At 42.8% G+C, this 72089-nt stretch overlaps 4 non-coding genes across 4 annotated transcripts; all 4 read right to left on the reverse strand.

Annotated features, from left to right (window-relative positions):
* Window positions 1-38796: 38796 nt before the first annotated feature.
* Window positions 38797-38871, reverse strand: Trnap-cgg (transfer RNA proline (anticodon CGG)). The gene has a single exon. It is a non-coding gene; the product is annotated as a tRNA-Pro (tRNA).
* A 226-nt stretch (window positions 38872-39097) lies between these two features.
* On the reverse strand, window positions 39098-39172 carry Trnap-cgg (transfer RNA proline (anticodon CGG)). Its single transcript has one exon. It is a non-coding gene; the product is annotated as a tRNA-Pro (tRNA).
* A 226-nt stretch (window positions 39173-39398) lies between these two features.
* On the reverse strand, window positions 39399-39473 carry Trnap-cgg (transfer RNA proline (anticodon CGG)). The gene has a single exon. It is a non-coding gene; the product is annotated as a tRNA-Pro (tRNA).
* Window positions 39474-39699: 226 nt separating this feature from the next.
* On the reverse strand, window positions 39700-39774 carry Trnap-ugg (transfer RNA proline (anticodon UGG)). Its single transcript has one exon. It is a non-coding gene; the product is annotated as a tRNA-Pro (tRNA).
* Window positions 39775-72089: the final 32315 nt, after the last annotated feature.

Genomic DNA, 72089 nt, shown 5'->3' on the forward strand with positions numbered 1-72089 from the left:
ACACAAAATTATTATTAAGAATGAATGTAAATCGTAAAATTTATTTGCATAATCATCTAATTATTAGTTGCCTGTTTAATGAACAACACCAGCTTACTGATGGAAAAGAAGTGTATAAATGAGTTGCTATGGTCCATGGTGGCTTAACCACTGCTAGTTTCATTTCACCTGAAAAAACCAGCATTCCCATTGCCATAGGGGCCACGCCTGATAGCTTAGCAACAACAGCCATGGGGGGGTTTCTTTACCACAGGATCGCAAGCCTGACAAGGGTTTCTTTACATAGTTTCCAGAGCCTGATAGTAAAATTATTTAAGTGCCCTGTGTAAAATTAGAAGGTACTCTTGGGTTCCTTAGATTGTTTCCTCCAACCTATTTCAATTTTTGATATGCTACATTAATTTTCTGATGAATATCAAGAGGAATGGTGGATTGCTGGCCAGACGAATTTACTGATGGAGCTGGAACAACTGCAATAATGTGGTGTTCTGGAAGCCAGCACTCATCACTTCCTGGTGGCCAATAAAATGAATTTTCTGGACCATGCGGGTGCATAAAGTTTATTAACACATCCCTTTGCTCTGTGGAGGTCTCACAGATATTCCCAATCCACCACACGTTTTCATAGATGCATGCAACATATTGTCCTGGTTGGAGAGCAGACATTAATATGCCTCCTCCATTACTGTGACCCATTTTAGCTAGAAAAGATGAACAATCATTTGAAACTCTGCTGACCTGAATTATTGTTTCATCAATAGGTAATGATTTTCTCTAGTGCCTGCTACAGTCCGTCCAAGTTTAAAACTTCTCTTCTTGTAACAATATTTTTTTCAATTTCATCTCTACTGACGAAAACAAATTTAATTACATTGATGTTTTAAGAGCAGAAGTGAAACAGATCCAGAGGGGTAAGAATTTGTCTATTAAGTGGCCGTTGCAAGCTTGCTCTTGCTGCTAACCACTTTGTTGTACCTCTAATCCCATCACAAGGTGATTTCCCGTGACTAGTAGTAAAAAAATTCCATTCAACTGTCATTCCAAAATCACTCTTATGTTAGCACAAATTTAGAAAATTCTTGAAATTTTTATATTGAGCACTGGAGCCATCACTGAAATAATGAATGTGGGATATCTGTGCAAACCGTGCTTTTATATATTTGATGAGCTCCTTGATAAAAATGTGAACTGTAATAGTGTCATGCCGCAAACAATCACAGATAATGCAAAAACTTAAAGATTGTACTTTCTCATTTTGACAGTAGTAGATAACAAATAGATGAATTGTTGCTTGACTATTGTCCCAGTGGAAGCCTTGCACAGCATCCTGAATGATTAAAGAATAATTTTCTGCAAAATCCATTAGGACAACAAGCTCTTCGTCTTTCAGATGTCATTTAAGGCCTTTAAGATGCAAGCTTTGATGCTTGGCAATGTAATGATGCCATGACAGACTCCATATTTTATTTTTTACATCTTCAATAAATTCATCCACTACCATTTACTTCGAGTCCAGTGTGGCCAGATCGGTATGTATCCATTCCTTAAACACAATAACTTCCTGTGGCTCATGATCTAGGAAATAGCTGGCAATTTCAGATGCTATAGCTTTGGGCCCAGGACACCTTTCACAGCAATGTAGCATGCACTGTTTAGAATTCAAATTGCAAACTGCCTGCTGAGAATTTCCTTATAATTTTCACTTATACCAGCTCCGCTAAGCATAAGCTTAACATTTTGGTGAATTGCACAGATGCAAACTGCATGCATTCCAGCTGATCCTACTGTTACACACCATTTGGGTCTAAGTTCACAAAACTTAGAGAACCCTATTTCTGGACCATTTATATTCTTATAGTTAACATACATTTCTCGTAAATTGCAAAGTAACAATCTTTTCTGCATGTATGTCTTTCTATCTAAAAGTCTAACTGAAATAAAGTTCCAGGGCACACCCTACTATACTCATCAGCTTCAAAAAAATTTTGCATTCTACTAGCAACTTCTGCTGGTAATTTCCTGCTTTGCCTACTTTCGGGAAGTGCCAGAATGCTCTTCTCTGCTTTAAGCTTCCGAGCATTCTTCACCATTCTTTCGGACACGCCGAACTGAGCCTCTGTTTGACTGTCCAACGTACAGGTGCCAAGGTTAAAATTTGCATCTGTTCTTTATGAATTGCATTTTGCATCTTGGCACAATTTCCATATTCCTTAATTTCACTAGCATGCACACACTCAAAGAAAGTAGGAAAAGACAGAAAATGCTACACAAGAAAGTAAAACCTAACGAAAGAAAAAACATAGGAACAAGAATGCCACAGGAAATTGTCACTGGCTGGCCACTTACATAAAATATGGGCAAGCTTGTCACACAGTGAGCAAATTAAAATCCTCTCCCTAAAATCTTTGTAAAAACATTTGACATGGCACAGAAATTTTAAACTTTAACCACATTCGTCCGAGTGCCACCTAAAAGAGATGGCAGGTCCGCTGGCAAGTCAGCCGCGGCCCGCTGGTCAGAAAATAAAACTCAATCCAATAAAACGTGGCGCACAGTGACCTGGATGCCGCAAGCACCACACATTGGAGGGTCCTCTCGGTAGAGCAGGAAGCCATCGTCATAGGGCTGTGGCCTATTCGAAGCCGAGTGAGGAGAACCTCGTCCCGTCGATGGAGCTGAAAGGAAGTACACCACACACGCGTTGTGGGCTTGACAAACTTGACAGGTATTGTCCAGCTTTGCTTCAGAACATCGGACCAACAACTCTTTTTCCTCATCACAAAATCCGCAAACAATTTTAAAGCAGCTTTTTTGGCAAAGAAAGTGACACGACACTGTTCCACTATCTCCTTGCCCAATTGAGCAGGAAGGTATGCTGTTCCCTTCTGCATCCATCTCTAATTGGTAACTAAATAATGTATAAGTGCAAATTATAATCTGCTTAAATTTCAGACAAATTGCTACTGAATGAAATTATACACAATTTATAATACCAATGAAAAAATCTAATAAGAGACATATGCTATAAAAGACAAAACAATTTTTTGTAAATTAGACTACAAACTTTGATGGTCTTACGAATCACTTAACAAGCCACACTCAGTCAAGAGAACCCACTCACTATGCTGCAAACACACCACTGAAATACAGATGGTTCAAACAAGGCTCACAATAATGAAACAATCTGATTGTTAAAGTAATTGTTGCCATTATATTTTCTATAAACAGTGAATCTTTTGAATTTTCTCTGTGAAACTAGTGGTTACTTATTTACCAAGGTTGTAGGTTACATTTAAGTGTGATTAAATACAAAATTAAAAGTCTTAGATGTTTAACCAACGAATTTCACACGTTTCCCTAATAACTTTAAGACAAAAATTCACAGGTTACAACACCTAGGTATTAAAATCTCTGCAATATTGATTGGAAAATTTACATAACTTGATGCATGATTCAAGCAAACCGATTCTTTTTTGGAAAAATGTTTTATACAATTGAGTCCAAAAATTAGGTCTTCATTTTCCACTTGTAAAAATTCACAATTTTGAGGAGAAGTACAAAAAATATGAAGCAATTATTCATTGAATTCTTTATGATCTCTTTTTTCTCAAATGAGAAGAGTTTTATGCAGATGAACACTTACAATAAAAGCAGAAGGGCTACTTCTCACAGTTTAAGTTTTTCTGACAGTCTCATTGCCTATATACCAAATCTTTTTATTTCAATTATTCAAGGCACTAATAAACATTTGTTAGGCATAATAAAAGGTTTCAGGTACAATTTGAGTGCCAGAAAAATGTATTCAAACTTCCTGTGAGCCTCTTTGATGATGCTACTTTTTAGGGCCTTATATGCTTGCATTGCAAAACCAAATCCACTTTTATAGATACTTTAGAATATGCTCTAATGACCATAGTTCAGAAGAGTTTGGAGAAAACACTTTTTTGAAAAATTGTCAACTTCACCATAGATTTGTGAAATAAAGGAAAGCAATAGGTGAATGAAATTTTATATTCTAAGACCTTGTGTTGGTGAGTGATGGTGTGCAAAGTTTCATGTACATCCCACAATTACTTTTGGAGATATAAAAAACTGAAGTTCACACTTTTTTAAACAGCTATTTTTTGGCTCAATTTTGCTTCAAATTATCTATATGAAAATTGCTCAGAAATCCTTTTCTTAATATTTTACTTCAAAGAGCTCTACACGTTGTATAAGATGGCCAAAGTTTTGTTTCTTTCATGCAAATACTTACAGAGATATCTCATCTCAAAGATGCTGAAAATTCAAGGACACACTGTAGAAAGCTGTGCTATGGTCTTAAAAAAGTGACTGTATCTCCGAAAGTATTGAATTTCTTAAACTGAAGCTTTACCAGTGTTCATTGAGAACACGTGTGAATGTTCATACAAAATTTCATCAAAATCCAGGATGGTCATGTGGGAACATTTCTCGATATTAGACCACTTGGCACGGAATAGGCCATCTGTGTGTAAATACTGCAATCTACACCCATTTGAAAATGCTTATGGCAGTCAATCCACGGTCTCCCTCCAACATTTTTTCTGCCACACTTTCTTCCATTGCCCAATTAATTGGCAAATTTTACCTTGGGAATTGTCTAAACTTATCCCATCTTTTATTCATGTCGCAGCATGAATTTTTATTCCATCCAATTTTTTTCAGTACCTTCTCATTAGGTACCTCATCTACCCAACCAACTAATGTAACACCCCATTTCCAAAGCTTCTGTTTTCCCCCTGCCTGTAGTGCTTACTGTTAATCATCCATATAACAATACTCTCCTGACAAATACTTTCACATAAGACAGCCTAGCATTTAAATTTCCAGTAGACATTAACATACTGTTCTTTTTCAGAATGGCTTTTGTTGCTATGTTCAATGTAAATTTCATGCCCTAGGCCTACCCATGTCCCAGCAATAACATTAACAAAAGCCGATTAACAACAAAGTGCACAGAACACGGAAAAATCTTGCTACAGAAAAAACATCACAAAAACCAAAAATAACTTACTGAAATAAGAATGCCACTGTGCTAGTGGATGTCCATTAACAAACTAAAAAATTAGAAAAAAGTTATGTCATGAACAATAAGGAAAACTTTACGTCCAAAAAGAAGTGTACCAATATGGGAATAGTGAACTAAATAAAAACATACTAACATAAAATATGCATGTATATGTATTTCAATGAATAGTTGACAGAAAATCTTAAGGTTGGGGTTCAAAGTTAAAAACTGTAGGAGCAGGTATGAAGTGGTTTGTATGCAAAAACTGGGCAAAAAGAAGAAATACCAAAAAGAAAGCAGCAAATGAGAAGAAATTTTAAGTGGCATGTGATCCTCAGCTAGCTCAGAAACTGAAAAATAAAAATGCAATGATTCCACATTTTCCCCTTTCTATGTTCATTTTCATCTTCTCTTATTCCAAAGGTTTTGTGATGGCTATAGAATTAACTGTTATTTACCCAATAACATTTAAATACAAAATGACATGATAAGTTAAACACATTCATGGTTTATTGTGTTATTTTATCACTCCCAAATGAGGCTAAGTAATTTCATTACAATTTCCATTAAATGAGAAGCAACCACTGCATTTTTACATCTACCCCCTAAAAAATTACAAAGTTAGGTAATTAGGTACCAATACTGAGTGGAGATGGCAAAACAATATGACTATTTCGTACCATGTTTTGAGAAGTGCCAAGGACCTGTATTACGAAGTGCCCAGCTTGCAATTACACTGTAAATCGTGTCAACAGTTGTGCACAAATGTTATGAAGGTTAAAACATTTAGAGAAGCAGCTTATGGAGTCCCAAAATTAAAGGGTGAAAACTATTAATTTGAGAGTCCAGAATTACAGACTAAAAAGAAGAAATTAAATATAGCCCTAATCCTTTATAAAGGATTTGCATAATTTTATTATAATTTCTTCTTTAGGTTGCAGGGTAGCACTGGATAAATTAGGCCTTTGTCACATCGAAGCTCTTCCTCCACATACTGAAGCTACACTGGCCAACACTCATGCAGAAATGCTACATCCATGTGAAAGAGCAAGGTGCAAGAATGTTAAACAGAATTCAATGAAAATTCCATTTAAAGATGGTCATCCAGGAAGAGACTGGTTATCAGGCCTTTATGAAACAACATCTACATCCATACTCCACAAGCCACCTGACGGTGTGTGGCGGAGGGTACCTTGAGTACCTCTATCGGTTCTCCCTTCTATTCCAGTCTCTTATTGTTCGTGGAAAGAAGGATTGTCGGTATGCCTCTGTGTGGGCTCTAATCTCTCTGATTTTATCCTCATGGTCTCTTCGCGAGATATACGTAGGAGGGAGCAATATACTGCTTGACTCTTCGGTGAAGGTATGTTCTCGAAACTTTGACAAAAGCCCGTACCGAGCTACTGAGCGTCTCTCCTGCAGAGTCTTCCACTGGAGTTTATCATCTCCGTAACCCTTACGCGATTACTATATGATCCTGTAACGAAGCGCGCTGCTCTCCGTTGGATCTTCTATCAACCCTATCTGGTACGGATCCCACACTGCTGAGCAGTATTCAAGCAGTGGGCGAACAAGCGTACTGTAACCTGTTTTCTTTCAAGAAAACAGAAGTTTTGAAAGTCCCAATAGAATGCTAGAGATATATTTGTAGTTAATACCTTTTACAGTGAACTGCATATTTTGTACTAAATATATGTCCTAAGAAATTATGCAAGATCATCGTTCTACAATTGTGACAAGTCTGAGTTTGGCAGTGACCCAACTACAAAAACAAAAGGGAAAGCCACTGAATAGGGTCTCTGATCAGGTACAGAATCAACTAAGTTCTATTTCAGCCTGCACCACTGCAAATAACACTAACTTGACACGAATATTGCCTCAACAAATGGGTGGGTGGAGAAACTGAAGTTTTATCAATGGTTCTGTACCCCCTTTATCTTTCACAGACAAAAGTAGCTTACAAACCACCAATTACCCAGTCAAACTGTCATTTATTTGATGAGCATACTAGCCATATCAGTCTTACAATTAGTGGAAATGGCTCTACAAATCAACATTCTCATTTAGTGTGCTTGCTGAGTCACTTACCAGACAAACTACAACCTCCTGACAAACTTTTGTTTAGCCCTGTTAAACCCAATGGTGCGAAACAGCTTAGCCATGTAATATTGTATTCTGTTTATGAGTACTGACAAGCAATAAGTTACCTGCTATTTCAGCTATGTTATTTGATGAATTTTTAAAAGTGCTTACATGGAATATATATTTCTGCACTGGCTGGGGTAATTGTAAATACTGTTACACAGGAAAATGTTCATAAATCAGAACAGTGCTGGTTTACAGTTAACTGAACAGGAGGTAAACTTACACTATGATGCCTGTCAGAATCAACAGATTAATGAATACAGGAGCAGTATGTGTATTTCAAGCCTATTATGTCTTAGAATTTTAAAAATAACTCAAATTTAGGAAGCTAGTAATTGCTTGTTTAAATCAAAGTCCAAACTTCTCAAAATCATTTTCAATTACCCTATCTGATACTACAGGATGACTTCATGTTGTTAGGAACCACAAACTTCCAGGGATGATGGAAGAGGGTTAAATGTATCAATCTGAGGTAAGGGACCCTGCCCAGGGAACGACCAAGTCTATAGTTATGGAAAAAATCGTTCTGATACCTCTGCTGTTGGTAAGATCGTGCGATTGGCAACTTTTGAACGTGATAGAATGGGCCAAAAGAAAATATCTAGCAAACATGGGCTTTAAAATGAATACGTTAACAACTACGAGTATTTTTTCCATCTTCGCTCCTGAGAAACAATTCTTCTGAAGACGCGCCCACTGGTATTCATGGTATGCATTAGGGAGCCCATATTTACTGTATTTTTCTCTCGTTTCTGCCTATACTCTTCCAAAAATACAGAAACCAGAGGTTGCAGTAGATGATTTACAGTTGCGAAGACTATCATGTGCTCTAGAGTATCCACTCTACAGCCTATGATTACTAGACGTTTCCGCGCTTTGTCCATACTACCACCTCTCTAATATGCCTACCCCACAATCTCAGCAACAATAGTGCCAGTACAGGTATTCCACTGCCATTGGTATCAAAATAATGTTTCCGGATCAGTAACTATCAGATATACACATTTAACCTTCTCAGTCATCCCTAGTGGCTTGGACATCACACCATATACACATTTAACCTTCCCCGTCATCCCAAGGGGCTTTTACATCACACCATAACCATACATGCAATCATGTAAGATGAAAGCCGCAACGGAGCCATTTTGTTCAAATCAAACAATGAAAGGAAAACCGTTGCGGCGTGTGTATGGTACGCGCAAAAGTTTGTACAGGCCAACAGGGCAAATCCAGATGAACTGGCTGGAATCTTAATTGGAAAAAGACCAGCTATGTTTTTCCAATAATTTCTACTCTTAAATAAATTCTTGTTAGCGAATAATGCAACAAGCCACGAATAATTTTTAAAATTCTTTTCTTACAGCGCAATAACCAGTTTCGGGCACTCATGTCTATTTTCAGTTGAGTTAACATTTCCAGTTACTTCTTTTAATGCATAAACATTTTCATTATTAACATGTCTTCAGCTCAAGCACTGCACAAGAATAATTCTTCTTTAGTGCCAGTTTTATGTTGCTTTAACGATAAAAACATTTTAATAGGCACGCATATATTTACATACAAGGTGAAACAGTTGTATACACTTACATAAATTCCAGTGGACGGTGCTTTAGATTGCAAAGGTCCCTACGCACTTCCACGACAGTGCAAGCGCTGGTGCATTAAATCATACACAAATTTTCACAAAATCACTGCACGACTTCAAGCATACCTCAATACCGTTTCTTAGCCGTTTGAACGCGAGGTTCACAGTCTTTCCTTTGCACTTTGCAAATTCAAATTGTTGAGCAACCGCTAAGCAAAGAACTCGTTGATTTCTTATTGAGCAAAGATAAAGGCGAAGTAAATGCAACACTTCGACCATAGATACTAGTAGACTGGCCTTACTGTGCAGAAGCTATGTGGCTAGTGTGGCTCCAACATAAAACACGTTACTGTTGGCAAAACGTGGCTGGATTTCAAATCAGCGGTCTGCTATCCTATGTTTGTATCGGATTTTCCCCACATTTCTCAATTGACTGCCAAGCGCTTCCAACAAAAACTACTTTTTTATTTGTGAAAAATTATGCCAGAACTACATTTGACCTTGATTTGTTCAAAGTACCATTTATAAAATCTTAACAAATACATCGAACGCCACACTGGTGGGCAGCGGGACGAAATTACTATAAACTATCAATTATAGTAAAATGTCGTTAAAATTCTTTTAAACAGTAAGAGTGGGCTCGTGTCAAAACTTTAAACATTGTATTCGCCACGTTTCGAGCTTTAGTCACTTATAAAAGAAAATGGGCTATGGGAATTATGTCAGCTATAGGTGTCAAAATTGTTTACTTTAGGAGCAGGTCCATTTTAGAGTATCAATTTTAGATGCACTTCAAAGATTCAGTTCCCACTATTTTTACAAAGGTTTAAACTATCAGTTTAAAAAAAAATGATATTTTAGATGAAAGGTGACTTTGCAGTTTCAGAAAATAATTTTGGAGCCTAGGTTTAAAAATGACAGACACTGTAAATACAAATTATAGATATACATTGTAAATAATAACTAACCTATCAAAACACTTCTCCGCGAAGTGCTTCAAGCAAAGGCGCGTATGTGCAAACGGCTAAAAGTTTTTCCGTTTCAGGGCCTGTATCCAAAGCTGCCTTCGGTTTTCATCCTTACGGAACCTATGAGTAGGAACGAGAAACGATTATATTTACTTCTGTAACCGAATTATCACAGACACTTTCCAAAATGTAATATGAGTCTGACTTTACAGGCATCACTTTCAACACTTTAATTTACGTGATACTCTATTTCAACTGTAAAAAACATATAAAAGTCACTTCGGCAGATTTCAATAAACGCGTCTGCACTATCTTAGACACACTTACACGTGAAATGTAATGCCATTTCCCCGACAAAACGCTGAGTACAGCCATAAGCGCAACACGAAACAACCATGTGTTGCCAACATTCACGTGACTTCAGCCCAGAGATGTTGGAGCCACGAAAATGACGTCAGGGCCAATCTATTATATTTATGGTCGAAGATGCAACACTTCGACCATCTAGTATCTATGGTCGAAGATGCAACACCTGACCTTCAACCATAGATACCAATATCTATGGACGAAGCACCAGACAGATAAAATTTAAAATCTTTGGACAACATGTTAGAACCAGAAAAAAACTGTTTTGCACGTTTTTACTCGAAGTATAAATTTCGAATTTAAGAACTCTAAGAGAAGTTGCTTTGAGGATTTTTTAAATAACAATTGACGATGGAAACTTTCACAATACATTATTTTATTTAAACGTCAATTCCGTAAGACCAAAATGAGGAGTAAATCTCCAAGGTCATGGAACATGTCAGTACATTAAATTACAACATAAAAGAAATAACAGATAAAAATAAATGTTTATGAACCTGCAAGAAGTTAGTCCATAAGTTTAAGTAAACGCAATCAACAATACAATAAGAATTAGCTTAATTTTTCAAGGAACTCCTCGACATAATAGAAGGAGTGACCCATGAGGAAACTCTTCAGTTTCGATTTGAAAGCGCGTGGATTACTGCTAAGATTTTTGACTTCGAGTGGTAGCTTATTGAAAATGGATGTAGCAGTATACTACACACCTCTCTGCACAAGAGTTAAGGAAGTCCGATCCAAATGCAGGTTTGATTTCTGCCGAATACTAACTGAGTGAAAGCTGCTTATTCTTGGGAATAATTTTGTAAACTATAAATGACAGTAAGGAATATATATACTGAAAGGCCAATGTCAAAATACCCAGATTCTTGAACAGGGGTCGAGAAGAGGTTCGTGAACTAACAGCAATTATTGCCTGAACCGCCCGTTTCTGAGTCAAAAATATCCTTTTAAAATGGGAAGAGTTATCCCAAAATATAATATCATACGACATATGCGAATGAAAATAAGCAAAGTAGACTAATTTTCATGTCGAATGATCTTTCACTTAAGATATAGTAGAATAGTAAAAATCGCAGCATTAAGTCTTTGAAAAAGGTCCTGAACGTGGGCTTCCCACGACAGCTTACTATCTATATGAACAGCTAGAAATTTGAACTGTTCAGTTTCACTAATGATATGCCCATTCTGTGAAATTAAAACGTCGGGTTTTGTTGAATTGTGTGTTAGAAACGGTAAAAACTGAGTCTTACTGTGATTTAGCGTTAGTTTCTTCTCTACAAGCTATGAACTTATGTCATGAACTGATGAACTGCACTATTTGAAACCGAGCCAATGTTGTACACAATATCCTTTACTACCAAGCTAGTGTCATCAGCAAACAGAAATATTTTAGAATTACCCGTAACACTAGAGGGCATATCATTTATATAAATAAGGAACAGGAGTGGTCCCAACACTGATCACTGATCCCTGGGGCAGCTCCCACTTGACCATACTCCACTCAGAACCCACATCACAGCCATTCTCAACACTGTGAATAATGACCTTTTGCTGTATGTTGTTAAAGTAAGAGGTGAACCAATTGTGAGCTACTCCCCGTATTCCGTAATGGTCCAATTTTTGGAGCAATATTTTGTGATATACGCAATTAAACAACTTGATTAAATTAAAAAAATATGCCCTTTATTTACCCCATCCAATACCTCAAAGAGAAAAGAGAATATAGCACTTTCAGTTGCTAAACATCTTCTAAAGTCGAACTGTACTTTTGATAGTAAATTCTGTGATACAAAATGATCAATTATCCTTACATACACAGCCGTTTTAATAACTTTAGCAAATACTGATGGCATAGATATAGGCCTAAAATTGCCTACATTACCCCTTTCTCCCTTTTTATAAAGCGTCTTTGCTACTGAGTACTTTAACCGTTCAGGAAACTGACCATTCCTAAAAGAAAAGTTACAAATATGGTTAAGTACAGGGCTAACATGTGCAGCACAGTACTTTAATATTCTGCTATGCACTCCATCATATCTATGGGAGTCCTTAGTCTTCAGTGATTTAATTATTGACTAAATCTCCCCCTTGTCAGTGTCACAGAGGAGTATTTAAGACTTCAGTCACAGAATGGCATTTGCCAAGAGAGTTATGTGATTCATTGTAGAGACTAAATTTTTATTCAATTAACCAACAATGCTCAGAAAATGATTGTTAAGTACTGTACATATATCTGATTTATCAGGAACAGGAATATTTTTACTATGGAGTGACTTTATATAGTCGACCTTGTGCTGCTGACCAGACACTTCCTTCACCATGTGGTTTTAATTTTATCTTGTGAATTAGCTAGTCTGTTTGTGTACCACATACTCTTTGCCTTCCTAATGACATTTTAAGTACCTTACAATACTGTTCGTAATGGGCTACTCTAGCTTGATTTTGACCACTTCTAATATTTTGACATAATTCCCACTTTGTTCTAATGATATCCTTATCCCACTAGTCAGCCACCCAGGCTGCCCTTTACTGCTAATGCCCCGTTTAGAACATTCTAATGGAACTCAAGCCAAATGCAGGGCCAAGTCATGTGATAGAGGACCAAGGGCCTTTATGTAAGAACTTTACGAAAGAGGACCATGTAGTGATAGTGGGTGGCATGGGAAACAGTTTCGACAGGGATGGGGCATATAACATAGGTGGTGAGCTGGACAAGATAGGTTCCCTGACTCATGGCACCAACGTACACTTTGTCTAGCTGTTATGGCGTCATGATCGACCACACCTTGATGGACCTGTGAGGCGAATCAATGTGGAGTTAAGGATGGCTCTGAGGACAGCCAACTTTGCTCATGTTTCTCTGGTGCCCATCGGGCCTATCAACAGATGGAGTTGCGCTAGGTATGGCCTACACCTAACCAGAACTGAGAAGGGAAGATTGGTAGAGCTGATTTATAGAAGTATAGGAGGTGGATCTTGGGCCACACATGGTCAAATACCTGTTGTCATAGGGAGGAAAAGTAGGTCTTTTTTAGGATAAATCCAGGTTCCCCTGCCTAAAGAGTATCTCCAGCACAGGTTCCCCTGCCTGAAGAGTATCTCCAGCACTTTAAAAAATACTGAAACAATCACTCACAAGACAGATTTTAACACCTCGGACATCACATACACCAGATGCCGCAAAGAAAAACAGACGATTGGAAACAGTAACATGGGGCACTTCACTGACTTAGCAATCCTCCATCAAAACATGCAATCAATCAAAAATAAAATACAACTAAGAAGTTGAGTTCCAATCTTTGAACTGCACAGTAGTTTGCATTACTGAGAACTGGTGAGAGACATAGAAATCCAACTTGTAGTATTATCATTGTACGAAAAGGCAAACTCTTACTGCAGAACTACTTCAAGGGGTGGAGGATCGTGCATTTATATCAGAAGAGGAACACAGTTCAAATCAAGACCTGACCTCAGTACCGTAAGTGAAGAGAAACACTTTGAAATATCAGCTATTGAATTAACAGGGATTGATATCATCAAGAAATTAATCATTTTGTGTGTGTATATCGCCCAGTGGTAGTGTGGACACTTTTTTCAATAAGTTAACAGAAGTTCTAGATAAAGTCTCAAGTACAAAGGTCAATATAATTCTGTGTGGGGACATTAACATCAACACTAACATCATAAATTAATCCACCAGCACCATAATAAACGTCCTCCAAAGTTTTGGCATGTCCCTATTGGTCAATAGTGCAACAAGGTTTACCACAACGACTTCATCAGTAATTGACCATGTGGCCACAAATATGGACAGGAAAAAAGTGATGTAGCTGTAAAAGATCTCGGACTATCAGACCATCTCCGTCAAATAACAACAGTAAAGTCAGGCATCGAATCATTTCCTAAACTACAAGTCTACAAACGATATCAAAATAAAAGATTTTTCAAAAGAACTAGAAAAACAAAGCTGGGATGAAGGGTATATGGAAACCAATGTTAATATGAAATTCTCTAAATTCAACACATTGTTTAAATTTAACTTTGAAAAGGCATTTCCAAAAGTATGCGTGTCTGTACCAACATCTCACAAAAACAGACAGATAACAGCAGGTATTAAGAAATCTTCCCAAACACTTAAACACCTCAGTTCCATGAAAAAGATTTGCAATGATCCAGAATTCCTATCATAGATACAAAAAGATCTAGGAAGGTGCTGCTGTAGTAAATGATCCACGCAATTAGCAAACTATATAAATGGACATTTTTCAAGTATTGCAGAGAAGTTACAGCAAAAATTCCCCCAACCAAATATAACACCTTTAAATAATGTTGCACTAAATACAACGATGTTACTTCCAACCACAGAGAATGAAGTCAATAAAACTGGTCAACAAGTAAAAAATAAAAGGTCAGTAGGTTTAGATGAAGTACTAATGTGTGTACTGAAACAATGCATAGGGATTATAGAAAGCCCCTTAACAAATATAATAAATGAATCCCTCATATCAGGGACATTTTCAGAGCAGTTAAAACAGACAAGAGTTGTACCTTTGGTTAAGAAATGTAATACAGAAGACATAGAAAATTAGCGGTCCACTTCCCTGCTGTCAGCATTCTCAAAAATAATAGAAGCAATTATGAAAGATAGATTAATGAATTACCTGAATAAATACAATCTTTTAAGTGAATCACAGTTTGGTTTCCAAAGTGGCAAAAATACAGAGTCAGCCCTAGTTCAAATGGTTCAAATGGCTCTGAGCACTATGCGACTTAAACAGCCCTAGTAGAATTCACAAAAGCTGTGCTTGATGATCTTGATAATGATGAGTGTTTCACAGACACATTTTTGGATCTTTCTAAGGTCTTAGATACCGTCGACCACAAAATTCTATTAAATAAATTAGAAGCATTAGGAATAAGAGGAGTAGCTAATGACTGGTTTTGATCATACCTAACAGATGGGGTACAAAGTGTAGAGATTACACATACTTCAAATAGATCTAAATATTTAGTAAAACACTTATGAGAACCAAAATACGTTAATATAGGGGTTCCGCAGGGTAGCATATTAGGACCAATACTGTTCCTGATATACATCAATGACTTTCCCAGTAGTGTTACTGGTGGTGAAAAATTCCTCTTCGCTGATGACAGCAATATTATCGTCTCTGAGAAAACTTCTTGCCAAGAAAGCAAATGAAGCTCTCAAGGAAGTTTATGATTATAAAGTGACATTGAACATAAAGAAAACTAATGCCATGAATTTCAGTTTGAAGAGGAAAAATGACAATGTTAAATTAAATGTAGATGGCACCTCTACAGACTGTGTAACAAATGCAAAATTTATAGGAATGAATATTGATTCTCAGTTGAAGTGGTGTGAACACACAAAGGTACTTGCAAACAGAATGTCATCAGCATGTTATGCCCTTAGAATCCTATCATCAATGTGTAACATGCAGTGTCTTTTAGTTACTTATTATTCGTATGTACACTCAATTCATAGCAATGGCATTCTTTTTTGGGGAACAAACACACAAAAATTAACACAATTTACAAACTCCAGAAAAGAGCCATAAGAATAATAACCAAAAATACAAGTCGAGCTCATTGTAAAGATCTGTTCAGTACACTGGGGAGTTTAACTGCTCCATGTGAATACATTAACCACACAGTTGTACACATCAAAAATAACATTGGTAATTACTGCACAAATAGCTCTGTCCATGACCATGCAACAAGAGATAGACTCACCTTACATTTATCCAGAAAAAATAAACATAAAACTAAAAACAGCATTTTCTACCAAGGAATAAAACTATACAATAAATTACCGAAAGAGATTAAAGAAACTGCAAAAATACACTTATTTAAAAAGGCAGCTAAAAAGTACCTGTTATGCAATACATTTTATACATTGAAGGATTACTTAGCTAAAACAGAGTAGGGGTTTGATAAAAAATGTTGTACAAAAAAATAATAACAATAATGATTATAAAATATACAACATTCCACATAACACGTTCACTTTATGTTTTCTACCTTCTTTTTTTCCTTTCTAGAAATACTTAACCCCAAGCTATGAATAGCACAATACAAACACCTCTTCCTCTTTCTGAGCTCAACATCTCACTCATTATGGAAGGATGCTGACTTAGTTTTTCAGGATAGGAAATGGGAAGTTGCAGTACAGAAAATGGCCCAGAGATCACCAGTGTGTGTGTGTGTGTGTGTGTGTGTGTGTGTGTGTGTGTGTGTGTGTGTGTGTGTGTGTGTGTGTGTGTGTGTAGTGACTAATAGTGAGATATGAATGACCAATGTGGCATTACATTATTTCATAAGTTATTTGCAAAAAAGTTTTGTATACCAGGAGTAACTCTAATGATTGTCTCTTAACTAGAAGTCTGCAAATATATGTGTATGCATATTACTTTATTTTAAATTGATCTAAATTTGTGAATACTTTGACATGTCATATATCCTTTTAAAAAGAGCTCTATGGATGAATAAAGCTACTACTACTACTACTATTACTAAAGCAACTCTCAAAGAGCATGAGAAATGTGTTAAGGAAAGCATTATATTCGTCATCTATGTTATTGGCACTATAAACATCCTGCCACTCTTGTTCCTTGACAATCAAATTGCACAGAGCTGGGTTTACACAAGCAACTAATCTGGCACCATAGCTTGTAGCTTTCTGTGGTTGTATCATGAGCCACTGAATCCCCAAAATTCATGAAAACTTGCATCATCACCAGTTTCAGTATACACAAACAACTTTGCCCATTGCCACAAGCCGTAACCTACTGATAAATATATCTGTATCTTATTAACAACAGAACAAAAAAGGCAAATAGTATGAAATCTCAAACCATGAGAAACACACAGCACTAATATTTCCAAACATAAAAATGGGTCCATCAGCCACAATATGCAAATTCAACACAACTCACCAGAAAACCAGTCCAAATTCTTCCAATAGCAACCACAAACATTCAATTCAGACGAAACAACTCACTAACATGCATCCAGCACAAGACAGCGCCATGAAATACTACAACGCACCATCTATAAACTGACTCAAAAGCATCAAGCCTCACACACCACATCACAGTTACATTATGGGTCAAAGCAGATCCTGTGTGAATAACCTCATGTTAGCCTCAAGTACTGAATAATTATGAGACAATGATTGCCAAATGACAAGAAAACATGACTAAATTATTTTGAATGAAGTTAATTACTGTTGGAACATTTGCTCAAAGTGTGTGTCATTTTGGTACAACCCAAAACGATCAGTACTGCCTGCTTTGCACTTCGAAATCTTTCTCACTGTACTGGCCCACAAATAGCGCTGACACCATACTTTTATTCAATCTGTCCCACAGCATTTTGTTTTTAAGCACAGCTAAGATATAAAAATTATCCATTCTACCATCGAAGTTCTTACATTTATATCCTAAACCGTTTACTCCCTGATGGTGCTTGTAACTAATAATAAAGAGTGAATTTAGTAGAACTGATTTTACTTACAAAATTTCTTAATGACAGCCGATACATTCATATAAATCCTTACCTGCAATTTCAGCATCTTGTTTTACAGATGAAAATTTCCCATAGTATATCCAGTTTTGCTGCATGTCTCCTTCTGCTTTAGTTTCCTCGTTACATTCTTTAGTGACTGAAAATAAATTTTATGAACTCAAGGTTGCCACAGGTTTCCCCAAGTGAAATTCCCTAATATTTCCCTGATTTCCAGACAAGTTGAAGCATTTTTTCTTGACAAAGAGTAAAGACAGAAGTTGACAAAAAAACGTAAGAGTTTCCGTATTTTTCTCCCATTTTTTTGGGCGCAAAAACAACTAGGACCATAGGCGCACAAATCAAAATTGTGAAAAAGGAAAACAAAGAGAGGAATTAAAAACGACTACATGTGAATCAAAAGAAAAAGTAAAACGTCGTCGACAGCCCGCAGTCGTTCACTAAAAAGGCCAATAACTCATACGGCAAACCCAAACGGCAACATAAACGGTCAAAAAATGGGCATCCCATCAGAAAACGGCAGACAGTTAAAAGTTGGGGGCAAGATGCACTTAGTGGTGGGGATGCACCACTTAACAAATGGCGATGGCTAAAAAGACAGTGCCCAATATGCAAACTACACTCCTGGAAATTGAAATAAGAACACCGTGAATTCATTGTCCCAGGAAGGGGAAACTTTATTGACACATTCCTGGGGTCAGATACATCACATGATCACACTGACAGAACCACAGGCACATAGACACAGGCAACAGAGCATGCACAATGTCGGCACTAGTACAGTGTATATCCACCTTTCGCAGCAATGCAGGCTGCTATTGTCCCATGGAGACGATCGTAGAGATGCTGGATGTAGTCCTGTGGAACGGCTTGCCATGCCATTTCCACCTGGCGCCTCAGTTGGACCAGCGTTTGTGCTGGACGTGCAGACCGCGTGAGACGACGCTTCATCCAGTCCCAAACATGCTCAATGGGGGACAGATCCGGAGATCTTGCTGGCCAGGGTAGTTGACTTACACCTTCTAGAGCACGTTGGGTGGCACGGGATACATGCGGACGTGCATTGTCCTGTTGCAACAGCAAGTTCCCTTGCCGGTCTAGGAATGGTAGAACGATGGGTTCGATGACGGTTTGGATGTACCGTGCACTATTCAGTGTCCCCTCGACGGTCACCAGTGGTGTACGGCCAGTGTAGGAGATCGCTCCCCACACCATGATGCCGGGTGTTGGCCCTGTGTGCCTCGGTCGTATGCAGTCCTGATTGTGGCGCTCACCTGCACGGCGCCAAACACGCATACGACCATCATTGGCACCAAGGCAGAAGCGACTCTCATCGCTGAAGACAACACGTCTCCATTCGTCCCTCCCTTCACGCCTGTCGCGACACCACTGGAGGCGGGCTGCACGATGTTGGGGCGTGAGCGGAAGACGGCCTAACGGTGTGCGGGACCGTAGCCCAGCTTCATGGAGACGGTTGCGAATGGTCCTCGCCGATACCCCAGGAGCAACAGTGTCCCTAATTTGCTGGGAAGTGGCGGTGCGGTCCCCTACGGCACTGCGTAGGATCCTACGGTCTTGGCGTGCATCCGTGCGTCGCTGCGGTCCGGTCCCAGGTCGACGGGCACGTGCACCTTCCGCCGACCACTGGCGACAACATCGATGTACTGTGGAGACCTCACGCCCCACGTGTTGAGCAATTCGGCGGTACGTCCACCCGGCCTCCCGCATGCCCACTATACGCCCTCGCTCAAAGCCCGTCAACAGCACATACGGTTCACGTCCACGCTGTCGCGGCATGCTAGCAGTGTTAAAGACTGCGATGGAGCTCCGTATGCCACGGCAAACTGGCTGACACTGACGGCGGCGGTGCACAAATGCTGCGCAGCTAGCGCCATTCGACGGCCAACACCGCGGTTCCTGGTGTGTCCGCTGTGCCGTGCGTGTGATCATTGCTTGTACAGCCCTCTCGCAGTGTCCGGAGCAAGTATGGTGGGTCTGACACACCGGTGTCAATGTGTTCTTTTTTCCATTTCCAGGAGTGTAGTTAAAATGACCAGTGGCGATGCCAAAGTGACATCACCTCCTGACAGACAGGAACAAGAGGTCATCAGAGGAAATGTAAAAACTATTGGGCTGAGACACGAGGAATGCAGCCTTGGCAGCAGCATCAGCAGCCTCGTTTCCTGTCAGATCGACATAACCTGGAACCCACTCAAGCATCAGAGCGTCTCCATAAAGAGTGAGCAAGTGAAAGCTTCAGAGATTGCAGGGCACTCTCACTTTTGATGCGGTCTCATGCTGCTTAATGTTCATACAGAGGGTCATCTTTATTGCTTGTTTGTTGCATTTGATACCATCTGAGATCATTCATATGATGAAATGGTTGGCAGCAACTTATGCTCTTGCTTGTGTCCTCTAGTGAAGGCATAGCAGTAGGCTTTACCTGTGTTCGAAGGAAGCAGTGAAAGTGTATGCTGCCTGAAAGCCAAGGGGAGCTCTTTTCTGCGGAACCTGGGTGAAAACGTTTGCCAACAGCCAAGTCCCCATGTTTCATTGTGCAGACACATTGGGTGGCGCCTGTCATTTGGTGGCCACGTCTATGTAGGCTGACGAGTCACTGCATGTTTGACCGGCGCGTTGTACCAACTGATGGCCACCAATAAAGTGGAGTATGGACCCTTGTTAGGTAGAAAGCAGATGAGATAGCTGCGAGTTCTTACGAATTTCGTGGGACAGGGCAGTGGTGCCCAGGCGTCCAGACTCCGCTACAAAACATGTTTGTGGGGGCATGAGGCTTTTAGGGAGTTTATGGTCATTCTTTAGAAAGTTCGAAATGGACGCAACAGGGGAGATAACGATCTTTTTATGGAGGGCTGTGGTTCCATTCAAGTTATGCTTTTAGCAAAGACAAGGGCGTAAACGCGTGGGAAAGAGGGTGCGAAGCTGAATCTTTTTTTTCTCTTTTCTCCCAATTTACTTTTAAAGGAACTGGTTAGTCAAATCTGTGTATGCAGAGCGGGGGGCGGTCTCCCAGCTTCGAACGCCGAGCTCCAGCTCATGACTGGCTTTGTAATCTAAGCATGAAAGTGTGCTATGCTACCGAGGTGCAGAGGAAAGTGCCACGCACCCCTCGCCCAGAAAAATGGCGTGATGTTCAAATTCCAACATGATAATGCGTCACACCAAGAAAAATGGCGGGAAAAAGGGAGATGTCATTATTATTTAACCAATTTCAAGCATATGTGTTCGCTACGAGCTCTAGAACCAACTGGCTTAGTTGATATCGTCGCCACCAGAGAGCGCCACCGTGACGTCATCCAAGATGGCGACCGTCACTTTAATCAAGATGACTGCACCCAGTGTACCTACCATGTGGTGTAAGATTTGACACTTGGCCTCACTCTACTAACCTAACCACCTTCCCAATAAAAATCGCGCGAAGTTCAAATTCCAACATGATAATGCGGTACACCTAAGATAATGGCGGGAAAAGCAGACTTGCCTTTATTAGTTAACGAATTTCGGGCAGGTGTGTTCGCCACTGAGTCTGGCCTCCAACTGGCTTAGTTCATATCGGTACCACCAGAGGACGCTCTCCTGACGTCAGGTCATGACGCAAGTACCGTAATTCAAGATGACGGCAGCTACTGTGTTCACCGCGAGCTCCATGGAGGATGCTAAGTTCACCCAACCTGGATATGATGTGACGTCATTATGACGTATATACGCTTTAGTCGATTAACACACCTATTGACTTTTACGAACGTTCGAGATTCTAAACTGTCGTCAGCTAGTGGTTTGTTTTGACACGTTCGATTCTGATAACAGCTCAGTGTGGCAGCGTATATGTATTTCACCAAAATAAAAGAGCTGGATATTAATAGAAATATTCCTGACCGTGGCCTTGAAAACACCACGGACAACTCGTTTCGTAAAAAAGTGAAGTCTTCTTATGTCCAGACCAGATTAGATTGTGTGATTGTTGTATTGAATGCTTACGCCGAAAATAAGATTTATTTATTATCAATATTTTAGTATGGTTTCATCGAATTGGTCTTGTCAGTACATATTAGATTGTAGCAGCATACTCTTGCTGACTTTTTTTTCTTAATTTATATAGCTGAAAGAGAACTCGTGCAAGTTTGTTAGTTAAGTAATTTATATGTCCATCCCAAGATAGTCTTTTATCAACCATAATTCCAAGTAATTTTACACTCAGACTGCAGAGACAGGTACCTTAGTGTCCAGTATTGACTGGTGTGTAGAATGATTGAATTTCGAACTTAAAAAGAAAACTATGAGGCATTGTTGAAGAAAAATCGTCGACCGGAGATGAAATACGAGGGGAAGTGGATTTCTCAACGTAATCTTAACTAAAGGTTGGTGTCTTGACGCATCTAAAGATTTTGGCTGCTGAGTGCTTCTTCTCACCGAGTACGAATAACCGACGCACTTCAGCTGGGTCAGAATACTTCAATTTCTGCTTGAGATTCGCAATAACCACGCAATTGCCCGTCGTCATCGATGCTGAACTCTTTTCAGCTTTTCTCTCATTAGTCTCTCGAATGCTGAACACATAATTAGAGACGAGCAACGAAAAACAACGCACAGGACACACACAAGAGTACAATACACGATTTAAACGCAAGGAACGCAAAACACATTTAAACGAATGGCGCAGAGCACAGCGCTACCCTGTCACAACCTCTCGAAAGTTCACAAAAGTCGAATAGTCGATATACGGTTTCTATCGTTTTCGATGTAGCGTGTATACGTCATAATGACGTCACATCGTATCCGAGTCCGGTGAACTTAGCATCCTCCGAGCTCCATAGCCCAACTGACTTAGTTCATATCGTCAACACCAGAGGACGCCACTGCGACGTCGCATGATGACGCAAGATCGTCGGCTCTCTCTCTCTCTCTCTCTCTCTCTCTCTCTCACTCGCGTTATAACCGGACATGTGCCGCGCCGCCGGCCGGCGGGCGTCCGACCGCTTACGTCACACACCCTCAGTCGCCACCTCCATATACACACGCCAGACATAGTCTTCTGTAAATAAGCTAACGCTCCCATCGCGCATCTAACCTATCGATTACCTAAGTAATTAATTGCATTTCAATTTTAATCATATTCAATAATTCAATTTACAATATCAATATTCAGTGATCAAATTAGAATTTCCATATTTTCCCACATTCAGTCATGACCTAGCACCCCCCCCCCCCCCCAGCCCTAGACTGCTGCACCAATAGTCACCTGACTCAACGTAAGAAAATTGTGGGACACTTGTACTAAGCTCACCCACCCGACCACTACCTCCTCCTAGGAGGAGCTGGATATTACAGGATACTTCAGGAAGGCATTTGATACAGTTCCGCACTTACGTTTAGTGACAAAAATACGAGCTTACGGAATATCGGACCAGGTTTGTGATTGGATTCAGGATTTCCTAGAAGAAAGAACACAACATGTCATTCTTAACGGTTCAAAATCTGCAGATGTAGAGGTAATTTCGGGAGTACCGCAAGGAAGCGTGATAGGACCTTTATTGTTTACAATATACATAAATGACTTAGTTGACAACATCGGTAGCTCCGTGAGGCTATTTGCAGATGACACGGTTGTCTACAAGAAAGTAGCAACATCAGAAGACTCGTACGTACTCCAGGAAGACCTGCAGAGGATTAATGCATGGTGCGACAGCTGGCAGCTTTCCCTAAACGTAGATAAATGTAATATAATGCGCATACATAGGGGCAGAAATCCATTCCAGTACGATTATGCCATAGGTGGTAAATCATTAGAAGCGGTAACGACCGTAAAATACTTAGGAGTTACTATCCGGAGCGATCTGAAGTGGAATGATCACATAAAACAAATAGTGGGAAAAGCAGGCGCCAGGTTGAGATTCATAGGAAGAATTCTAAGAAAATGTGACTAATCGACGAAAGAAGTAGCTTACAAAACGCTTGTTCGTCCGATTCTTGAGTATTGCTCATCAGTATGGGACCCTTACCAGGTTGGATTAATAGAAGAGATAGACATGATCCAGCGAAAAGCAGCGCGATTCGTCATGGGGACATTTAGTCAGCGCGAGAGCGTTACGGAGATGCTGAACAAGCTCCAGTGGCGGACACTTGAAGAAAGGCGTTACGCAATACGGAGAGGTTTATTATCGAAATTACGAGAGAGCACATTCCGGGAAGAGATGGGCAACATATTACTACCGCCCACATATATCTCGCGTAATGATCACAACGAAAAGATCCGAGAAATTAGAGCAAATACGGAGACTTACAAGCAGTCGTTCTTCCCACGCACAATTCGTGGATGGAACAGGGAAGGGGGGATCAGATAGTGGTACAATAAGTACCCTCCGCCACACACCGTAAGGTGGCTCGCGGAGTATAGATGTAGATGTAGATGTAGGAACCGGCGCCGCCCGCATCTCGTGGTCGTGCGGTAGCGTTCTCGCTTCCCACGCCCGGGTTCCCGGGTTCGATTCCCGGCGGGGTCAGGGATTTTCTCTGCCTCCTGATGGCTGGGTGTTGTTTACTGTCCTTAGGTTAGTTAGGTTTAAGTAGTCCTAAGTTCTACGGGACTTATGACCACAGCAGTTGAGTCCCATAGTGCTCAGAGCCATTTGAACCATTTGAACCGGCGCCAAGTTTGAATTCTGGCAGTAAAGAAAGCTCACTTGTGCTTTCGCTACCAGTGTAAGAAAATTTTTGCTTCGAAGCTCATCACCACCACTAACCTAAGTCACCAGGTCGCCACCTCTTCCTAGGGGCGGGTGTAAAAGGACTCAGTCCGCACTAGGCTGATGGAGAGAGCAAGGAGTGTACTTTACACTCCTGGTAATGGAAAAAATGTCACATTGACACCGGTGTGTCAGACCCACCATACTTGCTCCGGACACTGCGAGAGGGCTGTACAAGCAATGATCACACGCACGGCACAGCGGACAAACCAGGAACCGCGGTGTTGGCCGTCGAATGGCGCTAGCTGCGCAGCATTTGTGCACCGCCGCCGTCAGTGTCAGCCAGTTTGCCGTGGCATACGGAGCTCCATCGCAGTCTTTAACACTGGTAGCATGCCGCGACAGCATGGACGTGAACCGTATGTGCAGTTGACGGACTTTGAGCGAGGGCGTATAGTGGGCATGCGGGAGGCCGGGTGGACGTACCGCCGAATTGCTCAACACGTGGGGCGTGAGGTCTCCACAGTACATCGATGTTGTCGCCAGTGGTCGGCGGAAGGTGCACGTGCCCGTCGACCTGGGACCGGACCGCAGCGACGCACGGATGCACGCCAAGACCGTAGGATCCTACGCAGTGCCGTAGGGGACCGCACCGCCACTTCCCAGCAAATTAGGGACACTGTTGCTCCTGGGGTATCGCCGAGGACCATTCGCAACCGTCTCCATGAAGCTGGGCTACGGTCCCGCACACCGTTAGGCCGTCTTCCGCTCACGCCCCAACATCGTGCAGCCCGCCTCCAGTGGTGTCGCGACAGGCGTGAATGGAGGGACGAATGGAGACGTGTCGTCTTCAGCGATGAGAGTCGCTTCTGCCTTGGTGCCAATGATGGTCGTATGCGTGTTTGGCGCCGTGCAGGTGAGCGCCACAATCAGGACTGCATACGACCGAGGCACACAGTGCCAACACCCGGCATCATGGTGTGGGGAGCGATCTCCTACACTGGCCGTACACCACTGGTGATCGTCGAGGGGACACTGAATAGTGCACGGTACATCCAAACCGTCATCGAACCCATCGTTCTACCATTCCTAGACCGGCAAGGGAACTTGCTGTTCCAACAGGACAATGCACGTCCGCATGTATCCCCTGCCACCCAACGTGCTCTAGAAGGTGTAAGTCAACTACCCTGGCCAGCAAGATCTCCGGATCTGTCCCCCATTGAGCATGTTTGGGACTGGACGAAGCGTCGTCTCACACGGTCTGCACGTCCAGCACGAACGCTGGTCCAACTGAGGCGCCAGGTGGAAATGGCATGGCAAGCCGTTCCACAGGACTACATCCAGCATCTCTACGATCGTCTCCATGGGAGAATAGCAACCTGCATTGCTGCGAAAGGTGGATATACACTGTACTAGTGCCGACATTGTGCATGCTCTGTTGCCTGTGTCTATGTGCCTGTGGTTCTGTCAGTGTGATCATGTGATGTATCTGACCCCAGGAATGTGTCAATAAAGTTTCCCCTTCCTGGGACAATGAATTCACGGTGTTCTTATTTCAATTTCCAGGAGTGTATTTACTTGGGAGAAATTTATTAAGGAATCGATTATATCTATCACAGAACACACGCTCTGACATCCCCCACATCATACAGGCCCGCAAACTACTCCTACGTAACTCACGTATAAGGCTCTACACACACACTCTTTCTAACAGTAAACCGTCAAAAATAACACATTGCACAACCTACAGACATGCGAACCACTCATAAATAAGGATATTGCGGAGACATGTCTTAGCCACAGCCTGGGGGATGTTTCCAGAATGAGATTTTCACTCTGCAGCAGAGTGTGCGATGATATGAAACTTCCCGGCAGAGTACTAAGTGAGTACCGGGCGTGAGTCGTGCTTCGGTAGCTCAGATGGTAGAGCCCTTGCCCGCGAAAGGCAAAGGTCCCGAGTTCGAGTCTCGGTCGGGCACACAGTTTTAATCTGCCAGGAAGTTTCATATCAGCGCACACTCCGCTGCAGAGTGAAAATCTCATTCTGGAAACATCCCCCAGCCTGTGGCTAAGCCATGTCTCCGCAATATCCTTTCTTTCAGGAGTGCTAGTTCTGCAAGGTTCGCAGGAGAACTTCTGTAAAGTTTGGAAGGTAGGAGACGAGATACTGGCAGAAGTAAAGCTGTGAGTACCAAGCGTGAGTCGTGCTTCGGTAGCTCAGATGGTAGAGCACTTGCCCGCGAAAGGCAAAAGTCCTGAGTTCGAGTCTCGGTCGGACACACAGTTTTAATCTGCCAGGAAGTTTCGTATCAGCGCACACTCCACTGCAGAGTGAAAATCTCATTCTGGATTGCCTCCTATATCCCACCACAATCGATTGAGCGTTCTGGTTCACTCTTATCGAATTTACCCGCCGAATTAATGATGCAGCCGGCGAAGCAATATCGACTTTTTCTTTCTGAGGCTTTCTGTGCTTATTTTGCACAGATCGCTAAATTTCACTGACAGTTAAACATCCAAATTGCCTACACATTATCAAATACATACCAGATTCACAACAATGTTGGAAGAGAGAAAGACATTTACCAGTGTAACTAAAATTAAATATTACCATTGCTGCTACGTTCTGACACCGGACAATGTACAGTTAATCTCTCCTCTTGACTACTGCGCCTCAATATCTATAGCGCATTTAATTATCCACATAAAAAACCGCTCACTGTTATCCATGTACTCAATCTATATGCCTCTCACGATGGGACACTCAGTCATCCTCTCTAATCATCCCATAACATAAACAATAGCAACTTTACAAAGCAGTATATACACACCTTAGACAATGTCAGACACGCAAACTTTACAATACAATATATGCACATTCTACACAAACAGCGCAGTTATCTTTTATATCTGTACAGCACCCGAAAAAATTATCATATGCCCGCACTCACACTGCCTATAAGTCACGATCTTCCCCCAGTCCTAGGGAAGCACTGTCATCCTGTTCTTTCTTTCTACAGACGCTACACTCAACGGTAGTAAACTATTTTACACTGATCACCATTTTGCACCGACAACTAAACATCGCAATGTTGTCTACAGGTATCAAATACATACTAGACTCGAAGGAATATTGGAACGTCAAACCCAGGGCTTAACAACTGGCCGGTTTTGAGCTCGAGTACTCGCGTCTGCTCAGGCACGTGCTCGCGAGCAGGTGCAAGGTCGCGGAGTAGGGAGGGAGGGGAGGGAGGGGAAATGCACGCACACGTTTGAATGTGATCTCGCGTTCTTAGCAGATTTAACTAGTCATCTGAATGCTTTGAACATTTTACTACAAGGTAAAGATCTTCTAATTACTCATTTCATAGATCGAATACGAGCTATTAAAATAAAATTGGCACTTTGGGTGAGTCAGCTGGAAACAGGAAACCTAGCTCATTTTCCTAAATTATCATCCATGCAAGATGTTCACAAAGACTGTGAACGTTATTCACATAGTTTAGTTGATCAGCACTTTCAAGATCTGACAGCACTAGACAGTGATTTTGATCTGTTCTCTCCATATTCAGCGAATATTTAAGAGATTCGTCTTGAGCTGCAGCAAGAAATTATTGACCTGCAGTGTGACAGAGAATACAGAGACAAATTTCAGAACAAGAAAAGCATTTTGGAATTCTACAGACACTTCCCTCAGGACAGATTTCCTCGTTTGCATAAACTGGCGGCTACACAAATATCAATGTTCGGTTCCACGTATGTTTGTGAACAACTGTTCTCTGCAATGAAATGTAACAAGACGCACCTGAGAAACGCATTGTCTGATCGAAATTTAAACTGCATGCTGCGCCTGAAATTCACAAGAACAATTACTCCGAACATAGACGCAATTGTAAAGGGCAAAAAGTACAAGATAACCGAGAATCCCACACTTCAGTGACACCTTTTATTGTGTAACAGTTCACAAATTAATGCGAATGTAGAGGCATACACTAAGCTAATAAAATTATGTGGCACGTGTACATTCTCCTTTATTTGTTTCATTTGTCGCAGTAATAATTCTTGAGTGATATCCCTGCAGGTGGCCGCGGATTTACATTGACTGGCGGCAGCTGTTGTGTGCCCCACGTGACTCTCCCCACTCTCCGCTCTGGTCCAGTAGTGGGGGTAGCGTGCTCGCGCTGCTCCGTGCTCGTGCCTTGCTGCTCACAGCTTGCTCTGCGAGCACGTATATTGTGAAGCCCTGGTCAAACCGATCTCCAGCCAGGGAATATATCACCGAGTACCGTCTCGATCTAGTAGACATGCAATTCATATCCCTCACCATAGCAAATCACCCCCTTTACATCAGCGAACCGAAGCCACTCTCAGAACTGATGTGCAAGGAGAGAGTCGTTCCCCGCAGCACAAACGCGTTACAGTTTCCACTTTCTTGCTTACACTTCTACAGACATCTCCAGACCCGCCGAATACAACAACACGTATATTCTCGCTATAATATTATGCCATTTTAGCTCTACTTCTCGATATCAAGCACCAGGCAGCATCCTTCCGATCACTCACATAACGTAATTCTGAATATATAGACTGGGAATTATTTCTTTACAAACACGAAACTTTAGCTAAGTGGAGCCTGCTCTAGACAGCTCACTAACTAGAAACAAACAGACAATCCAACGTCGTGATAAAATCAGTGAATTTTGAAAGTGCTAAGGAACGTGGTATGTAACCGGTATTTGCAACTCCCTCACACCGCTAGATATTTATCCAGTATGTGTAACGTATTCTGTCTAGATACCATGTCAGAGCCTCCGTTATACACTCCTGGAAATGGAAAAAAGAACACATTGACACCGGTGTGTCAGACCCACCATACTTGCTCCGGACACTGCGAGAGGGCTGTACAAGCAATGATCACACGCACGGCACAGCGGACACACCAGGAACCGCGGTGTTGGCCGTCGAATGGCGCTAGCTGCGCAGCATTTGTGCACCGCCGCCGTCAGTGTCAGCCAGTTTGCCGTGGCATACGGAGCTCCATCGCAGTCTTTAACACTGCTAGCATGCCGCGACAGCGTGGACGTGAACCGTATGTGCAGCTGACGGACTTTGAGCAAGGCATATAGTGGGCATGCGGGAGGCCGGGTGGACGTACCGCCGAATTGCTCAACACGTGGGGCGTGAGGTCTCCACAGTACATCGATGTTGTCGCCAGTGGTCGGCGGAAGGTGCACGTGCCCGTCGACCTGGGACCGGACCGCAGCGACGCACGGATGCACGCCAAGACCGTAGGATCCTACGCAGTGCCGTAGGGGACCGCACCGCCACTTCCCAGCAAATTAGGGATACTGTTGCTCCTGGGGTATCGGCGAGGACCATTCGCAACCGTCTCCATGAAGCTGGGCTACGGTCCCGCACACCGTTAGGCCGTCTTCCGCTCACGCCCCAACATCGTGCAGCCCGCCTCCAGTGGTGTCGCGACAGGCGTGAATGGAAGGACGAATGAAGACGTGTCGTCTTCAGCGATGAGAGTCGCTTCTGCCTTGGTGCCAATGATGGTCGTATGCGTGTTTGGCGCCGTGCAGGTGAGCGCCACAATCGGGACTGCATACGACCGAGGCACACAGGGCCAACACCCGGCATCATGGTGTGAGGAGCGATCTCCTACACTGGCCGTACACCACTGGTGATCGTCGAGGGGACACTGAATAGTGCACGGTACATCCAAACCGCCATCGAACCCATCGTTCTACCATTCCTAGACCGGCAAGGGAACTTGCTGTTCCAACAGGACAATGCACGTCCGCATGTATCCCGTGCCACCCAACGTGCTCTAGAAGGTGTAAGTCAACTACCCTGGCCAGCAAGATCTCCGGATCTGTCCCCCATTGAGCATGTTTGGGACTGGATGAAGCGTCGTCTCACGCAGTCTGCACGTCCAGCACGAACGCTGGTCCAACTGAGGCGCCAGGTGGAAATGGCATGGCAAGCCGTTCCACAGGACTACATCCAGCATCTCTACGATCGTCTCCATGGGAGAATAGCAGCCTGCATTGCTGCGAAAGGTGGATATACACTGTACTAGTGCCGACATTGTGCATGCTCTGTTGCCTGTGTCTATGTGCCTGTGGTTCTGTCAGTGTGATCATGTGATGTATCTGACCCCAGGAATGTGTCAATAAAGTTTCCCCTTCCTGGGACAATGAATTCACGGTGTTCTTATTTCAATTTCCAGGAGTGTATATCCACTGAGTTAAAGGCGATGGCTGATTGACAAGGATCACAAACATTACTAAATCGTATTCTTATTGAGGTCGTAAGAAATGTACACTAGCTTTTTACACCTCTAGTGTTACTCTATCCGCTAGAAACGATGTCTATGATTTGGAATCAGGTCCTCCCATTCAGCCACATACCTGCGCTGGATCACAGCAACAACTGAATCATATTTCTAGCGCTCTCATATCTCGAAACGAGTCACTTTTCTCGAACCTGTCTGTTGCAGTAAAAATCCAACATAGTCTTAGTTAATCCCTACACATGTTGCAACTCCTTCCATTTCTACAGCTTTGTGCATGTGATCATGCCATTTTTAAGTCGGAACTGAGCAGAAGTCGGACAAAGCCGTATCCACCACCTTCTGCTGCCCGCCTAGAAAGCCGGCCTGGGTGGCCGAGCGGTTCTAGGCGCTTCAGTCTGAAACCGCGCGACCACTACGGTCGCAGGTTCGAATCCTGCCTCGGGCATGGATGTGTGTGATGCCCTTAGGTTAGTTAGGTTTAAGTAGTTCTAAGTTCTAGGGGACTGATAACCTCAGAAGTTAAGTCCCATAGTGCTCAGAGCCATTTGAACCATTTGAACTGTCTAGAAACAGAGCGAACTGAGTTACTGCGACAGGACAGTGTTTTGAACATTCGGCGGAAATGCGCGCATTGTGGTGCGTTCCCAAACTACATACAAGTACTACAGATCCACGTCCATTCAAATCTATAAGCCCAACATGCTATCATCGTAATTCTCTACACCCCCCCCCCCCCCAGCAGACAAAAATTAACAACTATAGAAGCTCAAATAACTTCATCCGATATAGAACTCACATAGTTTCCATTACTCGCGCGATGACGGAAAGGTGCATTGGGGATCCAGCGCAGAGAGAGAGAGAGTGACAGAGAGAGAGAGAGAGATTTCGCTATGCTTCCCAGAATAGCACAGCGTGCAACCCTCCAGGCATTCCTAACGGCATACTTCGCCCTTCACTCAATTTACCTATCAAAATGCTGCTGCTACTGCCACCTGTGTGGAATGAACCTATTAAAATACACTTGTATTGAAACACTACAGAGGATAGTTTAAATTTTCATCACCTCTACTCTAGGAGAATGATCATATCCCACATACTACACTGTAAATCTCAAGAAACGCCCCCTGTGGCCCGGTTTAGTTGTTTGAAACACTGTTTTCTAACGCGCTTTGTACACTGCCAAACATTTCATTTTTCTGCCACGATTTCGAGGTCTATGTCAGATTCTAAACTGGCATTAAAAAGCTCTGATCCACGACCTCTCACAGAAAACTAGACATCACACTATGTAAATCATATTCTTACAGTGGACTGCATAACACTGAATGATTTTTTAAATATAACACACTTACAACATAAGAAAACTAGAAGAGTTTGGCAGCGTTGTGCAGAGTTTCCAAACTAGTGATTCATGACCTCTACATTTAAATTCATATGTCACCATGACGGAATAGATGATGGCTCGGCGTTCCATTTCGAGTTATTCGTAATTTTGCACTCATGTACACGATCGCTGTTTAGCTGCTACCAACCCTCAGAAGTTGTCACCCATCCACAAAACTTCTTCCCCAACTGAAACAAGCGATGCCACTCAATCATTATGTGGTAACCAATGCACGGATGTGATGGAAAAGACACCGTCGATGTACTGTAATATTAACCAACAGACTTGATAGTGCAAAGAATTTTACACTAAGTTCACCACCAGCCAATGATGTGAGAGCATGGTTCCCCAATCTCAGTATCATATGTAAACCATGTCCACTCCACAGTGTGTGTATCATTGCGAACATCAATAGATGACTGAACAGCACGTCCATTAACTCCTAATTCTCGAACACATAAAGCCCGCATCTCGTGGTCGTGTGGTAGCGTTCTCGCTTCCCACGCCCGGGTTCCCGGGTTCGATTCCCGGCGGGGTCAGGGATTTTCTCTGCCTCGTGATGGCTGGGTGTTGTGTGCTGTCCTTAGGTTAGTTAGGTTTAAGTAGTTTTAAGTTCTATGGGACTGATGACGGTAGCAGTTAAGTCCCATAGTGCTCAAAGCCATTTTTTTTCGAACACATAAATGATCAAAGTATGCGAGACAGTACTCTACATATTTCTATCACCTCGAGCATAATGTTTAATTTACGATCTATCTCTCAGCGTATGGAAGTCACAGAGCTTTTTACCCGTATTAGGGTAAAAGACCAACCTCACACAGTCTCCAAGCGATCAGAAGAAGAGCGAAACACTCCACGTCTCGTGAATGAATATAGTTTTCGAAGTCCCAACCCATTCAAGTGCACGAGAGTTCTCGAGATGTGACCATGTCATGGAGCTTAGCACTCCTTATCGGGGCCTTATCATTCTTTTTAAAACACCATGTACATTGAAGAACTGCACAGTTTTTTTGATCAGCTGCCACACCCTGAAACAACCTGTACATTGAAGGACTGCACAATTTTCTTGATCAGCTGCCACATCAGCCCAGTTGATCATGTTCAGTCTTTAGCAGTTATTATACACTGTATTTCACAACACTGTTTGTTTAGTTATGTGTTGTATGTAGGTTCTCCAGATTCAGAATGTTTATTAGTCATTCAGTATTTGTACATGCAATAGACTTTGCCAGTATAGTTACCTATTAATAATACAAAGTACACATTTACATCATTTACATGGTTGCATTTGTCATTTCTAAACATTCTTCTAGAGGAGAAAACGGATTTTCTAGCAAGAAGCTGTGCAGTTTTCCCTTAAATGATTTGAGTGACATATTTGTGAATATATATATATATTGATTTCCATGCAGATATGACTATTTTTTGTTTTTATTGGTTTTTTTGTGGTAAGAGCAGAGAAGTACCCGCTCTTGTATTATAATCATGACTTTGATTTGTTGCACTTAAATTCAGTAGTTCAATGAGTCTATAATTAACACTTTCTAGAAATATAAACTGATTACAGTTAAAATCTTATACTTAGTGAACTAAGGTTTGCAGTGAGTTCTACTATCTGCCTTTGCCATTACTCTAACTGCTTGCTTCTGAATTATAAGAATTTAATTTATTTATTTATTATAATTTTTTGCTATTTCCCTAGAGTATTAATCCAAAAAAGGCGAAATACACAGACTTTATACATTCAAAGGAGACACTTAATATCGGAGTCTTCAGCAAGTATATTACCTTTGATAACCTATCTCTTACTTGTTTCGCATGTGTGTTCCATGTTAGTTTGCCGTCAAGCATAATGCCTAAAAATTTTATATTTTGTTTTACTATTTTTGCAGCCTGTGATGGACTGAACCACATATTCTGCATCTTGCTCACATTTAATAGTAAGCCATTTGCATTGAATGCTACACTTTCAACAAATTCATTCTTTTGACAAGGTATCCAAAGGTTTACAGACAGAAAAGTAGTATTATCTTTGCACGTATATGTCTTGACATTTGTATTATCCGGTGAGTCATTTATTTGTAGAGGAATAGAAGGAGGTCCTAATTTTGATCCCTGTGGCATTCCATGTTGAACTTCAAGTGTGTCTGATAACTGACCTCCTAAACTATCTGCTTTCTTTTATTGATGCATGATTTCAATAGTTTTACATTTTTGTCACAAATACGATAGTACTCTACTTTTTAGAGCAAAACATCGTGGTCCACACAATCGAAGGCCTAACTCAGACCACAGAAGGGTACTTGTTATGAGCAAGGTCCTCGAATGCTGATAAAGTGTCTCTCTTGCTAAGAGTTCTACAGCGTATGTACATGATCTTTCATTCCTGTAACCAAGCTGTGACGTACTTAAAATCTTTTACAGGTCTAGGTACTCTTACATTTTGTAGTGCCCCCAGAATTTTACGAAAGTCTGAAGATACTTGTGTTCCAGCCATTTCAAACACGCGTTATTTTAAAGCAGGGCGTAAGGATGAGCGTGGAATACTGCACCCATTTATTGTTCGTGCAGGCGAAACTGGAAGGGAGATAATTCGTTGGCGCTGACAAGTGTTTAGCCGGTGTGGCCGTGCGGTTCTAAGCGCGTCAGTTTGGAACCGCGTGACCGCTAAGGTCGCAGGTTCGAATCCTGCCTCGGGCATGGATGTGTGTGATGTCCTTAGGTTAGTTAGGTTTAAGTAGTTCTAAGTTCTAGGGGACTGATGACCTCAGTAGCTAAGTCCCATAGTGCTCAGAGCCATTTGAACCATTTGACAAGTGTTTAGCACTGACCTGCCAAGAATAAGCAAATACGGCCCGGAAGCTCCGTGGCCGGCTGCAAAGAGTAATGTAGCATTGTATAGTTAAAAAACAAATGGAGAGACTCGAAGTAGTGACTGTTTATTAGACGTTGAACTGCTGTTGAGAGTACGTGGACTGGACGTGGATAGTCAGCCACGATAAAAGCTTATGTATTAATTGTGTTCAAAAATGTGTAATTAACTGATTCTGGGTACCCGGTAATGTGTGGGCTTACGTCATAAAGTTGAGGTGTTTTTTTGTACAAAGTGGAAATAAATACGTGTTGGTGCATTGAATGATATTCCAAGAGTAGCGTATTTTTTAAATAAGAAGAGAGATAGCGAGAGAGTAAAAATTCCCCTTCCTAGCTGCGAAATCTTCGGAGAAGCGTCCGGTGCTAGCAGAAGACATCGGTGCTGGAAGAAAGCAGAACCAGCATTCTTCAAGAAGTGAGTCCACGAAAACGCTTAAGCTGTATAGAGAGAGCTTAACATTACACCGGGCCACCGCAAGAACGTGGCGACCGTAAAGAAAGGACCTGAGAAAGAAGGGGGAATATTAAAGAAGAAGCTTTAAAAAGAAAAAAAAAGAAAGGGAGTTGCCATAGCAACCGATAACAGCGAGGATGAAGCGCGATTCCACGATACTCATCCAGAAATATCCTGTTGATAAATGGTGGAATGATTAAGGGAATCAAGAAAATCGCACTACGCTGCAGATAGTCTCAAATCGCCGACGCCGCCGTACACCAACGCCGACGTCGCATCACACCAATGCCGACGCAGCCGTCCACAAAAGCCGATGCCGTCATCCACCTACGCCGACGCCACCGTCCATCGACGCTGACGCCGCCGTACACTGGTGCCGACGCCGCCTTCCACCGACTCCGGGTGAGCTACTACTGACCTTTGATTGTTTGTGAAGTGTGAGGGGTTGTGGAACTAATGATAACTAGATTAAAGGCAAAACAAAACACAATGGAAAAAGAACATCAATCCGTAGAGTCTGTTGGGGCTATGGGAATTGAAAAACAGGGGCCAGATTTAGGCAAATTAATGAGGTTTATCAAAGCGCAGTTGAAACACAAAACAGGACGAACTGAAAACTCTAAGTTGGAATCGCAAAACACAAAACAAGACGAACTGAAGGCAGAATTAAACTCTAAGTTATATTTGCAAAACACAAAACTATAGGCTGAAGTTAATATCCTAAGTAATCAGATGCAAGGATGGAAAAAAGAGCTGAAAAAAGAATTGTCCGATTCCCTGAGTGAACAGACGAATATTTTATTTAAGGATTTCGAACAAAGAAATGAAGCTCATCTAATAGGATTAGTTCAAATATTAGAATATGATGTAGACTGTAAATGTAGTAATTTGGAAACACAATTTAATGAAAAATACGACTCTTTGAAAAATGTATGTAATGTTACATTTGATGTGGTCGAACGAGAATTAACTACGTTAAAAACCAATGTCCAGAAACAAGATAAGTTGCTCCCCCTAGTACAGAAGCAAATTTCAGGGGTCAAATCATGGGTGGAAACCGTAGAACAGAACTTCAAAGAAAAGTTAATGACTGCAGAGCTTATAAATTTGAATGGCTTAGAAGAACAAGTAGAAGAATTAATAGGAGGAAAGGTTGAAGAGAAACTAAGTGTTGCTATCTCTTCGCCTATAGTAACTTCCGATTTAGATAACACCAAGAAAGACTTAGAAACTTTGAGGAAAGAATTCAAACTCACGCAGGAGAAACTAGAGAAAGTCGCAGTTTCCCAAAATATTATATTAAATAAAGACATGACAACTGATATGCAATGGGGATCAAATTCAGGCTTGTCGAGACAGTTTCCTAAATTCAAACCAGATGTGGAGGTACACCACACCCATTTCTCAAAACGGTTTAACCAAACCATACCTAAAAGTTGGGAGGATGCTAAGAAACTAGAGTTTGCGGTAGGTTACTGATGCACACAAATCGCAATTTTACTCATCAAATCTAAACCTCCCTTACGACTGCACGTACCCATTTTCTTTTCACGTGTTAGAACACTGACCACACAAACGTTACGTACCAACAGCATAATATTCCTTACAGATAGCGTGATTATCATTTATAGGTGAATACTGTTCGAAAAATTGTGGTATGTCCACACCCGCACCGGCTGGCTATCATTTCGCATGACCTACCATCGCTTCCCAGTAGCAAAACCCTCCCGTCACATCGTCGTTATCATATATTTGTCGAGGAATAAAGTTTGTAATTACAACTGAAAAACCCTCGCGTCTTTTATATATGTTATGTACGTTCTTGCAAGACAGCCGACGTTTGCCAGAGTAGGAAGAACGGATACCTCCACCCAAATCACAGATTTCTCCTAATTCTCTAGAAATTCCATCTCGTTTCAAAAGCATTATTCCACAGTTAGAAGACTGTGTAGTCTTCCATGCATCACTGACTAGGTACAGAGCTATCACAATGAGAAAAATGGCACACTAACTTCACAACCATGCACAGAATACACAGACTGCACAAAGAAATTCAGAAGCATAACATCTAGAATAAAACTGAAGAAACTGCAAAAAGGTGGGAATTTAAGGAGATGGGACCTTGATAAACTGAAAGAACCAGAGTTTCAGGGAGAGCATAAGGGAATAATTGACAGGAATGGGGGAAAGAAATACAGTAGAAGAAGAATTGGTAGCTTTGAGGGATGAAGTAGTGAAGGCAGCAGAGGATGAAGTAGGTAAAAAGACGAGGGCTAGTAGAAATCCTTGGGTAACAGAAGATATATTGAATTTAATTGATGAAAGGAGAAAATAGAAAAATTCAGTAAATGAAGCAGCCAAAAAGGAATACAAACGTCTCAAAAATGAGATTGACAGGAAGTGCAAAATGGCTAAGCAGGGATGGCTAGAGGGCAAATGTAAGGATGTAGAGGCTTATCTCACTAGGGGTAAGATAAATACTGCCTACAGGAAAATTAAAGAGCTTTGGAGATAAGAGAACCACTTGCATGAACATCAAGACCTCAGATGGAAACCCAGATCTAAGCAAAGAAGGGAAAGCAGAAAGGTGGAAGGAGTATATAGAAGGTCTATACAAGGGCGATGTACTTGAGGACAATATTATGAAAATGGAAGAGGAGATGAAGATGAAATGGGAGATACGATACTGCGTGAAGAGTTTGACAGAGCACTGAAAAACCTGAGTCGAAACAAGGCCCCCGGAGTAGACAACATTCCATTAGAACTACAGACGGCCTTGGGAGAGCCAGTCCTGACAAAACTCTACCATCTGGTGAGCAAGATGTATGAAACAGGCGAAATACCCTCAGACTTCAAGAAGAATATAATAATTCCAATCCCAAAGAAAGCAGGTGTTGACAGATGTGAAAATTACCGAACTATCAGTTTAATAAGTCACAGCTGCAAAATACTAACGCTAATTCTTTACAGAAGAATGGAAAAACTAGTAGATGCCGACCTCGGGGAAGATCAGTTTGGATTCCGTAGAAATGTTGGAACACGTGAGGCAAAACTGACCCTACAACTCATCTTAGAAGCTAGATTAAGGAAGGGCAAACCTACGTTTCTAGCGAAACTTCCTGGCAGATTAAAACTGTGTGCCCGACCGAGACTCGAACTCGGGACCTTTGCCTTTCGCGGGCAAGTGCTCTACCAACTGAGCTACCGAAGCACGACTCACGCCCGGTACTCACAGCTTTACTTCTGCCAGTACCTCGTCTCCTACCTTCCAAACTTTACAGAAGCTCTCCTGCGAACCTTGCAGAACTAGCACTCCTGAAAGAAAGGATATTGCGGAGACATGGCTTAGCCACAGCCTGGGGGATGTTTCCAGAATGAGATTTTCACTCTGCAGCGGAGTGTGCGCTGATATGAAACTTCCTTGCAGATTAAAACTGTGTGCCCGACCGAGACTCGAACTCGGGACCTTTGCCTTCCGCGGGCAAGTGCTCTACCAACTGAGCTACCGAAGCACGACTCACGCCCGGTACTCACAGCTTTACTTCTGCCAGTACCTCGTCTCCTACCTTCCAAACTTTACAGAAGCTCTTCTGCGAACCTTGCAGAACTAGCACTCCTGAAAGAAAGGATATTGCGGAGACATGGCTTAGCCACAGCCTGGGGGATGTTTCCAGAATGAGATTTTCACTCTGCAGCGGAGTGTGCGCTGATATGAAACTTCCTGGCAGATTAAAACTGTGTGCCCGACCGAGACTCGAACTCGGGACCTTTGCCTTCCGCGGGCAAGTGCTCTACCAACTGAGCTACCGAAGCACGACTCACGCCCGGTACTCACAGCTTTACTTCTGCCAGTACCTCGTCTCCTACCTTCCAAACTTTACAGAAGCTCTCCTGCGAACCTTGCAGAACTAGCACTCCTGAAAGAAAGGATATTGCGGAGACATGGCTTAGCCACAGCCTGGGGGATGTTTCCAGAATGAGATTTTCACTCTGCAGCGGAGTGTGCGCTGATATGAAACTTCCTGGCAGATTAAAACTGTGTGCCCGACCGAGACTCGAACTCGGGACCTTTGCCTTCCGCGGGCAAGTGCTCTACCAACTGAGCTACCGAAGCACGACTCACGCCCGGTGCTCACAGCTTTACTTCTGCCAGTACCTCGTCTCCTACCTTCCAAACTTTACAGAAGCTCTTCTGCGAACCTTGCAGAACTAGCACTCCTGAAAGAAAGGATATTGCGGAGACATGGCTTAGCCACAGCCTGGGGGATGTTTCCAGAATGAGATTTTCACTCTGCAGCGGAGTGTGCGCTGATATGAAACTTCCTGGCAGATTAAAACTGTGTGCCCGACCGAGACTCGAACTCGGGACCTTTGCCTTCCACGGGCAAGTGCTCTACCAACTGAGCTACCGAAGCACGACTCACGCCCGGTACTCACAGCTTTACTTCTGCCAGTACCTCGTCTCCTACCTTCCAAACTTTACAGAAGCTCTCCTGCGAACCTTGCAGAACTAGCACTCCTGAAAGAAAGGATATTGCGGAGACATGGCTTAGCCACAGCCTGGGGGATGTTTCCAGAATGAGATTTTCACTCTGCAGCGGAGTGTGCGCTGATATGAAACTTCCTGGCAGATTAAAACTTTACAGAAGCTCTCCTGCGAACCTTGCAGAACTAGCACTCCTGAAAGAAAGGATATTGCGGAGACATGGCTTAGCCACAGCCTGGGGGATGTTTCCAGAATGAGATTTTCACTCTGCAGTGGAGTGTGCGCTGATATGAAACTTCCTGGCAGATTAAAACTGTGTGCCCGACCGAGACTCGAACTCGTTTGCAGGAGAGCTTCTGTAAAGTTTTAATCTGCCAGGAAGTTTCATATCAGCGCACACTCCGCTGCAGAGTGAAAATCTCATTCTACGTTTCTAGCATTTGTAGACTTAGAGAAAGCTTTTGACAATGTTGACTGGAATACTCTCGTTCAAATTCTGAAGGTGGCAGGGGTAAAATACAAAGAACAAAAGGCTATTTACAGTTTGTACAGAAACCAGATGGCACTTATAAGAATCGAGGGGCATGAAAGGGAAGCAGTGGTTGGGAAGGGAGTGAGACAGGGCTGTAGTCTATCCCTGATATTATACAATCTGTATATTGAGCAAGCAGTGAAGGAAACAAAAGAAAAATTCGGAGTAGGTATTAAAATCCGTGGAGAAGAAAATAGGAACTTTGTGGTTCGCCGATGACATTGTAATACTGTCAGAGACAGCAAAGGACTTGGAAGAGTAGTTGAACGGAATAGATAGTGTCTTGAAATGAGGATATAAGATGAACATCAACAAAAGCAAAACGAGGATAATGGAATGTAGTCGAATTAAGTCAGGTGATGCTGAGGGAATTAGATTAGGAAATGAGACACTTAAAGTAGTAAAGGAGTTTTGTTATTTGGGGAGCAAAATAACTGATGATGGTCGAAGTAGAGAGGATATAAAATGTAGACTGGCAATGGCAAGGAAAGCGTTTCTGAAGAAGAAAAATTTGTTAACATCAAGTATAGATTTAAGTGTCAGGAAGTCATTTCTGAAAGTATTTCTATGGAGTGTAGCCATGTATGGAAGTGAAACATGGACAATAACTAGTTTGGACAAGAAGAGAATAGAAGCTTTCGAAATGTGGTGCAACAGAAGAATGCTGAAGATTAGATGGGTAGATCACATAACTAATGAGGAAGTATTGAATAGGATTGGGGAGAAGAGAAGTTTGTGGCACAACTTGAGTAGAAGAAGGGATCGGTTGGTAGGACATGTTCTGAGGCATGAAGGGATCACGAATTTAGTATTGGAGGGCAGCGTGGAGGGTAGATATCGTAGAGGGAGACCAAGAGATGAATACACCAAGCAGATTCAGAAGGATGTAGATTGCGGTAGGTATTGGGAGATGAAGAGGCTTGTACAGGATAGAGTAGCATGGAGAGCTGCATCAAACCAGTCTCAGGACTGAAGACCACAACAACAACAACAACAACAACATCTACAAGTCATCGATACGTAGAAGCTGACTGTTGTCGTTGACGTTTTCCTGGAAAAGCTTTCGTCTGCTTTCAGTTGGTAGCACTGGGTACTCGAAGACCTCCCACGAGGGAAATGTTAGTCATTAAAATGTACCGGAATTCAGGACTTTTAAAAGCTTCAAATGCCCCTTGTCTGATACCCTGATGTGTGGGATTTTCCATATTATCTTCCCGCTGTGATCATATTCTCCTCTTGAGCTCCTTGCATGTGTGAGTTATTATCCGTCGTACTCCGTATCAGAATGAGTTCCTGTTTAGCATTCATAATAATCTGCCTCATGTCCTCAAAGCAGTCCATAAGCAGTTTTAGAGGTATGCATGCAGTAAATCGCTTGTACTCGGCAATTGTTCTATTCTCTGGATCGTCTATGAACCATCCCACATTATGTAAACCATTCAAAACCGTACGTAATGAAGTGACATGTGTTTTAAGAGTTGATGTTATGCCAACATTGCATGTATAGTCGATCTCAGACCCACTGAGTTCATAGCGTATCTCTTGAAACTGGAATGCTAAAGTGTTATGTGTAAGTTTGGATCCCACTGCATTGCTGCTGTCCGTTTTCTTGAATGGCCCCTCCAAATATATGAAACTCTTGCATGGAAGCGGCAGTTCGTGTTGGCGCTGGATGGCAATCCTAATTTCATCGTTCTTGTTAAATGTGGTTGAAGCACAAGGTTTATGCGAGAAGTATTTCAGATGTATAATTCACTTATGATACTCTGCTGAACTGATTATATTGAGCGAAGACGTCATTGCGAGGTTTCAAGCCAACTGATTTAAGAACCTCGTAGTTCACACATGTTATCACTTCCCAGTTTGGCAGCAAAGTGATGTGCTGCGGATTGCATGCACTGGTTTTATACAGTACGCCCATCCTGCCTTAGATGTAGTCGTACAATGATTTCCTCACCACAAAAGTCAACAGGTTGATTACTCTGGTCCACAATGCGCAACTCCAAATAGTCCAATTTCTGAACTGCCACTGGAAGGTACAATGCATTGGTAGGACTCTCAACAATATTAAACCCTGTTGTAACTGATGGAACAATCCGTAAATAGTATGAATCAGACTGTCGTTGAGATAGGAGTTCGTCACAATATCACACTCGACTTTGATTGCGCTGACAGACAGTATGTCCACAGTCTGATCTGACTTGTAAAATTTACCAGGATCCTTCTTCAAAACCTGTACTTTCGTGTAACCCACTAGGCACCCTATTGAACCTTTGTGGTTAAAGAAAATCGTTGCATTTACAGTCATTATTTCAGATTTACGTGTTTTGATTTTTGGATGTAGCTCAGTACCTTTTTCCAGACTGTTTTAAGACTCCGTTTAAATCGTCTATATCCTATGCACCCAGTTCTATTTCCTTACTTACATACTTATGCGATCAGACCCAATGGACCGCACTCTGCTTTGAGAGATTGCCTCCACTTCAGCCTGTCTTCGGCTCCTTTCTGCCATCCTTCCAGCAGTCTCACTCTGTGAAGGTCTTTGGATACACAGTCACTCCATCGAGTTCTAGGTCTTCCTATGGGCCTTCTGCCAGTTGGCTTGGTGTTGAGTACCGTTTTCGGCCATTGGTTCTCCTGCATTCGAGCAAAATGCCCTGCCAACTGGAGTCGTCATGACTTCATTATAGTCACGATTTTCTGCTCTTTGTAAATATCATACAACTCTGTATTGTGACGAATCCTCCATTTTTCACTCTCATTATCGTAAACTGGTCCAAAACTCTTCCGAAGGACTTTCCTTTCAAATATCATCAGTCTGTTCAGATCTTGCTTGGTTTTACTCCAGAGTGGCACATCCATATACGGCTGTAGGAGTGTTTTGTAGATGTTTATTTTGAAATGTCTTGACAGACTTCTGGTTTTGAGGAGAGTATTAAGACTGTGGTAACAGCGATTACCTACCTGTAGTCTTACCTGTATTTCCATTTTACTGGATGGTTCATCGCTGAGTACTTCGCCCAGGTATTTGAACTCCCTCGATAAGAACCTTCAGTTGTCTGTAAGGGTGGAAATGGTTCTTGAGCTTCATTATGTCTACGGTGTAGAACCATATATTCCGTCTTGACATGATTGATTTGAAGTCCAATTTTCCTCGCTGTTGTTTCCAGAATGTCAGCTATTTCCCCTGATTCTTCTAGCCACCCAGATAGTAGCACTCTATCATCGTCATATCCGAGGTACTTGATGTTTGCATGCCCTGTCTGGACTCCTGTGAGTTCATTAGATGCCATCTCTCGCATTACCTTCTCTAATGCGAGATTGAAAAGGACAGGTGATAGTCCATCGCCCTGCCATAGCCCAGTTTTTATTTTGAATGTTTCAGTCGCCTTATTTACAAATTTTACCTTCGATGTAGTATCCATCACGCAGGTCTTCGAGAGACTTTCTAGTTTCTTGGCAAAACCGAACTCTTCCAAACACCTCAGCATACTTTCCCGATGAATGCAGTCACATGCTTTTCTGAAGTCGACAAACAGCATGTGTAGTTCTTGGCCAAACTCCCACCTTTTTTCTAGGATCTGGCGTAAGACAAAGATTTGGTCGATAATAGATCTCTGATAACGAAATCCTCCTTGATATTCTCCAGTAATGTTGTCTGCAAACGGTTGGATTCGATCTAGAAGACAGTTTGAGAATATCTTATAACAAATATTGAGCAGAGTGATACCACGGTAGTTTTCACATGCCATTCGGTCTTTCTTCTTGTGGATGGGACAGATTAGTGCATTCCTCCAGCCTTCTGGAATGTTTTCAGTGTTCCAAATGGTCTCTATTAATTTGTGAATCCTTGGGACAAAGTATTCACCCCTTTCCTGAATTATTTCAGCATGGATGCCACTTCTCCTGGGCTTCTGTCCTTTTGTCCTTTTTAAGCCGTTTTATGTGCTTCCTGATCTCTTCTACAGTTGGTGGTAGGTATTCATGGTCTGTGGTAGGGGGAGTTAAAGAGTGTCGTTGGTTCTTCATAATTTAACAAGTCACTGAAATATTCTTTCCAGCTCTTTGCAATTTGATATTCATTTGTCAGGATCTCTCCTTTGGCATCTTTTATGAATTTATCTGTGAGGTTATAGGTTTTCCTCAGATATTTGTCCTTTCTGTACGTCTTCTTCATCCTCCTCCCCTGGAACTCTTCTTCTGTAATAACCCCACTCACGAACTTCCTCCTTTTTTCTCTCCACATTACCGCTTGTCTTTCTCTTTGGACTCTGTCAAATTCTGCCTTCCTGCTCTGATCAGTTGCTGACTGTAACCACGTCACAGGCTTCTTTGCTCCTGTTGACCGCCAACATTGAACCATTTCTTCTTCCTCACCAGTCTTTTTCCAATGACTACTCTTGCAGCCTTTGTAACCACATTTATAATTTCTTCCCATTGCTGATTTACATCTGAGTTCTCTGTTTCTGGCAGTACTGTAAAACGATTCCTGATCTCAACTTGAAGTTCATTTCTGGTTTCTTCCTGTGCTACTTTTTCTATTTCCAAACGTGCCACTTTCTTTAGTTTACCTCTTTGGTTTGGTTTCAGGGTGACTCTGAGTTGACTTTTAACCAAGAAATGGTCAGAACCACACTCAGCCCCACGGGAATTTCTTACATCCATAATCCAATTCCTGGTTTCTGCGTTGTTATGAGGTCTATTTTGTTGACTGTTTTTCCATTTGGGGATATCCATGTTCCTTTGTGCACCTGTCTATGTGGGTAGTTAGCGCTACTTGTAAACATGCCCTTGGGTGTAGCAAAGCTAATTAGCCTTATTCCTTTGTCGTTGCTATTTTCATGCAGACTATGAAGGCCTATTGTGGGAGTAAATCTGGTCTCCTTTCCAATCCTGGCATTAAAATCGCCGATGAGAATTCTGCAGCTGTTTTTAGTAATGGAATCCATAACAACTTCCACCTCTGTGTAGAATATATCCTTTACTTGATTTTCACTTTCTTCTGTTGGCGCATGACAGTTCACAAAGGTAAGTTGGTGGTGTTTCACTGATAAGGTTAGAACTGAGTTTCTTGGGTTCACTGCCGTAAAAATCTTTACCATTGGTACAAGGCCTTCGTTAACACAGAATTCAGTTCTAAAACTGTGCCTGACTGCTTTCCCATAGAATATTGCGTAATTTTCTATGTTTCTTGTCCCTGTACTTTCACATCGAACTTCCTGCAGAGCCACCACCTACATTTTCTGCTTTTCCAATTCTCTAACTAAAGTTATTGCCTCCCCAGGTTTGTACATAGACTGTACATTCCATGTTCGAAATCGTAGTCCTTTTCTATGCTTAGTTCGTTGTATTAGGTGTCTGTTCTGTATCTGAGGCTTCTCTCTAGCTTTCGTAACACGACTGGTTTTACTAGGTGAGGTTGTTAGCTCCACGCTCAACCCCCAACCTGGAGAAAAAGGGTTTTATTTCCACGATGTCTTTTTCCACCATTAATTTTCAGATGCACTTTGTTGTTAGTCTCGGTGATATTTCGGGTACTGTTGTATGTCTCCAGTCCAATCAGTGCAATATTCCATTCACCGATGCCTTAAATCAATTGGTGGGAAGTAATTTGCATACAATACAGATGATCGTTCTTTTAACATCAAAGTGTACGATGTTGCATCTGAACCTCAACTGATGAAGGAATGTTTAAGGCTCCTCCTTATATATTCTGATTCTTCTTCTTCTTCTTTGTAAAGGTCAAGAGAAACAAAATGCATTGATGTCTGCATAAGTATGTATTATAGTTCTGATAGCGCCGAAAATTGTAGATCACACGACTTCTGCGAGTGAAGTATCATTGTAATTCTTCTGGCGGTTGCAGGTCACCAAATGAATTGAAACAGTAGACAGTATCCTCATTTTTCATAACATATGACACCCAGTGGCTGCTGGGCCCTTCAGCAACATCGAAATTCACAATACCACAGTCACCAGTTTTCCACATAGTCATCGGTAATGTATCCAGTGTAAGCACACCACGGAATCATGGAATGTTGAATTTTTTTCTAATAAACTTAAGAAGATCAGTATTTGTGAGTGTTCAGTCTTGTAGGACCGTTAATGTGATTTTTTTTAAAATTTATTAACAGACCAAGCCCTTTCCTGTACGGTTTCAAGTATAGTTCTTTTCCGATGGCTGCAGCTTCCGTCATGCGGTTACATCTTCTTGTCTGTTGTAACTGTGCTTCCGAGTTTTACGTTTTCTTCACTGTTCGAGCAGTGGCTGCAGCACCACCAGCGAGGGACCCAACTGCCAGAGTGCGGAGAGGGCTGGGATGAGGAATGGGAGAAAACCACCAGACATCTTGGGTATTGGTAGAACTCGAGGTGCTTTAACTGATCATCTTCTTCTTCTTGCCACACCTTTCTGCTTCAGAATGTTTTTAGCTGCATACATCGCTGTCAGGATACAATTCTTCAGACAGCTCTGCTTCACACCCCTCTTCTTCTTCTTGTTTGGTGTACAATGTACAGCTTTCATAACTCACTTGAAATTCATCTAGGAGTAATTTTTCCACACACGGTTTTATCAATTGCAAATGCTGCAATGCATTGACCTATACCAGTATCCTTTCTTCTGCATATCGCCCTAGTCTTATTAACATAAAACCTACCTGCAATGAGATGATGTGAGAGATCTTTATTGGCAGCGTATGCAATGTCGTATTAAAGACACACTTCGTTGGACAAATCAACCCCCTTATCACATCGTGCCAAGCGTTTCTGAAGCTTTGTTCCAGGTGCACAGTAGTTATATCCTGGAATGCATAATTACACTGGCAATTTGTCTAGAATACCACCACCTCCCTTAATGCGTCTCTGAGCAAGCATGTTACGCTGTACTGCGGTAGTTGTGGACCGTGCGCCCCATTATATAGCAAATCGTTAACATCAATCCAGCTGTTTTGTGCTGCAGTAAAACCAAGACATTTGACTAGTGCTCTATTTTCCCAACATCTTATGCCTCTCTCCACGAGAAGCATATTGGGTTCTGAGCTTTTCTGCAATTATGTGGTGTAGAAGCAACTTGCAATATCTTCGCCTTTACTATCCTTCCGGATATAAGTTCTAGGATTCGTTCTTTGCACCTTTGAAACTGTAAATGTCTCTCTTGGCCAGTTCGGTAGGTATGATTTCCCAAATGCTAGCTTGTGTTTTGAGATATGTACCAAATCACATACATTAAATTTCTGTCTGTGTGGCTCCAGCATTTTAGTGTGATAGTACACCATATCCATGAATCCATTATCTCAGACATCAATTAGTCTCATTTTATTGTGCTATGTTTAGTTCGATTATACTGAGCAATTATTCCTGGGAGAATATCTGTCCACTTGTATGAGCTGCAAAGGTTAAAATGCATCCAAATTCGACTGTTCTATCTAGACGCTCCACAATACTTGCCTTCAGGTGGATGAATGATGAGTATAGTGATATATTACATACCGCTGCATTACGGTCTTGAAACACCTATTGTAAAACTCTACACCATGATCGGTTTGGAGGTTGTCTGGGCACCGATTCTTCCCTGTCTGTAGCAGACGCTCAGACTCATCCACCCGTTTTTGTTTTACCAGCTAATGTCCAGCAAATTTGGAGTATGTATCAATAACCATTAAAATTTATTTAAATCCATTATTCTCATGTGAATATTCCCTTATATCTACAAGATCATCCTGCCATAGCTTATCCAAACCTTTAATCATAACATGCCTGTGAGGATATGTTTTGCATGCTGGCTTGTGCAGTTCTCGAACTACCGTCGCCACACTTATTCGATGAAACAGCTCTCTCTAAACTCAGAGATTATTGAAACAGCCTCATTCGAATGAGCTGCAGCAGCCGATGCCATGAGCAGCCATAGTTGATCCACTAGGCCGTTGGGGTGGTAGTAATATATATACTGCGGATTTGATTGTTCACTGCTTTATGCTTAGTGTTAATACCATCGCCGCTGCTGCTGTGGTTGTTGTTGTTTTCGCCATAAAGTATTGGTTTTATAACAGTTTTATATATCTTGTTGCTCAGGCTTTTTGCGATCTTGCGTACATCAGTCAAATGCAGTATTTCACTGTATATTTCCCTGTCATTAACTGAATAATTTATACGTCTTTTTGGCAGATCTTAGGAAAATAAGATTTACTAAGCCAGATGTTCTCTCAAACCGCCTATCACCAATCTCTATTGTGTCATCAGTTACATTTATAGTATGCCTGCCCAAAATGTACACTTTCCCTGCTAATGCCAAATGTTCAAATACACAATGGCGCACGAAATGTGTTACCATTTTGTTTTTGAATATAAACTTTATTGCTGGCGAAGAGTTCTCGGGCTTCCAGCCGGGTGGCGGTGTCTTCAAACTGCGACGTTTCGACGAGTGACATACTCATCATCTTCTGGCGAAGTGCCGAGACTTTGCGGATGCCGGTCCCTTTATACCTGCGGTGTGCCCCCCACCACCTGGCCGCGGGAGGCTGGGTCCAGAGGAGCCGGCGGGCGAGGTGGAGGGGGAAGCGGGTGCGCCGTTCGTGTCTCCGTCAGAGCATTGTGATCGCGTCTCGTGAGCTGGACGGTTCTTGTTGCGTTCCTGGCGTATTGCGGCTAATGCTGGATTCCAGGCCGCGCTCAGTTGATAGCCTTCGTCCCTGTTCACAAGATTCTCGTGGACCCGTATTTCTATTGATTCTTTAATGACGCTATCCCAATAGCTCCCGGCTCGGCACAGCACCCTGGTGTTTTCGAAGTCAAAGGTGTGGTTTTCTTTGATGCTATGTTCCGCTATAGCAGATTTCTCTATCTGTCCAAGTCGAACATGCCTGATGTGTTCTTCGCACCTTTTAGAGATGCAGCGCTGCGTTTGACCAATGTACTGCACACCACATTCGCAGGCAATGTTGTATATACCAGGTGTGTTTAGTTTGAGTGGGTCTTTAGCTGAGCCCAGCAGCTCTTTCGTCTTCGGCGGTGGTCGGAAGACGGTATTTATGTTAGATTTTCTTAATAGCCTCCCGATTTTGGCCGATGTGGGCCCCAAATATGGGAGAAAGGCGAGTCTCTTGTTCACTTCCTCTTCCTCACATTTGTCAGCCTGTCTCCTCTTGAAGGCCCTGTCAATCTGTGTTTCACTGTACCCGTTTTTCCGAAATACCTCTCTTAGGTGGTGTAATTCGTCTGAGAGGCTTTCTTTGTCACAAATGACGTGCGCCCTATGTACCAAGGTGGTCAGTACTGACTGGCGTTGCGCCGGATGGTGGCAGCTGGTTGCATGGAGGTACAGGTCTGTGTGCGTCTTTTTTCTATATACTGAATGACCCAGCCTGCCATCCGCTTTCTTCCTGATCAGTATGTCCAGGAATGGAATACAGCCATTCTCTTCTACTTCCATCGTGAAGGTGATATTTTCATGTATGCCGTTTAAGTGGTCCATAAACTCCTCCAGTGCCTGCCTGCCATGCTGCCAGATCACGAAAGTGTCGTCCACATAGCGGAAGAAGTGCCTGGGTTTACGGTGAGCAGTTCGTAGCCTGGACATTTGGGAAAATTTTTTCCTTTAGGTACCCCCAAAGAAAAAAGTCACGTGGATTGAGGTCTGGACTATTGGGGGGCCAATTTTGTCCGTCATTGAAGCAACCTGGAAACCTGAGTTAAATGATCCGCATGTCAAAATGCTCCATCTTGCATGAACCACTGCGTGTTGAAGGGCAAGGCAATAGCAAGAAGCTGTGGAATGAAGCTATTGCGAAGCATGCTCAAATAACGCTCTCTGTTCACAGTTTCTTCAAAGAAAAAGGCTCCAATAAATCTGTGACTCGAAATTGCTGCCCACGCTGTAATCCTCGGCGCATAATGTTGTCGTTCGTGGAGCACTTGTGGGTTTTCAGTGGCCGAAAAGCGTACATTTTGTTTGTTAACCACACCGTTTAAATGAAAATGCGCCTCCTCTGAAAACCAAACGTTGTTCAGAATTTCTTCCCTATCCTCCGCCCACTGAGCAAACAGTAGTCTCTGCTGCTTGTGTTCTTCAGTGAGCTTCTGTGCACAGGTCATCTTGTACGGGTACATATGGAGGTCACTTTTAAGAATGCGTTGAACGGAGCGTCTGGATATTCCCAGTTGCACTGCTGCCTTTCTACATGATTTCCTGGGACTTCTCTGTACAGCAACTCGTACCGCTTCAATATTCTCCGGCGAACAAACGGGCTTAGGCCGAGGTCGCTTCGCTTCCAATACTGTTCCTTCCTGTACAAATTTATTGTACAACCTGTGGATGGTCTTCTTGCAAGGGAGCCATCGTGTGTTAAACTGTTGTCGAAAACGACTCTGAGTCACAACAAGGCATTTCGTTTCATGAAAAAGTACACAATTGCCGATCGTTGCTGTGTCGTCAGTCTTCTATTGTCAGCCATTGCTGCTTACTAGTCTCCTAGCGGCAGTATCGTGAATTGCACGTCATTTCGTAACACATTTGTTTTTGAAAGCTCTGCTGGTACTGCTGTAGAGATCCCAGTGGGATATCTAATGTGCGTCGTAAATTGTGAAATAAACAAGTGGTAATACATTTCGTGCGCCACCCTGTATCTGACCAGGGATGTGACGGTTAATGAATGCGCCAATGGTAACACGATCGTTATCGTGTGGTTTTGTTTCTGCTGAGAGCTGTCCGAGAGATTCAGTAACCAGCTTAAAGGTCTCTCTTAGTGTTTGCTATTGATCCGTGTGGCCTAACCTTAACAACTGTAATTTCTCTCGAACCGCTTTCTGCTTGATTGACAACTCGGTGTGTAGTAATCAGACGTCTCCACAGAGTGAGGCTATATATATCCGATCTCCTTCTTCTTCTTATGTGCCTGCTTCCCCTTCTCAACAACAAGCACCTCTACATCTATTTTCCCCTCAATAGGTTACTTTCTTACCAATTTCATTAAGTAACTCATTTAAAGCATTGACCATTCTCAGAAGAGTCTGGTAACACATCTCTAGCTTCCTGCACATACCTCCAACATTATACAGAATAGACTGAATTTTCCCATCCATGCACAAGCGAATGTTCTGTCTGTGTACACCCATTCTCTCGTGTTGAGAGCTAGACATGGGCGCGAATTTGTCCATGGTGCAGCGTATACTGAAGTACTCACCTCTCTTACCAGGCTGTATATATACAAAAACTCTAGAAAGTTTCGCCTGTACCTAACATCATCCAGTTTCCTTGTTTTATCGATAACGAGAAACCAATACTGTGAATGATTCCAGCCATCAGCACATATCTTTACAAAATCATCGAACGATATGTCAGTTCCTACATGTGCCTAGTAAACGTAAACGTAAATTCAGATTGTCTTGTTTCAAGGCTATAAATAGGTTTTCATTATCCCTAACCAACTGTTTCTGGATTCTGGAATATGTCTGGCTTAGATAAACTACCTGAATACCCGTATGACGACCGAAACAGAAATATTTTCGAATTTGGCCTTGGTATTCCACAGCAACATCGTCAAATATGAAGACACTGCTTTCTTTTTCATATGGTGGTTATATCACCACTTTCACTGAACGTTGTGTGTGTAACATCTTTTACACCATGCAATATTTCCTGTAATAGCTGATACTTGGGCTGAAACAGTGTTTATGAGAATACACAAATATGTTCAAATTAGACTCCATCTAGATGTGTTAGAAGCATCATGAGGACATTAGACTTGCCACAATTGGATGGACCTACAAGAATTCTGTATACGTTATCAGTAAGGAGTATTCCATCCTTCCTCTTCTTCTTCAAGTCTTCTTTTGCATCTTCACAGGATCAGTCACCAACAACATAGGCAGTCCTTGTGTTGAGGATGTTTCACCCACCCTTTCATGATACTAACTACACCAGGTACTGACAAGGAGTTGGCAAATACAGTATAGAAAGATACACTTGTAAAGATGGTAATAGTATGTGTAACCACTATAGCTCCATCACTTAACCAACTGAGCTATATTGTCTACTCATAGAAATCAGCTACATATACTTTACCCATAAAGAGTAACTTCACCATTCATTTTGTCAATGTCTGGTGAGGAGAAGTTTGGGGCAACTGTCTGTTGCAGAACCGTTATAGGCGTAGCATTGAAAATGATGATACTGATAAGTGTAATACTTGGACTATAATGAGAGAGGTATGAAATAAAACACAAACACAGTTTGAGATTATACACTCCTGGAAATTGAAATAAGAACACCGTGAATTCATTGTCCCACGAAGGGGAAACTTTATTGACACATTCCTGGGGTCAGATACATCACATGATCACACTGACAGAACCACAGGCACATAGACACAGGCAACAGAGCATGCACAATGTCGGCACTAGTACAGTGAATATCCACCTTTCGCAGCAATGCAGGCTGCTATTCTCCCATGGAGACGATCGTAGAGACGCTGGATGTAGTCCTGTGGAACGGCTTGCCATGCCATTTCCACCTGACGCCTCAGTTGGACCAGCGTTCGTGCTGGACGTGCAGACCGCGTGAGACGACGCTTCATCCAGTCCCAAACATGCTCAATGGGGGACAGATCCGGAGATCTTGCTGGCCAGGGTAGTTGACTTACACCTTCTAGAGCACGTTGGGTGGCATGGGATACATGCGGACGTGCATTGTCCTGTTGGAACAGCAAGTTCCCTTGCCGGTCTAGGAATGGTAGAACGATGGGTTCGATGACGGTTTGGATGTACCGTGCACTATTCAGTGTCCCCTCGACGATCACCAGTGGTGTACGGCCAGTGTAGGAGATCGCTCCCCACACCATGATGCCTGGTGTTGGCCCTGTGTGCCTCGGTCGTATGCAGTCCTGATTGTGGCGCTCACCTGCACGGCGCCAAACACGCATACGACCATCATTGGCGCCAAGGCAGAAGCGACTCATCGCTGAAGACGACACGTCTCCATTCGTCCCTCCATTCACGCCTGTCGCGACACCACTGGAGGCGGGCTGCACGATGTTGGGGCGTGAGCGGAAGACGGCCTAACGGTGTGCGGGACCGTAGCCCAGCTTCATGGAGACGGTTGCGAATGGTCCTCGCCGATACCCCAGGAGCAACAGTGTCCCTAATTTGCTGGGAAGTGGCGGTGCGGTCCCCTACGGCACTGTGTAGGATCCTACGGTCTTGGCGTGCATCCGTGCGTCACTGCGGTCCGGTCCCAGGTCGACGGGCACGTGCACCTTCCGCCGACCACTGGCGACAACACCGATGTACTGTGGAGACCTCACGCCCCACGTGTTGAGCAATTCAGCGGTACGTCCACCCGGCCTCCCGCATGCCCACTATACGCCCTCACTCAAAGTCCGTCAACTGCACATACGGTTCACGTCCACGCTGTCGCGGCATGCTACCAGTGTTAAAGACTGCGATGGAGCTCCGTATGCCACGGCAAACTGGCTGACACTGACGGCGGCGGTGCACAAATGCTGCGCAGCTAGCGCCATTCGCCGGCCAACACCGCGGTTCCTGGTGTGTCCGCTGTGCCGTGCGTGTGATCATTGCTTGTACAGCCCTCTCGCAGTGTCCGGAGCAAGTATGGTGGGTCTGACACACCGGTGTCAATGTGTTCTTTTTTCCATTTCCAGGAGTGTATATACACACATTATTTATTTAAATATCATACATCAGATGCAGTACTTCAAAAAGAAATCATCAGACTCTTTCTTTATCTTCCTCTTGCCCTGTACAGTATTTTCCAAACAAAGCTTTTGAATACGCAATAAATTTCTCACGTATCTCCTTCAAGCCAATGTGTGCGTCACAGTACTCGGGATTTCCACACAGTCATACAACCTGTTTCTTATCCAGCAGCCCAGCACAGACTGAGTCCTTTTCCTGCCAATTCCAAGGAAGAGGTGGTGGCTGGATGACTTAGGTTAGTGCAGGTAGCCCAATTGACCTTTTTTCCTGCCATTTTTTCGCACTATTTTCTTGGGGAGGGGAGGGAGGAAAGGGGAGGGGGGAAGGGAGGAGATTAGGTTAGTGGAGGTAGCCCAATTGACCTATTTTCCACTAAAATTTGAACTTCCTGCCATGACGTCATTGCGATGTTGCCACGTCTATCGCAGCCATTTTGAATAAATTTGAGAACAGTGCAAAGTGGGGTGACACGAACTTTGCCGTACTACTCTCCATGACTTAAACTCCTCGATGTCTTTAGTATTGGCTTCCACATTCTTTAAATTAGTATCGACATCAATCCTCTGCTATTCTGCTGTTCCTCGAGTCTCCTGCGCTAATGTATTCACCTCCGAATCTTCTTCCTGCATCTTGTCCTTAATTTTTTTGCTTAAAGTTTTTCTCTGATCCTCGCACTTCGTGTCATGATCATCAACTTCTGGTTAATGGCGCCTATCTCTCCACCTAGTTTCTTATGTAAGCTTATAAATTGTTCCCAAATCTCTCTGAATTGTGGATCCCTAGTTTCTTCTCTCTCTTTTATCCGTTTACCTTCACTTTTCGCCAGCAAATTTTAGCCCTTCACTAGCCATTCTCCTAGTTGTCAGAACCGTACTTCATTATTTTTTTCGTTCATCGTAAGTAAATCTGCATCTGTTATAATTTCGCATACAATTTTTCATTCATCTTTTTAAATTGCTCAACCAGGACACAGTGCAGACCAAGTACTGTAGGTGGCAGTGTGGTGTTCTTGTGACAAGTATTATACTATGTTGTATTTTTATGTTCCATAATTCCTACGTTTCTTGTTTCAAATGTAGTATCACATTCCTCAGTACTTCTAATTTCTGTTTCTGACATTTCTTCATTCGTTGTCCCTGCTCTTGTTCAGCAATCATGTTCATTTCATTCTTAATCTTGCTTCAAACTGTTCATGGATGTTTGTTTCACCAATGTTTTCTTGTGCTTCATCCATATTCAAACTTTCGTTAAATGCACCCTAATTATTTGAAACTTCCTTTTTGATATCACTCATTCATGCTAAGCTTTGTCTCTTGCTCGCATAAACCTTGACATTCCCTAAAAAAAAAAATAAAATTATAAACATACATAACATTCAACGCAAATGTGATCGAACTTACAGGAATTCCCTTCCTGACATACAACACACAAAAACAAAAAAGAAAACACCTCTTCCAAAATTACAACGCCTGTCTTATTTACAACAACATAACATAAAAACCAACCAAATTCACTAGAAACGGAAAATAAATACATAAATGATTACGCACCAGCAATCAGAAATTTTGAAATTAATTATTATTAAGGTAGTGACGTATTATTGAGTTAACTTTATCTTTTGCAATCATCAGGAGATTGCAAGTCGTCGAATCGTAGGCAAGCGTCGGCAGAAATGTGTGGAGGTCGTTTTATATTTTATTCTTCTCTCTGGTCAAAGTGGGGCTGACGCTCTAGGTTAATCCAATTGAATTCCGGTAGGCGTTGATGAATAGTATGCAAACATACTATCCAAAATTGCGATAGGGGAACTTATGACTATCAAGTAAACAAGAGTTATAATGCATTTGATTTATTACAATAAAATGAATATTAAACAGTGGCGACCTGTAACAATATAAATGAGATAAAACCATCGACAAACAAAAAATAGAATTCCAACGTGTGGTAACGTTACTCTAATAACTTTGGCATGTATGACGTAGGGGTCGGTGGGAAAAGCTAATAATCTCACCAGAAATTTACTTATAATCAATGAATGCCTAGTGATTGTCGTAAGATTGGGAGAAGTAGCTCAAATACAGAAAGGAAAAGCGTCACACCTGTGGGGGAAGTTGAAAGCAACCTGTTTGTTACTGACAAAATTAAGTCATCAGAGTGAAACTTGAAGTAATCGTAATACCAAAATTTGATTTTAATTACCCTATGCCTCGTCTCATGGCTGCGGCACCATCTCATCGCAGTATTGCAGGTGGTTGTTCAAGCGGCTTTAGAATCGATCATTGGTGGAACCGACGACCCTCTTCAGCATCTAAGTCCAATTAGCCAAAAACGTTTCTAGGTCTCCAATGCGTCAGCTCTGTGGTGGTCCTCAGCATGACAGAGGCTCCAGATCTCGATCTTGATCCGTGCTGAAGAAGTCTGCTTTCCCATCTGATTTCCAATCGAAAGTGAAGTAAGAGAAAGTCTCGAAATGCCAAGTTTCCTCTCTCACACAGTATCTGATTGGTTTGGCTCCGGATGTTTCAAGCGCCAAACTTCTTGTTACAAAAACTCATCTCCTTCCGCTGACTGGTTAACCAATGCCGTGTGTCCCACCACACACTACCTACAAAACTTCCCTCACTCTCTCCCATTCTCTTTCTTCATCTGGTGTGTCTTTCAAACTTAGTGTTTGTCCACATTAGCCAATAGTGACAGGTTTCACACCAAATAAACATAATTTTTCTGCAGAGTCAGAGCGTTCAGCGGTCTTCCACAGTGTCAAAGGACCAGGATCCAGTGTCTCCTGTCCATCACTGAGACAGTAATTTTTAGTTTTCTGTGCTTTTCTGGGAAAGTAGTAAGCTTTCGATATCTTGCATACAAACGTGTGTCCCAGCTAAAGGTGTCGAGTTCTCAGTCTATTTCCTGGTCATAAAACGTTTTTGTCAGTCACTTCTCTATGGAAGATTGTATCATTGACCAGTCTGGTGTGGCAGTTGAATAGAGGAAAACAAAAGCCAAAGTTTGAAACTCCTCATTCAAGAAATTGTTCATGCAGGAGAATCATACAACACACGTTGTTTGACCACACAGAGTCCCATATGGATGACACAATACCAAGCATCCCTAGCACAGAGAAACAACTGAACGAGCATAAAACCAAAAAGTCCGCAGGTCCAGATGGAATCCCTATTTGGTTTTACAAAGAGTACTCTGCGGAATTGGCCCCTTACTTAGCCTGTATTTATCACGAATTTCTCGCCCTGCACAAAGTGCCAAGCGACTGGTAAAAGCGCAGGTAACGCCTGTATATAAGAAGAGTAAAAGAAAGGACCTCCAAAATTACAGGCCAATGTTCTTTATATCAGTTTGCTGTAGAATTCTTGAACATATTCTGAGTTCGAATACAATAAATTTTCTAGAGAGCGAAAAGCTTATATCCACGAATCAGTATGGTCTTTAGAAAGGATCACTTGTACAAAACTCAGCTTGCCCTTTTCTCACATGACACATGCGAACTACAGACGCAGTGCGAGAGGCATATTCCATATTCCTAGGTTTCTGAGAAGTGTTTGACAAGGTGCCCCACTGCAGACTGTTGACGAAGGTATGGAGATACAGCACATGTTCGCACATATGTGAGGAGCTTGAAAACTTTATGATTCCAGTAAGTTCCACTCGACAGCAGGTGTTCATTAGAGACAATGGTATTGTGAAGACTGCACAGGAAAGTGTGACAGGGCCGCTGATATTTTCTATATACATAAATGATCTGGTGGACAGGGTGGACAGCAATCTACAGTTGTTTCCCGATGATGCAGTGATGTACAGAAAAGTGTAAAGGATGAGTGACTGTAAGATGATACAACATGACTCAGACGAAATTGGTAGTTGGTGTGATGAATGGCAGCTGGCTCTAAATGTAGGTTTAGATGAGATTAGTACTTGTTCTATAGATCATGAATATGAGACTTCGTAATGATGTGGAAATTGTCAGGTTAATAAAACGTGTCTATATAAGATATTACATTAGACAAAATATTACACGACACTCAATATTTTTTTTTGGTTGGGAAATTTTGGGAAATTACCCACTTATTATATCCAAAAATTCATCTAATGAGTAGAAGGAGTTGCCATTAAGAAATTCTTTTAATTTCCTTTTAAATGCTATGTGGCTATCTGTCAGACTTTTGATGCTTTTAGGTAAGTGACCAAAGACTTTTGTGGCAGCATAATCTACCCCCTTCTGAACCAAAGTTAGATTTAACTTTGAGTAGTGACGATCATCCTTTCTCCTAGTGTTGTAGCCATGTACACTGCAATTACTTTTGAATTCGTTTGGATTGTTAATAACAAATTTCATAAGTGAATATATATATATATATATATATTGTGAGGCTACAGTCAAGCTTTCTAGCTCTTTAAATACGTGTCTGACGGATGATCTTAGATGAGCTCCAGCAATTATTCTGATTACACGCTTTTGTGCAATGAACACTCTTTTACTCAATGATGAGTTACCCCAGCACATGATGCCATACGAAAGCAGAGAATGAAAATTGGCGTGGTAAGCTAATTTACTCAGATGTATATCGCCAAAATTTGCAATGACCCTAATAGCATAAGTAGCTGAACTCAAACGTTTCAGCAGATCCTCAGTGTGTTTTTTCCACTTCAACCCCTTATCAATGCATAGACTTAGAAATTTTGTATATTCTACCTTAGCTACTGATTTCTGATCGAAGTCTATATTTATTAATGGGGTAATTCCATTTTCTGTGTGGAACTGTATATACTGTGTTTTGTCAAAGTTTAATGAGAGCCCATTTGCAGAGAACCACTTAATGATTTTCTGAAAAACATCGTTCACAATTTCACCAGTTAATTCTTGTCTGTCGGATGTGATAGCTATACTTGTATCATCGGCAAAAAGTGCCAGCTTTGCATCTTCGTGAGTTAATGCGAATGAGTAGGAAAAAAACGTAATACACTCCTGGAAATTGAAATAAGAACACCGTGAATTCATTGTCCCAGGAAGGAGAAACTTTATTGACATTCCTGTGGTCAGATACATCACATGATCACACTGACAGAACCACAGGCACATAGACACAGGCAACAGAGCATGCACAATGTCGGCACTAGTACAGTGTATATCCACCTTTCGCAGCAATGCAGGCTGCTATTCTCCCATGGAGACGCTTGTAGAGATGCTGGATGTAGTCCTGTGGAACGGCTTGCCATGCCATTTCCACCTGGCGCCTCAGTTGGACCAGCGTTCGTGCTGGACGTGCAGACCGCGTGAGACGACGCTTCATCCAGTCCCAAACATGCTCAATGGGGGACAGATCCGGAGATCTTGCTGGCCAGGGTAGTTGACTTACACCTTGTAGAGCACGTTGGGTGGCACGGGATACATGCGGACGTGCATTGTCCTGTTGGAACAGCAAGTTCCCTTGCCGGTCTAGGAATGGTAGAACGATGGGTTCGATGACGGTTTGGATGTACCGTGCACTATTCAGTGTCCCCTCGACGATCACCGGTGGTGTACGGCCAGTGTAGGAGATCGCTCCCCACACCATGATGCCGGGTGTTGGCCCTGTGTGCCTCGGTCATATGCAGTCCTGATTGTGGCGCTCACCTGCACGGCGCCAAACACGCATACGACCATCATTGGCACCAAGGCAGAAGCGACTCTCATCGCTGAAGACGACACGTCTCCATTCGTCCCTCCATTCACGCCTGTCGCGACACCACTGGAGGTGGGCTGCACGATGTTGGGGCGTGAGCGGAAGACGGCCTAACGGTGTGCGGGACCATAGCCCAGCTTCATGGAGACGGTTGCGAATGGTCCTCACCGATACCCCAGGAGCAACAGTGTCCCTAATTTGCTGGGAAGTGGCGGTGCGGTCCCCTACGGCACTGCGTAGGATCCTACGGTCTTGGCGTGCATCCGTGCGTCGCTGCGGTCCGGTCCCAGGTCGACGGGCACGTGCTCCTTCCGCCGACCACTGGCGACAACATCGATGTACTGTGGAGACCTCACGCCCCACGTGTTGAACAATTCGGCGGTACGTCCACCCGGCCTCCCGCATGCCCACTATACGCCCTCACTCAAAGTCCGTCAACTGCACATACGGTTCATGTCCACGCTGTCGCGGCATGCTACCAGTGTTAAAGACTGCGATGGAGCTCCGTATGCCACGGCAAACTGGCTGACACTGACGGCGGCGGTGCACAAATGCTGCGCAGCTAGCGCCATTCGACGGCCAACACCGCGGTTCCTGGTGTGTCCGCTGTGCCGTGCGTGTGATCATTGCTTGTACAGCCCTCTCGCAGTGTCCGGAGCAAGTATGGTGGGTCTGACACACCGGTGTCAATGTGTTCTTTTTTCCATTTCCAGGAGTGTATATGTTAGCGGCAATAGGATCGCCTGCCCAAACATCCACAGAAAATCTGTGTTGATGACGCGATTGCACACTTGCGTGCGTGCTAGTACTGTAGAGCAATGGGTCGCATGTCAACACACGCACCGAAGTCAACATTACCTTCCTTCAATTGGGCCAACTGGCGGTGAATCGAGGAAGTATAGTACATACTGTCGCAACTAAAATGAGCTCTAACATGGAAATTAAGCGTTTCCGGACACATGTCCACATAACATATTTTCGTTGCTGGTGTGTGAGGAATGTTTCCTGAAAGTTTGGCCGTACCTTTTTGTAACACCCTGTATGAGAAGGGGTAGAACAGCAAATCATCACTGAAGTGAAGGAAGGCCAATACACTCCACCACAACTAATTGAAAATGCGTTTCAGTTATAATTACACATGAAAACCGTCATGAAAAGAAAATGAGTAAACAAGGGTCGTAATGCAACACAAGTATTGAGAATTGAAAGAAATCATTGTAATAATACAACTACAGCAAAAGCCGACCCCAAAAGACTGCATTAGAACAGAGGGGTGGTAGTTGCATGTGTGTTCACCTCAATGTGGAGTCACGGACAAACCACTCTAGAACTGGTCTTATCTCCCCTTCTACCACCCTCCCTCCCTTCCTCCCTCTCCTCACAGACCTATTCTATTCTGTCACTGATGGTGTATAAAGAGATCCATCTGGTGGCAATGATATACTGTTTCCGGTTTATGGAAATCGGTCACAGGTGGACAAAAGACTCAATAACAGGAGACTTCCTGCAAGCCTTTAAACATATTTCTGGGAAGGACTGGCCCTGCTGGAACAATAATGAAATACCGAAGAACTGTGCGGTGCACTTTTTCTAATGACCACTAGTTGAGCAATGGGAACTGCTGTTACTGTCCCTCCGCCACCCACTGGGATGGTAGTGAGGTGATTCTATGACCAGATGTGTCCGAAGGCAGTTCTCAAGCCGAGCGAGCAGCTTTGGAGGACTGCACTATTGATGCAGTCAAACACATACGCAGGCCAACCTCCAACCAGCTAGAGAAGAAAGTGAGGTAAATGACGGTTCTCCCGAACATAGACGACTGTGTTTTGTTCATCTAAAAGTGCAGCGGAGGCCACCTAGGACAGACACCGTTCTGAGACAGAAAACATAAGTCTACATCTGCATCTACATAGATACTCCGCAATCCACCATATAGTGTGTGGCGGAGGGTACCTCGTACCACAACTAGCATCTTCTCTCCCTGTTCCACTCCCAAACAGAACGAGGGGAAAATTACTGCCTATATGCCTCTGTACGAACCCTAATCTCTCTTATCTTATCTTTGTTGTCTTTCCGCGAAATATAAGTTGGCGGCAGTAAAATTGTACTGCAGTCAGCCTCAAATGCTGGTTCTCTAATTATCCTCAGTAGCGATTCACGAAAAGAACCCCCCCTTTTCTCCAGAGACTACCACCCGAGTTCCTGAAGCATTTCCGTAACACTCGCATGATGATCAAACCTACCAGTAACAAATCTAGCAGCCTGCCTCTGAATTGCTTCTATGTCCTCCCTCAATCCGTCCTAATAGGGATCCCAAACGCTCGAGCAGTACTCAAGAATAGGTCGTATTAGCGCTTTATAAGCGGTCTCCTTTACAGATGAACCACGTCTTCCCAAAATTCTACCAATGAACGGAAGACGACCATCTGCCTTCCCACAACTGCCATTACATGCTTGTCCCACTTCATATCGCTCTGCAATGTTATCGACGTGACTGTGTCAAGTGCTACACTACTAATGCAGTATTCAAGCATTACGGAATTCTTTTTCCTATTCATCTGCATTAATTTACATTTATCTATACTTAGAGTTAGCTGCCATTCTTTACACCAATCACAAATTCTGTCTGAGTCATCTTGTATCCTCCTACAGTCACTCAACGACGACAGATTCCCGTACACCATAGCATCATCAGCAAACAGCCGCACATTGCTATCCACCCTATCCAAAAGATCATTTATGAGGATAGAAAACAACAGCAGACCTAACACACTTCCCTGGGGCATTCCAGATGATACCCTCACCTCCGATGAACACTCACCATCGAGGACAACGTACTGGGTTCTATTACTTAAGAAGTCTTCGAGCCACTCATATACCTGGGAACCAATCCCATATGCTCGTACCTTAGTTATGAGTCTACAGTGGGGCACGGAGTCAAATGCTTGCCAGAAGTCTAGAAATATGGCATCCGTCTGATACCCTTCATCCACGATTCGCAAGATATCGTGTGAAAAAAGGGCGAGTTGCGTTTCGCAGGAACGATGCTTTCTAAAGCTGTGCTGATGCATGGACAGCAACTTCTCTGTCTCAAGGAAATTCATTATATAGAACCGAGAATCCTGCAACAAACCGATGTTAATGATGCAGTCACGGACAAACCAGTCTAGAACTGGTCTTATCTCCCCTTCTACCACCCTCCCTCCCTCCCTCTCCTCACCATAGGTAGAGATACAGACCTATTCTATTCTGTCACTGATGGTATACACAGAGAACCATCTGGTGGCAATAATATACTGTTTCCGGTTTATGGAAATCGGTCACAGGTGGACGAAAGACCCAATAACAGGAGACTTCCTGCAAGCCTTTAAACATATTTCTGGGATGGACTGGCCTTGCTGGAACAATAATGAAATACCGAAGAACTGTGCAGTGCACTTTTTCTAATGTCCACTAGTTGAGTAATGGGAACTGCTGTTACTGTCCCTCCGCCACCCACTGGCATGGTAGTGAGGTGAGTCTTGGACCAGATGGGTTCGAAGGCAGTTCTCAAGCCGAGCGAGCAGCTTTGGAGAAGTCCGCTATCGATGCAGTCAAACACATACGCAATACGCCCTGCCTCCAACCAGCCAGAGAAGAAAGTGAGGTAAATGACGGCTCTCCCGAACATATACACTCCTGGAAATTGAAATACGAACACCGTGAATTCATTGTCCCAGGAAGGGGAAACTTTATTGACACATTCCTGTGGTCAGATACATCACATGATCACACTGACAGAACCACAGGCACATAGACACAGGCAACAGAGCATGCACAATGTCGGCACTAGTACAGTGTATATCCACCTTTCGCAGCAATGCAGGCTGCTATTCTCCCATGGAGATGATCGTAGAGATGCTGGATGTAGTCCTGTGGAACGGCTTGCATGCCATTTCCACCTGGCGCCTCAGTTGGACCAGCGTTCGTGCTGGACGTGCAGACCGCGTGAGACGACGCTTCATCCAGTCCCAAACATGCTCAATGGGGGACAGATCCGGAGATCTTGCTGGCCAGGGTAGTTGACTTACACCTTCTACAGCACGTTGGGTGGTGGGTGGCACGGGATACATGCGGACGTGCATTGTCCTGTTGGAACAGCAAGTTCCTTTGCCGGTCTAGGAATGGTAGAACGATGGGTTCGATGACGGTTTGGATGTACCGTGCACTATTCAGTGTCCCCTCGACGATCACCAGTGGTGTCCGGCCAGTGTAGGAGATCGCTCCCCACACCATGATGCCGGGTGTTGGCCCTGTGTGCCTCGGTCGTATGCAGTCCTGATTGTGGCGCTCACCTGCACGGCGCCAAACACGCATACGACCATCATTGGCACCAAGGCAGAAGCGACTCTCATCGCTGAAGACGACACGTCTCCATTCGTCCCTCCATTCACGCCTGTCGCGACACCACTGGAGGCGGGCTGCGCGATGTTGGGGCGTGAGCGGAAGACGGCCTAACGGTGTGCGGGACTGTAGCCCAGCTTCATGGAGACGGTTGCGAATGGTCCTCGCCGATACCCCAGGAGCAACAGTGTCCCTAATTTGCTGGGAAGTGGCGGTGCGGTCCCCTACGGCACTGTGTAGGATCCTACGGTCTTGGCGTGCATCTGTGCATCGCTGCGGTCTGGTCCCAGGTCGACGGGCACGTGCACCTTCCGCCGACCACTGGCGACAACATCGATGTACTGTGGAGACCTCACGCCCCACGTGTTGAGCAATTCGGCGGTACGTCCACCCGGCCTCCCGCATGCCCACTATACGCCCTCGCTCAAAGTCCGTCAACTGCACATACGGTTCACGTCCACGCTGTCGCGGCATGCTACCAGTGTTAAAGACTGCGATGGAGCTCCGTATGCCACGGCAAACTGGCTGACACTGACGGCGGCGGTGCACAAATGCTGCGCAGCTAACGCCATTCGACGGCCAACACCGCGGTTCCTGGTGTGTCCGCTGTGCCGTGCGTGTGATCATTGCTTGTACAGCCCTCTCGCAGTGTCCAGAGCAAGTATGGTGGGTCTGACACACCGGTATCAATGTGTTCTTTTTTCCATTTCCAGGAGTGTATAACCGTAATTGACAGCAGATATGCGGTTATGTAAATTTATTTCAGTGCGATTAAACAAATAGTTTCTGATTCATTTGAATCAATGTTTCGCATTTCAAGTGTGTGTCAGTTTGGTTGCAGTTTTTACTGCAGTATTTTAGAAGCAGGAAAGCATCTAAATTCTGGTATAAACAAAATCTTTCGTCAAAACCTTAACGTAACGTGCATCCTGTCATCTTCTTGTGAGTGCCTGCTTCCACGCTGACGTCACAACGTCAGCCAATGGCAGACCAGAGCACTTACTGCCCAACCTTATTATTTAGTAACCTTAGGAAGAGTCATGGATTATACTGGCAGGTGCATATATAAGATGTTTGAAAACATTTACGAGGATACCTGATCACATCGGATTAAATTCAGTTGGGACGAATTATTTTGGAATTTTTTGGGTGGGCTCAACCTTAGAGCCTTAATGGACGCTTCACCACTGCACATAATGTGAACAACGATACACGCTCACTTTGTATGATGTGCGCTATACGAGATAAAGTAGCAGGTGTTTTGGAGCTTGTACTTGCTAATGGCAAAGCGGATTCTGCAGTCATGAAGGTGGTTTCATCAGGACGTGACTTTCTGATGTACTTCGACTACGTTGATAACTACGATTATATCAAATGTGGATAACTTGGGTGCACAATTTATGGTAGTCAGGACTGCATTCGCACATACCTGATCTTATTACATTAGAAACACGGTTTTTATATTTACGATATTTGGATGCGCGCTAACCGATTATGTGCAAAGTCTTGGCTGCAATGGGGAATGTGGTTGATGTTGTTAAGAATCAATGACAGCTCACTTTTGAATTATAATGTTCGGAGCACACCAACAGTGTTGTATTTGATTGATTACAGGGTTGGTAAACTTCTTTGTACTCTTGTAATATGTCACATATCATCTGCGTTTTGAATTTAGATAACGTCTGTTTTCAAAATAAATAACTCATTTTTAGCATTTATTATGCTAAAGCTACCTGATGTTTACACTTGCGATTTTATATAAAGTACTTATTAATGAGACAATATTGCTATCATGGAACATCTCCAACAGTTTGGGAAGTTATACAACAGAATATTCCATTAAGAATTACTGAATATTGATTATGTAGAGCAATACTGTAATCTATTTGTCCATCACCACAGTGTTAAGTTTTGTGTTGCAGAAAGCTGGCTGTTATCTATAAGGTGTGTTTCATATTTACATATCAGATGCTAGCGAAGTTGTGGGGTGGCAGACTTGAATGTTTATCACTCGTATACATACAGTGAGATTCCTTTCAAAGTTCTCTGTAAGGTGTGAGAAAGAGAAGTGGTCTGAATGTGTTGATTAAGTAATTTGATTGAAGTGTTGTCCACAGATTATTATCTCAGTAATTTGTATCTACTACACTTAGCGAAACAAGCTCTGTAACATTTGAGAGATACAGAGGTGAGTGAGTGTGCTGGGACTCACCCCAGTTCACTGCTAGAAGCGCCACGTCACCACAACTCATCTGTGCGTAGCACACAAGTATTGCACCATAATTTAAGAATGGAATTAAAGGTTAAACTTGCTTTTCCAAACATTGTCAGCATGCACTTTAGTATTGTTTTTGTTGTGGTCTTCAGTCCTGAGACTGGTTTGATGCAGCTCTCCATGCTACTCTATCCTGTGCAAGGTTCTTCATCTCCCAGTACCTACTGCAGTCTACATCCTTCTGAATCTGATAATGTATTCATCTCTTGGTCTTCCTCTACGATTTTTACCCTCCACGCTGCCCACTAAATTGGTGATCCCTCGATGTCTCAGAACATGTCCTACCAACCGATCCCTTCTTCTAGTCAAGTTGTGCCACAAACTCCTCTTCTCCCCAATTCTATTCAATACCTGCTCATTAGTTATGTGATGTACCCATCTAATCTTCAGCATTCTTCTGTAGCACCACATTTCGAAAGCTTCTATTCTCTTCTTGTCCAAACTATTTATCGTCCATGTTTCACTTCTGTGCATGGCTACACTCCATACAAATACTTTCAGAAACGACTTCCTGACACTCAAATCTATACTCGATGTTAACAAATTTCTCTTCTTCAGAAACGCTTTCCTTGCCATTGCCAGTCTACATTTTATATCCTCTCTACTTCGACCATCATCAGTTATTTTGCTCCCCAAATAGCAAAACTCCTTTACTACTTTAAGTGTCTCGTTTCATAATCTAATTCCCTCAGCATCACCCGACTTAATTCGACTACATTCCATTATCCTCGTTTTGCTTTTGTTGATGGTAGTCTTACACCCTCCTTTTCAAGACACTGTCCATTCCGTTCAACTGCTCTTCCAAGTCCTTTGCTGTCTCTGACAGAATTACAATGTCATCGACGAACCTCAAAGTTTTTGTTTTTTCTCCATGGATTTTAATACCTACTCCGAACTTTTCTTTTAGTATATAAATGTTTAAAGTGCCAAATCTCAGACTGACCAGATGAATATTTTCCGAAAATACATCGTTTTAAGAAAAAAATAAGTGGCACTAAATAATAAAGCTAGAAAGCCAAAAATTGGTCATAATGTGTAGATATATGTCAAAATTAACTGGTATAAGTTTCAATGTGATTAAAGCAATATTTTGGTGAGAATCCAAGTTTTTAAGAAAAATTAAAGGCGCTGCATATTAGACTTAGAAATATGAAAATTTGTATGAAGTTTCAGTGTAGTACAAAAAACTTCAATTATGTAACCTCATCCAACCACCTCTAATAGTTTTCAAGTAATTTACTAAAAACTAAATTTGGAAGAAAAACGTCCATATTTGTAATAGATTAAGTATCTGTAATATTAGTGCTAGAAAGTTTTGGTTACATCATGTGATGAAACCTATTAAATAATTGTGCTATAACACGTTTCAAGGTGTGGATATAAATAGTAACAAATATAAGGCCTCTTAAAGTTGTAGTTCAGAGATCATGGTCTACTGCCAGTTCCGTTCTGAAAATTCTAGACAGCAAAGTTCATATGTAGGCGAGCTAAAACCTTTTCTGTGATTTTAACCAATTTAACTACATTCATACAAAAATTACGAATATTCTAAATTAATACACAATAGTGTTATAAAGTATTATGTGTCCGAGAAAGTGGCCATTTAGAACCTGCTACTGAGGGCATACAGTGGAAAACAGCAGGTGTTCCTTTGGCTGTCCGCTGCTCCATTATATAAATACAGCCTGAGAGGCAAGGCTAGGCTTCAATTCGCACCCAGCCAACATACGATCCGCGTCAACCAAACACCGGAGTATACGCTCCCCCAATGACGTCAGAGACGGGCTGTTACTAAATGTATATTTTCAGTAATCATTGACAGCGAAATCCCGAGGACTGTACACAGTCCTGGATCACTTAGATTTTGTGGAAGTAGCTGTTGGTGCACTGCGTGTAATGTTTCATAAATCCACGTGGTAAGTGGTAACAATTATTTTCCACTTTTGTGGTGAGCAATTATTTTGATTATCAGAAGTCAGAGCGAAAGACAATTTAATAGGAACTTACCATAGAGGTCGCCTCTGAATTGCTCATTGTACTGTTTAGGATAGAAAGATTTATTATTAGTGTTAACATAATAAATATTAAAATGTTGTGCATGAGAAGCTTTACCAAATGTATCTATCAATTAGAGCTCAGAATCTTCAGTTACAATCATGGTCCTGATCCACCTGAGTAAATAGAGAATAGAAACGTTTCTTTCAGTGGGTTGGACAAGAACATGGATTTGCAGACTGGGAACTATGGTCAGTATGTTCTCCATCGCTTTCTGGCCGACCACAGAAATAGTTTCCAGGTTCTCGTAAAAGACGGCAAACTATATTATAGTATTCTAATATTTCCTCCTATTACTTATGATGATGGTTATTATAATTATTAACCCACCGCCCCACAACATTTATGATATAACTTTTGCCTTTTCTCGAAGGGAAGAAGTCGGAGACTTTGGGCCTGTATAGAATGTCCCCAACATTAGCACTAAAACGAAAATACAGCATGCTGTGCTGTTGTAGTGCCTACTGCGGACTGAGGTGTGCTGCCTGTCACGCAAGAAGCAGGCAGGGTTTGTTTCCCGCACACATCTCCTAACGCATCAGATGCCATTCAACATGGTGGCAATGGCGAGCTTAAGCTTCCAGCATGCAGTGCAAAATGGCCAATCTGTGTACATTTACTGTCTTCTACATCTATTAACGACAAACCGCCATTGGTTGTATGACAGAGGGTACGTTCCATTGTACCAGTTATTAGGGTTCCTTCCTCTTCCATTCACGTACAGAGTGTAGAAAGAATGATTGTTTTAATGCCTCTGTGCGCATTGCAATTATTCCAATCTCATCCCCAGAATCCCTATGTGAGATATAAGTAGGAGACTGTAGTACACTCCTGGAAATTGAAATAAGAACACCGTGAATTCATTGTCCCAGGGAGGGGAAACTTTATTGACACATTCCTGGGGTCAGATACATCACATGATCACACTGACAGAACCACAGGCACATAGACACAGGCAACAGGGCATGCACAATGTCGGCACTAGTACAGTGTATATCCACCTTTCGCAGCAATGCAGGCTGCTATTCTCCCATGGAGACGATCGTAGAGATGCTGGATGTAGTCCTGTGGAACGGCTTGCCATGCCATTTCCACCTGGCGCCTCAGTTGGACCAGCGTTCGTGCTGGACGTGCAGACCGCGTGAGACGACGCTTCAGCCAGTCCCAAACGTGCTCAATGGGGGACAGATCCGGAGATCTTGCTGGCCAGGGTAGTTGACTTACACCTTCTAGAGCACGTTGGGTGGCACGGGATACATGCGGACGTGCATTGTCCTGTTGGAACAGCAAGTTCCCTTGCCAGTCTAGGAATGGTAGAACGATGGGTTCGATGACGGTTTGGATGTACCGTGCACTATTCAGTGTCCCCTCGACGATCACCAGTGGTGAACGGCCAGTGTAGGAGATCGCTCCCCACACCATGATACCGGGTGTTGGCCCTGTGTGCCTCGGTCGTATGCAGTCCTGATTGTGGCGCTCACCTGCACGGTGCCAAACACGCATACGACCATCATTGGCACCCAGGCAGAAGCGACTCTCATCGCTGAAGACGACACGTCTCCATTCGTCCCTCCATTCACACCTGTCGCGACACCACTGGAGGCGGGCTGCACGATGTTGGGGCGTGAGCGGAAGACGGCCTAACGGTGTGCGGGACCGTAGCCCAGCTTCATGGAGATGGTTGCGAATGGTCCTCGCCGATACCCCAGGAGCAACAGTGTCCCTAATTTGCTGGGAAGTGGCGGTGCGGTCCCCTACGGCACTGCATAGGATCCTACGGTCTTGGCGTGCATCCGTGCATCGCTGCGGTCCGGTCCTGGGTCGACAGGCATGTGGACCTTCCGCCGACCACTGGCGACAACATCGATGTACTGTGGAGACCTCACGCCCCACGTGTTGAGCAATTCGGCGGTACGTCCACCCGGCCTCCCGCATGCCCACTATACGCCCTCGCTCAAAGTCCGTCTACTGCACATACGGTTCACGTCCACGCTGTCGCGGCATGCTACCAGTGTTAAAGACTGCGATGGAGCTCCGTATGCCACGGCAAACTGGCTGACACTGACGGCGGCGGTGCACAAATGCTGCGCAGCTAGCGCCATTCGACGGCCAACACCACGGTTCCTGGTGTGTCCGCTGTGCCGTGCGTGTGATCATTGCTTGTACAGCCCTCTCGCAGTGTCCGGAGCAAGTATGGTGGGTCTGACACACCGGTGTCAATGTGTTCTTTTTTCCATTTCCAGGAGTGTATATTCCTAGAGTCATCATTGAAAGCCAGTTCTTGAAACTCTATTAGTAGATATTCTCGGGATAGTTCGCATCTATCTTCAAGTGTCTGCCAGTTCAGTTCTGTTCCTTCAGTATATCTGCGTCACTTTCCCATAGATCAAACAAACTTGTGACAATTCATGCTGCCCTTCCCTGAAGACATTCAATATCCTGTTTATCCTATTTGGTATGGATCCCCCTACACTTCAACAATATTCTAGAACTGCACTTCGCCAGTATTCTACCAATAAACTGAAATCTGCCACCTGCTTTGCCCACAAGTGAGCCTATCTGATCATTCAATTTTATATCCCTACAAAATGTTATACCGAGGTATTTGTATGTGTTGGTCGATTCCTATAGCAACTCATTGATATTATAGTCATAGGATATTTCGTTTTTTGTTGTTTTTTTGTTTTGTTTTGTGAAGTGCATAGTTTTACATTTCTGGACATTCAAAGGAAGTTGCCAATTCTCGCATGACTTGGGAATCTTACCAAGATCTGACGGAATATCTACGCAGCTTCTTTCGGACAGTACTTCATTATAGATAACTTCATCATCTGCAAAAGTCAGAGGTTACAGTTAATATTGTCTGCAGGGTCATTAATGTACAACATGAACAGCAAAGGTCCCAACACACTTCCCTGGGACACACATGTGACGACGACTCTCCATCCAAGATGACAAGCTGCTTCCTTCCTACCAAAAGGTCCTCAATCCAGTCACAAATTTCACTCAGTACCCTATATGATCACACAATTGACAATAAGCGTAGGTGTGGTACTGAGTCAAATACTTTCCGAAAATCAAGAAATATTGCATCTACCTGACTTCCTTGATCCTAAGCTTTCAGTATGGCATTTGAGGAAAAAGCGAGTTGGGTTTCAGATGTTCTATGTTTTCAGAATCCATGATGATTGTCACTAAGGAGGTCATTCTGTTCAAGATACCTCATTATGTTTGAGCTGAAAATATGCTCAAAGATTGTACAACAGATCAGTGTCAAGGATATTGTATGGTAGTTTTGTGGATCACTTCTGCTACCCTTCTTGTAGGTGGGTGTGACATGAGCTTTCTTCAAATCATTGAACACAGTTTTTTGTTTGAGGGATCTACGACAGATTATAGTTAGAATAGAGCGCAAATTCGGTGTAGAATATGATAGAGATTCCATGTGTTTCACAACAACGCTAACATTAATACTTATTTCATTCGTCTTTTTAGTGGTATGAGGATTAAATTGGGGCAGTTTTCCTGGGTTTTTCTCGTAAAAGAGCATTTGAAAATGGGAGTTAAGCATTTCAGCTTTTGCTTTGCTACCTTCAATTTCAGTTCCTGTCTCGT

This window comes from Schistocerca cancellata, chromosome 11 (assembly GCF_023864275.1).
Source record: "Schistocerca cancellata isolate TAMUIC-IGC-003103 chromosome 11, iqSchCanc2.1, whole genome shotgun sequence".
Taxonomy (NCBI): Eukaryota; Metazoa; Arthropoda; class Insecta; order Orthoptera; family Acrididae; genus Schistocerca; species Schistocerca cancellata.